Source organism: Cryptomeria japonica, chromosome 7 (genome assembly GCF_030272615.1).
Source record: "Cryptomeria japonica chromosome 7, Sugi_1.0, whole genome shotgun sequence".
Lineage (NCBI taxonomy): Eukaryota > Viridiplantae > Streptophyta > Pinopsida > Cupressales > Cupressaceae > Cryptomeria > Cryptomeria japonica.
The window spans coordinates 167,080,625-167,152,713 of record NC_081411.1 but is presented as its reverse complement, the minus strand read 5'-3'; the positions used below and the strand labels follow the sequence as shown (position 1 = coordinate 167,152,713).

At 35.5% G+C, this 72,089-nt stretch overlaps 2 long non-coding RNA genes across 2 annotated transcripts; both read right to left on the bottom strand.

Annotated features, from left to right (window-relative positions):
• Positions 1–16,001: 16,001 nt before the first annotated feature.
• LOC131068786 (uncharacterized) lies at positions 16,002–16,780 on the bottom strand. Its single transcript, XR_009112061.1, has 2 exons — positions 16,593–16,780; positions 16,002–16,460 (listed from the first exon to the last, which is right to left on the bottom strand). It is a non-coding gene; the product is annotated as an uncharacterized LOC131068786 (long non-coding RNA).
• A 27,939-nt stretch (positions 16,781–44,719) lies between these two features.
• On the bottom strand, positions 44,720–45,537 carry LOC131068798 (uncharacterized). The gene is made up of 2 exons (XR_009112066.2): positions 45,090–45,537; positions 44,720–44,937 (listed from the first exon to the last, which is right to left on the bottom strand). It is a non-coding gene; the product is annotated as an uncharacterized LOC131068798 (long non-coding RNA).
• Positions 45,538–72,089: the final 26,552 nt, after the last annotated feature.

The window sequence follows — 72,089 nt, the reverse complement described above, 5'->3', positions numbered from 1 at the left end:
CACCATTTCATCTATCAATTTTCTCTATATGTTTTTGTTGTTGTAACAGAGGATAATAATTATACACTTTCATCCCATCTACCCAAGGTTCATTAAGAAGACCAGGCCAATCCCTTGTACAAGCTAGTATGTAGAAAAGGTAAGAAGACATATAAAAACCTGACATTCCCAAAAAGTTACTCAACCCTTCATGAAGTCTTTCCACAATTACCTGAGTCCAATCAAGATACCTGTCACCAGATAACAATACCTGGATGAAAAAGTGCATCCAATCTTCCCAGTAGAAAGAATCTGAGTTTCCCTTCACCCTGTTCAGAAGTATCACAATATCCCGCACTTATGTGATGAAGTGTTCTCTAGTCAGGGGCTTTGGTAGCCGTGAACCTCCTTTCTAAACTTTTAGGAGCCAATTCCTAGCAATTACACTCTTGTACTTACTTTTTTTCTCTAAGAAATAGGCATATGGGTTCCCAATGGTCCAATCTTCATATAGCTCCTTGTGTGGGATTCCCATTACCGCCATCACTATTTCTCTGTTGATACTAACTAGTAGTTCACCATTACTAGTTCTGATACACCCATTCTTCGTATTATACATATTCGTGTAAGCAATCACCAAATTTGGAGATGGGGCAACTAGCAGAAACGTAGCAGCTTCAACAAGACCACTTTTCACTATTTTCTCCATCATTGAACCAGTTTGAGGGTTCTTGGCTCTCTCTAAGAAATCTCCTAAATCAGAATGAGCCAAATAAGTATCTTCTAGCTTTGGTTAGTATGCTCACTAGACATGAGGTTTGCCTGAGCTTCGGGAATATCGGCCTCATACTACCTATCTATACTTCTAACCAAGAAATTCTAATACAAGGCAGAATTTTACTCCAGCAATTTAAATATTTTCTTCCTATACTAACAAATCTTCAGAAATTAAAGAAACACAATGTAGGAGGAATCAACTGAACTTACCCGTTACCACCATGCAAACTGGAAACCTTTTCAGGAAATCAAAGTTGATTTTACCTTCGGCTCCTCCAATTTTGCTCAAGTATAGTAGCTGCAACCCTTACAAACTATCTAAATGAATTCATCCATTCCTTTTTGAACAGATGGGAAAATATCAATAAAGCCACACATGCTTCATAATGATTCACTTAAGCATGCAAAGTAACTGTGAAATGACTAAAATATGACACCTTAATTATCTGTCACTTCCATACAAGTAGTCGATGCACTCATGATTACTTTCCATATTTAGAATTTTAAACTACTAAAACTGGGAATATTCCTTCTTGCTGCACCACTTTCAATATCAACAAAAGCCTTAGAATCTGTTTTGAAGTGAACTTGTGAACCTTGAACCATTTCACAAAGAGTTAAGCAGTTCAAGTTCATTTAGGAAGTACAACAATGAACAAGCGGCATAAAACAATACCGGGAATGAGCAACAAAAATGATTATTAAACAGGAGCCTTGAACCATTGAACCGCTTGAAATTTGGTTCAAAGTTCAAGTTTGGAAACAGACTTAAAACATATAGGCATCCGCTCATTATAAAACAATACGTTGTCACGAATCACAAAAGATGTTTTGAACCTTGAACCGAAAAAGGTTCACGGGTTCAAAGTTCAAAACGTATAACAATAACGTGCATGCTTTCGTAAAGACAAAGACCACAAATGACTTTTTCCTAAAACGTGCTTTGAACCTTGAACCTATTGAACTTTGTTTTTAGAAAGAGTTCACCGACTTAGGTTCAAACCCAAAAGAGAACAAAGGATCCGACAGAAATAAAGGCACAATAAGGCAACCCGCAAGTATGAACATTTGGAATGGAAAAATTGTGGGGGAGACTAACACTATCCTTATTCTCTTATTCTTTCAAAATGATCTAATCAATCTCTCCTATATACCCCATACAAATTTATGCCTTATGTCAGCTTACAAAGATATATACAATATCATATTTCATGTCGGCCATATAACATAAATGAATAAACATTAAAACAAGTTGCCAATGCTGGATCCAAGATGTACCACCCTCCAATATAGATATCCTTTACCATACCATGTCGGCCTACATTGTTGGTGACCAAAGAAATCTTTTATCCTGACGGTGTCGGTGCTGGTGTAGATTCTGTGAAGTGCCTGTCGGTACACCATATGAAGTCGGAACCCAAAATTTTGTTGCCATCAATGACAACATAGTGAAACCTAACCAATAGAGTGTCAATTGCCAGCATATGTGGTTGCATCAATGAATTTTACACAAGCTATATGTATGAGACATGTCCTAGAATGATTCAAGAAGGATATGGTAGAATCAGTGATCATACATTGTGATAACACCAGAGCTATAAACATTTCTAAGAACGTGGTACTGCATGCTAGGACTAAACATATTGAACTAAAGTTTCACTTTCTAAGAGAAAGGGTAGAGGAAAAGAAAGTGAGACTGGAGTATGTGGCAAGTAAGAAGCAATTGGTAGACATTTTCACTAAGCCATTTCCTAAGGCTACCTTTGAATATCTCAGAGGTAAGTTAGGGGTTATACCCCTACCCAAGATCAACTAGGATGCTGGTGATGCATCAATCTAGTGGATTCATTGAATATCTTTCACCGTGGATTAATGAGAAGTGGGATACTCCTTAGGGGGAGCTTCTAAGTTGTGACATACAGAGATTATTGAAATGTAGTAGTAGAATTGGAGTTAAACAGAAGATGCATTTGCACCTTTGGCATTGCTGTCAAAGGGGGAGAATAAATATGATAAGGGGAGAAGAGAAATAAAGAGAAAAGGAGAAGAACTAATGACCGGACGATATTGTACAACAAACATAACAGGTTTTATGTTGAGATTTTGGTGTTGCGGTTTTTGGTGTTGTCATCAATGTCAAAGGGAGAGATTGTTTGCATAACTTATGGAGATGATGGTGTACCAGTAAAGGACTATTGGTGATTATATATTGATGGACTATTGGTGATGATATAACTATGATATGATGATCAATTATATGCATTGTCATTGATGGCAACCATATTTTTCCATGTGTGTTTATGTTTTTTAAGTCTATCAGTTAAGTCTAACCGGTAAAGGATTGAATTGGAAAGCAAAACTGCCAAGTCGTAGTGAACTGGTAAGCAAGAACAGAGAAGGAGATGGTTGCGGTAGTGATCCATGTTGAGACAGGTGTTGCAGTTTGGAATGTGTGCTTATGACATCATAATAAGTCTATGACATGAATCGCATCATATTTGGAGAACCGGAAGTCATGTTTGTAATTGACTATTGTATAATCAACTAGGGTTTGAGAACCAGTAACAAGATCCTTTGATCGGTGATATTTTATGGCTTGGCAGTGATTCTTTTAATGTTCATAAATTAATGATGACGTGTCAGAATCCATGTGAAAAGATAAGATGTTGTTTCAGCATGTACAAGGATCGAATTTATTGGGAAGCAATGAAGTGCTTAGAAGAATGTGTTAAGGGTTTGACAGCTTATCAGATCGATGTGCGGTGATGAGTTATGATCATTCAATGACTGGAATTGTCTTGTAATTTGTTGTAATGATCTGTAATGATTTGTAATGATCTGATATGATCTATGATGTAGATTCATTATAGGTTAGGGTTTTGTAACCGACCTTATTGTAAAGTCTATTTAGGTCAAGCTTTAGAAGGTTTATTGTGTCGGTGATCATAGATGTGTGTGTATGCCGAACTAGATTGGGATTTCTGCATGAGAGAAGAAAATTGGAGCTGACAATGATTTGTAATAGCAAGCTATGAAGTGATGAGTCCAGATCATTTATCTGGTGTTTCCTAACAGTTGTAGCAACATTTAAAATATCTTAACCGGGTACATCCTAACAGGCCTGATCTTGTAAATCCCTTCATCGGGTGGCTCATTCATTTGGGTTTAAATCCTCCAACGAGGTTACTCCTAATAGGGTAAAGGTTCTAATAGAGCTAAGCTGTAAAATCCCTTAACTAGGTGACTCCTAACAGGGTCTTATCTTAACCGGGCTAGGCTCCTAACAGGGCACATTCTAAAAGAGTGCATATTTTGTGGGTACCAATTCCCACCGTGGTTTTTCCCATTTGAGTTTCCACGTGAAAAATCCTTGTGTTCATATCGTGGATGGATTGTTGAGTTATGCATTTGATGTCTTTACTATATTCTCTTAATGATGAACACTCAAGTTGCTACCGGTAATGTTTTGGTGAAATCTGCATTAAGTGATTAGCTACCGGTACTAGTTATGAACTGTTTTGTGAAGTATTTTGCAGATTGGTGAAAAGTTAAAGTTTATTTCTTATTACTAATTTAGCGCCCCTCTCAGTAATAACCAGAACCTCACAATAACAATTTGTAGGGTAGTTCCTTTGTAAAACTAACCTAATTGGGGCTCTAGGGCTAGTAGGACAACATTGGTTCTCAAAGACAATCCAAAGAATCAAAGTTCAAATTTGTGACATGTTTTAGACCTTGTTGAATCATTTAATTTTATGTATGCAAGTGGTGTTCGTACACCTTGTGGTTGTGTATATTGGGGTTGTCCAACGTTGAAGGGCTACTAGGCCAAAGTGTGGTCTTCATTGTGTGAAACTCTAGATTGAAGGTTGTGATCAATCTAGTCTCTTTAGGGGTCTGCAAATATTTTCATAAGAATGTTCAAAGGTTTCTTTATCACTTCCTGATGTCCACCATATCATTTGCAAGTTTGTCTTGTGAGCATGTATTGAAGCCTTTAAGGGTTAAGTCTTTGTATTGTATGATTATTCACCCATCGTACCTGGAATACTTTTATTGATGATTAGGGTCTTGTGTTGGGTCTGTGACTATTGTGAGTCTATCCCCAAGTTGGACCTATCAGTTTTGGAGTTGTGTTCCAAAAAGTTGTTTTGTCAACTCAAACTTCCACAAGGCTCTGCATCAAAGAGGCAATGGGAGGATATTAGATTGAATTTTTTCTTGGTTTATAAAGGACTTAGAGAGGATATGATTTAATTTTCATGGTGGTGAACAAATTCTCCAAGATGACACATTTTAGTCTTTGTGAGAAGACTAAAGATGTTGTTCGTGTTGCAAAGTTATTTTTAGAGAGGTAGTGAGACTACATGGTCTACCAAAGAGTATAGTTTCAAATCAAGGTACCAAGTTTGCTGGGTATTTCTAGATAACAATGTTGAAGAAATTTAAGACATATTAGAAGTTTAGTTTTTCACACCATCCATAGATTGGTGGGCATATAAAAGTGGTCAATGGGAGCTTGGGCAAGTTGTTGAAATTCTTAGTAGTAGATAAACCCAAGGGAACTGATTTAATTTTAACACAAGAAGATTTATCTTATGGTAATTCTATCAGTCGGAGGGCTGGTAAATAAATATTCTAGATTGTATATGGAAGTAGTCCCAAAAATGCTTTAGAGTTAAGGAAGATGGACAAAGGAGAAAAGAGTAGTCTTGAAGCTAAAGATTTTGTAGAGAACCTAGAATCTGAATGAAAAAGTGAGAAAAAATATTAATAAGATGAATATTCAATACTAAGGGAGATCAAAAGATAAGATATAAGAAATTTCATATTGGAGATTAAGTCTAGGTTCATCTTAGAAAAGATAGGTTTCCAATAAGAGCATATAATATGTGGAATATGAGGAAGTATGAGCCATGTAGAATCCCGAAGAAGCATGATTTAGGAAATTTTATGAGGTAGAGTTACCAAGTGAACTTAATATTTCATCATTGTTTAGTATATAACATTTTATAGAGTATTAGGAAGGAGGTATCAAAGATGAAACAAAAGAAGCATAGTGGAATATTCTAGCACCTACTTCAAAAAAGGAGGATATAGAAGACATCTTAGATAGTTGTCTAGGTAGGAACACAAGGAATAGAAAACATGAAGAGTATCTGGTTAAATGGAAAGGAAACCTATTGAAGATTCATCATTGCTATCTAAGGTGTAGATTGACAATCCCAATTTTCCTCAAAACACTTGAGATCTAAAATGGTTACCTCTCAAATTACCTCAAATATTTGGTATAGGAGAATCCAAGTTGTAAGAGAAATCTTACATCACTTGTTTATAGTTTTTATTTTTTCAATAAGGGCTAAAAATGGTAGGGCTACTATTTTAGGAATGATTTCTATTCTTAGTAAGTTGGTTGGTATGCACTAAATCTTACACGAGCCTCTAAAATGGTGAAATAATGCCATTGATGAAAGAATTATTCCAATAACCTCAGGCATTTATGAGATATTTTATTTTTTTCAAAAAATTCACTTATACATCTTCAAATGCAATTTTGAGGGCCTTGAAAGCTCAAGTGGGCTTGAAAGTTGAAGAAGTTGTGCATAAGAACAACTTTATATTGTAGGTCTCTTTATGAGCTTTAAATGATATATGATGATTGGAGATACAATGGCTAGATTTTATATTATGGCTCCTAGAAGTTCAACTACTAGAAATCCAAATTTTTTATTTCCAAGAAAATATTTTCTTTAGTGGGAAAATGGATGGTTAGGCTTTTAACAACCAAAAAATATGGTTACACAAACAAGGGTCCTAGAGGACGATTCTAGTTCTAGTAGTGTAGATTATGCCTCAACATTCACATATTTTTATTGATGAAAATAGGGCAGGCAACTAAGAGGGGGGGTGAATGAGTTGTCACCAAATTTAATAGCAACTTACTTTAATCTCAGATCTGATAATTAACAGTAAAAAAATAAATCAACAACACAACATGAACACACATAACACCAATATTTTTGATGTGGAAAAACCAATCAAGGGAAAAACCACAGTGGGAACCTACCCACAATATGATGATACTCTGTTAGAAGTATATGAAATATTACAATGGGGAATGCACATGCATTCAAGCACACTACCTAGAGATCATTGCTCAAAAACAACAAAGGGAAATAAATCTGGGAAGACTCACTATCTTACAAAAACATTTGGATTACATCTGGAAGATCATGAACTGATAAAATAGTATCTCCTCATGCCTACTTGTAGTTTCGATTAAGCACATATAACTTCTTCTTTTCATACTTCTGCTCTACCTTTGAAAGATCACTACATTATTCACACATACACTCATTTACAACACACAATTACAAAGATATTACATTTATATATACATGACGTCAACCTTGGATAAGTATCATCAAGGTTGGCTCAATACATATTTAAAAAAAAAAAACCATACATGCTACAATATCACATACGAACCAAAATAATATCAACTAAGACATAGCATGGACCTAAATCACCACCTCGACTATGAAACACCTCCAAGAATTATATCTTGAACATCTACAACACACTACAAGCATCATGTCAGCCATGAACATGAAGAACACCACCGGGTCAAATAAAATCATCAATAACACGCTTATCGATCAATGCAGACCACCAACATGAATATAACATGATCTAGAAACATCCACAAGCATCATGAATTAACATAGCAACATCCACACCAACTCAAATTACTAGAATCATCGATATCATCCTACTAAACTTCAAGAACATTAACGGAATTGACTGTCAACTTGAGAAAATCACTTGTAGAGCTCTAAACCATGAACCACTTGGATTGAAAACACACATCAACATCCAAAACATAATTCCAAATCCACAAATCAAGATATTATAATGCAGAGCAATGCAGATCAAAATACTAAACATCGGCAATACGGAAGAATAGAAAAACTAGCTACAACACAGATACTCATAACCCACTCAAATCTGTATGCGGACCTCTAACACTTGTACTGTATCAACCAGAGATATCACTCTATAAACCCTTCAATCTACAAACACGGTCATCAATATACAACATAAACCAACTAACTAAACTTCATTGCATCACTACACTAGACATAGAAAATATGTTGACATCAATGACAACACATCTCTTAGATATCATTAAAGGACATATTTGTAGCACACTCCAAACAATATCCTCATAAATCCAACAATTATAATAAGAAAGCCTATGTGGTTGTAGCATGTATTTTTTTGAATGTTGTAATTTTCATTTCATTGGGATAATAGAAAGTAAGTTGTTCTTTCTTTAATTTTCTATATTTATTTGTTTTTGTGTTTTTGGGTTTGTAAGGGGAGTACCCTTCACCATTAAAAATAATTGGGAACTACCAAACTTTTTTTTTTTTGCATTTAAAGAGAATATTCAAATCAAGCTTTCAAATATTGGTAGAGATGTCACTTAAGAATATTTTGAATAAGAGAACACCCATTTAGATACTTCTATGATTAGTTATAAATTACGGAAAAATAAGGTCAAATGCAAATGAGAAGGGAATCAAAAAAAATTTGACATTATAGGATTGATTCCTAACACAACCTTTTTTAGATATTGAAAAATGAAAAAAAAAATTATAAAATTTATTTATAGAATCCATTCAATCAAATCTTGGCCATAAAATTTATTTATATTCATTTTTTACGTGAAGTTTCTCATCATAAAGTTATTTGAGTGATGATTCGTATTGAGATCTGAGTCAAGCCCACACAAGCTCTATGTCCCTTAAAAAAATCATCTTCTTTTAAACTATTATTATATAAGTTCCCTTCAAGTTCATACCACTCATAATAGAATCTATTTTCCTTAACAATGCATTGATATTTACCTTCACTAGTGAAATATCTTTTGTAAACTTGGAAATTTAATCCTTCAAGCTATTAGGAGAAATCTTCTTGATTTTTATATGCTCCTTTCTTAGATATTTTCCATGTATGACAAGATCATTTTTACCTCATACGGAAAGCCTTGCTATGATGGGAAAAAATAATTTTGGAATAAATTACATAAAATAAATCTAAAATCCTAGAAAAAATAGTGTAAATAATATGACCTATATCTCACTTATAAAAAAAAACTCCTATAATTTTATTGATTTGTAGTGTTAGGAATGAATTTGACCACCACCCCCATTTCAAAATAAATCATGCAAACCTATTTCAATTCATATATTTCATACAATAATCTACGAAGGATCATATCTCAATTCATTAAAAAAATGAACACTTTCATTGTTTTCTATCTTTGGAAGTGAATTTGGTAAAAACCTTAACTTTACAATGACTCCTGAAATTTTGCTACAAATACCCTCGAATACATATTGTATCATCTCCAATACAGCCTTGAAAAAAAAAATTACAAAATTAGAGATATATGTGCTTCCCAAAATAACCTACATTTTTTTTAAAATGACTTTCTTATTGCCTTCATTGTGCTAAGATCATTATCTAATATCACTTGTCATTATACACATTGCAGATAAGGTGAAATATGGTATAAATACTTGAAAAAAAATAATCCACTTCAAGGGTAGAAACCTCCAAAATTCTCTAATAAGAACACAAATCACAATATGATGATAATAAAGTAACCATTATCTCTTCTATAGGTCATTCTTATTCCTTGGATGTCACTCAAATTTATGCAGGAGCACTGGTCTAGTTCTTATTGATTGGGCAGTTTTCAGTGGAGTTGCTTGAGATCATGGCATTTGTTCATGTTTGGGTGTTTAGTGTTGTGGTTTTGGGTTTATTCCCTTGTGTTTGCGATATTTGTCATGTTTGAGTTTCATGGTAGTTGGCTTAGTTCCTGGTGAGTTATCGATTCCCGTATTGGCCCGGTTGATATGTTCTTTCCGGTTAGTCAGGCAGTGTGTTGAGTGAGTTGGATTAGGTTGCGATTGACCTCCGTGACTTGCGGATCGTTGGAGATGTTGCTTTGGGCCTTGGTCGGTATTCTCGGAGGTCCGCGCATCGTTTTATTTTTTTGTGTTTGTTCTTAGTGATTTGAGCCGACATGTTATCGTTGCATGTTTCATGAATCGTTTGGTCTTTGGGCCGACTTGATTGAGTTGTAATTATTTGTAGATGGTATAAATGGAAGTTGTTGAATCATTTGAGGATATAGAAGTCAGAAGGTAGAGGACAGAGTTTTATGATCGACCAAAGATGTAGATCCGACGAGGTTCTAATCTGGTTGGACTGAGGTTGGAAGGTTGAGGTCCGAATTAGGGTAGAATCGGCAGACTATTTTCGGAAGCTGATATGATATGTGGATGATCTGCGGATCTTGTAATTGTGTTGTAAGCATTATTTGTATCCTGGACTATGATCCAGCATGTGGCATGTGTAACTCTTCAGATTGTAATAAGATTTATTCGAACTATTTATCGGTTTTGTATTATGTGTTGTTACCGGTTGTTCTTTCTATTGTTTTTGTCATCTTGTTACTATTTATCGACATGTTTTGCATGATTTATGTGTTAAGATGCAAGGTTGGGCTATCCTTCATTGGATCTCCCTGTCTTGACTGCATCAAATGGTATCAGAGTTGGTTTGTGAACCTGTTGTTGGAGGAAGACCCAGTTATGCACTGGTTGGTTGGAGAGGAAGTTGAGGCAACTTATGGACTTGTTTAGATCGTCGAACGTGAGGTAGTTAGTGGTTGGAGACTTGAACAGATCGTTGATCGAGGCAGGTTGCAGTTTGGACTAGTAGATCATTGTGGAGAGGCAACCGGAAGCTATAGTCAGATCATCAAACCAAATCAAGTGATGGGAATCACTTTTCAATTAACCCTGAGAGTCTAATGCAGGAGCACCGGTCTAGTTCTTACCAGTTGGGCATTTTTTAGTGGAGTTGCTTGAGATCGTGGCATTTCTTCATGTTTGGGTGTTTAGCATTGTGGTTTTGGTTTTATTCCCTTGTGTTTGTGATCTTCATCATGTTTGAGTTTCATGGCAGTTGGCTTAGTTCTTGGTAAGTTATCGATTCCGGTAATGGCCCAATTAATATGTTGTTACCGGTTAGTCTGGCAGTGTGTTGAGTGAGTTGGATCGGGTTGCGATTAATCTCTGTGACTTACAGATCGTTGGAGATGTTTCTTTAGGCCTTGGTCGGTATTCTCGGAGGTCCGTTCATCATTTTATGTTTTGTGTTTCTTCTTAGTGATTTGAGCCGACATGTTACCATTGCATGTTTCATGAACCGGTTGGTCTTTGGGCCAACTTGATTGAGTTGTAGTTATTTGTGGACAGTATAAATGGAAGCTGGTGAATAATTTGAGGATATAGAAGTTAGAAGGTAGAGGACAGAGTTTTGAGATTGAGTAAAGATGTAGATCCAGCGAGGTTCTGATCCAGTTGGACTGAGGTCGGAAAGTTGAGGTACGATTTAGGGTAGAACTGGTAGATTGTTTCCAGAAGCCGATATGATATGTGAATGATCTTCAAATCTTATAATTGTGTTATAAGCATTATTTGTATCTTGGACTGCGATCCAACATGTGGCATGTGTAGCTCTTCAGATTGTAATAAAATTTATTCAAAATGTTTACTAGTTTTGTATTCTATGTTGTTACTGATTGTTCTTTTTGTCGTTTCTGGCATATTGTTACCGGGATGTTTTGCATGATTTATGTGTTAAGCTACAAGGTTGGGTTTTCCTTCATTGGATCTCCCTGCCTTGTCTACGTCACAAAATGACTTAGATACCTAAATATCTAAATAAAAATATAATAATAATATAACCTAATTAACAGTCAAGATAGCTATGAGTTGACTATACATAGCCCCATCTAAGTATATTATTAAGGGAATATCACATGGATACAAAAACATGAAGTGAAAACAAGAAAAAATGGTTACCTCCAAACCATCATGCCTCAAAAAACCTTTCCTCTATTTTCCCATTGCAAAAAGGGTTTTTTAAATTTATTTTTTTCAAAATATAATTTGGCAAAAGCCTTTTTCTATCACAAAACAATATTAATAACTGACATAAAGAGAATCATGCTTGCAATCTTTTATTTATATATATATATATATATATATATATATATATATATATATATATATATATATATATAAAATTAAAAACATATGGATTTTTTATGTAACATATTAATAAAGGTTTTAGATTAAAATAGAGGTATCATTAAAATTATATTGCAAAAGAGCATAAGCAATAATAAACACAATTATGAATACACCCAAATTTTACATAATTTAATTAGATAAATTAAATCATTTAAGTTAGGAAAAATAACATAAAATAAATAAGCAACACAATACACAAGAATTGGGCAAGACACAATTTTTTTTATAGTTTTACACATGTCTCAAGAATTTGAAATCAATTAATTTAGAATTACTATACAAGAAGCATCCCATATCTCAACTTTGAGGTAGATGGTATTAGATAGCAAATAATATGTTTACCTAAGTTGAATATCATTAATTTATCACTTTTGGTAGCTACACACTCAAGGGAAAGAGTAGGTTTACATATCCAAAATAAATAACTCAAACAAAATATTAATATTTTTAGCTAGATAATATAATTTCTCTCATGAAGGGTATCTATTAAAGGTATCAAATTTCCACAATCTATGGTCTTGATTTAAAAAATTTTCGAGTTAGATTGTGTGTAAGTTTTTGATCACCATCCATGATCCATTATCAAGATAGTAGAAAGCTAAAGAGAGTGTAAAAATGACAAGTTGCAGAACAAGACTAGACTAAAAAAGAGAGGGGGAGAGGTGGAAGGTGGTTCAAGGTGAAGGAGGAAGAGACATGAAATACTTGAAGAGGAAAATTGAAAAAATTAATTGGGCAAAAAATTATTAAAACAACATAGTTTTTAATTGTTGTTATAATAAATTTTTTCCCTTTAAATTTTTCAATTTTCCACTTCAAGTCTTTCATGTCTCTTCCTCCTTGACCTTGAACCACGTGCCACCTCACCCCTTCTTCTTTTAGTTTGGTCTTGTTTTGCAAATTGTTATTTTTATGCTCTCTTTAACTCTCTACTATCTTCATGATGGATCACAAAGTGTAATCCAAAACATTGATGCTAAAACGTATACACAATCTAACCTAGAAATTTTGCATCTCAACATAAAACCTACCTCTATAAAAAAATGTCTAAAACAAACATGTAGAAACATATGATATATAATCACGGTGTTGAACTCAAAATACACATAAGTAAAATCACATATCATCATGAAATAGTTAAAATTTAAGTATTATAGAATCCAACATAATAAATCCACACTAATAAATCAATATACAAATCCCATGCACTTCAATATAGATCCATATAAAAATCTTTAGCATGTATAATATAAGATCTAAATACAAAATAATGCTAGTATAACATATCCACATATGTTAATCCTAACCTATAATTCATAAACCTCAATGACAATAGAAAATAACATCAATATTAAGTACATTATTGCATCAACATCAAAAATTTCAAATGAATAATGGGAGCTAAATATGCCTAGGCACCATGTTGTGGGTATAGAGGATTTCGTCTTTCAAGCATTACTTATATTGCAAATGTACTTCTACTTCCCATCAACATTAGCCTTAGAATTCAACTATGTTTGACAAATGTCATCCTTGCTTTAATTTGTAGATAAACTCATAACAATCATTTTCATTGATAATGTATATTACATTTATAATTATAGTATAATTAATTTATAGTGTAATTATTAAGCTTTAATTTCATTAGATAAATCCAATCATTTAAATTAGATAAATTAATTATAAATAAATAAACAACATAATACACAAGAGTTTGATGGGACACAAGCACATTTATAGTTTGACACGTGACTCAATAATTTGAAATCAACTAAGCTAAAATTAGACTAAAGAGGACACATCCCATAGCTCAACTTTGAGCTAGTTGGGATACAGACTCATTTTATCACTTTAAGCCTACACACTCAAGGGAAATCGTAGGTTGACATATCTAAAATAAATAGTTGAAACACAATATTAGTATCTATCAATTATATTTAATATAAAACCTATATCTACTAAAAATAATCTAAAACTAGCATGATTCAATCATAGAAACAAATGATATATAATCATGGTGTTGAACTCAAAATACACATTAAAAAATTTGCATGTCATCATAAAATGATTGAAATTGAACTATTGTTGAATCTAATATATGAAATCTAGACTTATAGATCCATATAAAAATTCCATGCACATAAATAAAATCCATATGAACATCATTGGCAAGTATGATATAATTTCTAAATACAAAATAAGCCTAGTATATACATATCCACATATGTTAATGCAAACATATGATCCATAAACCTCAATGAGAATAGAAAACAAGTGTCGCCCCAGTACTTGCCTTTTTAGTATTGCAATAATTAAGTTTTCTTTTTAGTGGTAGGTTGGATAATAATTTGATATAATTATTCTTGCAATAATTTAATAAAGAGTGCCTAGTTATAAAAATATAGTAATATCTATAACTAATTCATAACCTTAACAATAACTCTAATTTTACCCTTAACAAAATTTGTACCCTAGCCCAAGTTTTTAGCCTAATTCCAACTCTAAATCTAATATTAAATATAACCATAACCCTTTTTTTTCTTAATTCTAACTATAATTCTAATTCTGAGTCTAACTCTAATCCTAACTTTAATGTTAATTTAGAAATAATCTGAAGCTTATTTTTAACCCTAATCTTAATCCTTATTCTAACATTAAATCTTATTATAAACTTAATTTTAATCCTAACCATATTACAATGATTTTAGAATTATAATAATAAATAAGAATTAAAATTATAATATAAATAAAAATATAGATTAAGCTATAATAATTTATTTAAATTATAATGTAAAATTAATAATAATAATCTTAATTTCAATTATAATTATTTATTGAAAAAATTAATATAATCAGTAATAATATATTTATTACTATAAATTTTAGGTAATGTTATTATTAATAAATTATTTATAATTGATATTTTAAACTTCATACAATATTTTAGATTATATTATTGTATTATATAGATTTAATATTATATGATAAGGATATATAATATTGTATTTCATTTATGTTATAAATGTGGAGTAATTATTTCTTTTAAATCCAAATTGATTAGTTAATTAGCATCAAAATATTTTAATGACCTAAAAATTAAAACATACTAAATTATTTGAGCCAATTAGAATGAAGAAAAATAATTTTTGTAATTTGCAAACTTAAAAATCATGCATCTTAAATATTGAAAAAAAATTTAAAATGATTGAAAGAAAAAAATGGTCCATATAATTGATGAAAAAGAAATTGAATAATAAACGATTTAATGAAAGTTGGGTGCAACTGATTGCAATAATACTAGCCTAACGACAAGTACTAATAACATCATTAAGTATACTATTATGTGACATTAAAAAATATCTAAGAACTAAATATGCCCAAGCACTATGATGTAGGTTATGTGACAATAAAAAATATCTAAGAACTAAATATGCCCAAGCACTATGATGTAGGTTATGTGACATTAAAAAATATCTAAGAACTAAGTATGCCCGAGCACTATGATGTAGGTAGAGAACTTTGAAGCGTCACTTATATTACAATTGTACTTCTACTTCCCATCAGCATTAGCCTTAGAATACAACTAACTTTGACAAACACCGTCCTTGCTTTAATTTGCAAATAAATTCATAAACAATCCTTTTTGTTGATATATGATGTGTAGTTGATATATCATGTGTATAATTATAATACAATTCATTTATAGTGTAACTCTTAGATTTGCCCCACATCTCCACAATAGATTTTTAAGAATAACAAACAAAATTTATCTAAAAAATTATAATATTTTCTGATTCTTAATTTATATTTCATTCAGAGGAGTTTAAGGATAATAAAAGTTGAAATAGCAAAACAATCACATAATCAAGAATAGTTTATCTCAAATACCGTATTACTATTAAGAACCTCCAAGCAGTTATCATAATGAAGAAGTGAAAAATCTAACAATTATTATTCATAAAATTTCTTACAACTATTCTAAAAATATTATTTTCCTTTTTCAACAAATCATATTACAGTAAGTAAGAGCATATGTGCCACTTGAAGCATGAGAAACATCCAATCTCGAGACAAACCATCCTTCCATTGATCATATACACTTTTAGTGCTCAATATACATTGAGTTTAACCAGACAATTTTTGGCAAGAGGCAAGCTAGGCATTAAACCTGGAGTGCTTGTGTTCATAAAGAATTGTATGAGATTGAAATAAGTTTTAAGAAAATTAAAGACAATACACCAAATTACCATGGCTGTCCAGAACATTTCATTGTAATGGGAAAGCAGAAACAAAGACTTTTTACCACTAAAATTTCAAACTATACAACTGCCACAGTAGTTATATATACGTATGTCCTACTTAACACAAATGCATATGAGCTTCAAGAAGCTTTCCACAAATATGGGTTTTGTTCAGTGGGGAGGCTCTCCAAAGGGTGGGCAGCAAGATTCACAGCAAGGACAGCAAGGGCAGCAAGATTCACAGCATCCTTGAAACAGGCAACAGCAGCACAGAAAGTAGAAACTGCATGAAGAACAATATCCCCATATCAGCTCATAAAACTTAAACCTAAATACCAAACAACTATTCAAAATAAATGAATTGCATAAATAGACAAAACCTAAATAAGAGAAAAACCAGTGAAAATAACATCACCATTGTCGAATGCAGGCAAAGAATCCCCCTCCATGTGGTCCAGGTGGTCCTCCAGGCCCTCCATGTCCTTCTGGTCCCCCAGCTCCTCCAGAACCCATGATTATTATTTAACTAATTCCCAAACAAAGAAAATATCACCGTGCTATAGCAATTGCACAGGGTCTGATGAAAGAGACCAAATGGTTTACATACTCTGAGGGAGTGGAACTTGCCTTATATAGATTGTTTCTTTATCCCTCTTCACTCTTAGCTAGTTGAGAAAAAAACATAGGTTACTTGGGGATTAAGTAATGGTCGTTCAGATAAACAATTGCTTAGTCTGCTAAGTTACCCTAGTAAGAAGTTGCTCAACTACTACTAATGTATCTTCCATTCAGCCTTGTAATTTTTGAAGTCCCCACGCCATTATATTAGCTGGTTAGGTTACTGTAATGGTGAAATTTGCATATCCACGCTGTTGACACAGTTTTGTATGAAATTAGGTTCATAAATCTAGTTTTTATAGTTCTATATAGCTATAAGTTAAGAAATTGTGCAATAGTGAATACAATTGAGTTCATTTTTCTAGTTTTTATCTATTTTCATATAGACATATTTCTATACATTTATTTGTATATTATTTATATGTATTCAATTTTTTATATAAACTACATTTATTGTAGTGTCTATGATTAGACACATTTGATTTATGTGCATTGTTCATTATTTGATTATCTTAAGTCATTTCATGTACAACACATCAATCTCATGTTTGTAGATCTTAGCTAGGTAATTTCAATTTCAAATTTAGCTAATTCCTAGCAATTCCACTAGTCATTATGAATTGACTACACTCAACATTGTATTGATCTATCATCATTGAAACTTCCTAGGAAATATTTATATCAATACAAAACCATTATAGAGCATTTGCATAGCTAAAGCTTCTTGTCTTCAACCCTTTACATAATTTTTCGAAGGTGGACGTAAGAGATCATGTCTCTTAATTTAAATATCTCTTAATTTAAATATCAGTAATCTTCAAAATAGAAATAAAGGTTGAACAAATATAGGAAATGTCAATGAACCAAAGAGTAGGAATTCAAAACAAAGGAGATCAAATCCACACAACAAAAGGACAAATATGTAGATATCTAGAAAAGATTAAGAGGCATGAACTATGCACCTCATAGCTTGGGGAGATTTTTTATATACGAAAGCAAAGTATAGACATAGAAGATCAACTTTGAGTTCTAAGGCATCTAAATTCAATGTCATACCAATATTATTCTTCTTCCTCAAGCACGGAGCTAACCACTTGCATTTATTGTATTTAGTTGTTGTAGTTTAGCATGTAGTTATGTATTTCTTATGCTCAAAGTTATCCAGAATCAATCTAGGTTAATTTATGGTCAATTATATGCATTACATTTAATAAGCATATAATGACATTACAGATCATACTAATCATTATTTATTTTTAGATTTTAAGTTACACTTGCTTATTTATTTCAATTAGGTTCTAGAACTTTTTGCCACCCTACTAGGCTATTCTATCATTATGGCCCATTTTAGATCCTATTTATTTTGTTAGTTTGGACACATGCATTTCAAGATTTATTTATTAAATCCCATATAATTCTAAAAAATTCTTAATAAATTCTTTCAATTTTTTTAAAATAATTTCTCTCAAATTTCAGATTTCTTCAAAAGTTTTTCAAAAAATGAGAAAGGTGAGGGTTAAAAATGAAAATAGAAACATTTATATTTTTAAGAATTAAACATGAATATCTTGGAAGAGTAGTAAATCAAAGCATAAACTATTATGTATTTAACTATAATTATTCACAACTACATACATATAGTGCAAGCTTTAATAGAACATTGATCAACTTGTAAAATTATTTGAAACACACCCAAATATTGTTGTAGCACTTGAAATTGATCTATTACAGCCATGTGAGATTCACTATAAGGAAATGACCCTTAAATTGGATTTGAATTTTATCAATCTACATAGTACATGCAAGTGTTTACTAAATTCAAACAGAAATCATGAAGCAAACAAAAACTTGGTAGTTGTCCAACTTAAGGATGACAAGTATCAATATTTTTTTGTTCACTTTAAAGACTAACTCTATCCCTTTTATAGATCCAAGTAGCCAGAAGTTAGTTTCAAATAAAATTAGTCATTGAAATTTCATCAAGTAAAATCAATGGTAGCACATAACTAGTGGCACATGGGAGATGTCATAACTCTTGTCATTGGAAAAGTTGTCAACAAATTCTTTACACAATATCCTTAAAAAAAATTTGCAGCTTTGCATTTGAATATTTAGAAAAAGGAACATTTTTTTCAAAATTTAGTTCTTTTCAAAATGATGGAAATTCACAAGAACTTACTAGAATCTTCAAAATATCATAAATTGATGACCTAGTACGGGAGACAAACCAAATACCAAAACCCTTCTACATTTGCATATGAACAACTACATTGTCTCACTATCATATTCACTTTCCAATGCTATGTTATTCCCCAAAGCTTCTTGTCTCACTATCACACTCACCCACATCTATATTTTTATTTGTTAGGTATTTAATTATCACAACTTTATATTCCATCAATTATTTAACTATTTTACAAAGTGGGTCCATTTTACTAAGACACCTTTTGACTCTATATTCTTTTACTAATCTAGTTTCTTTGGCCATCTTTTATACTTTGGAGTCTCTTCAGGACTATGAAATTATACTCTTTGTCAGCAAAAGATTATGATCTAACTTCTTGATTGCTCTTAATCTAGTCTCTTCTATGTCAATATGAGATACCCTAACCTTTCAATCATTTAGGATTTTACCATTATTTATACTCCATATTTTATCTTATTTATACCTCCCAACAACAATCTACATAACTTCATTCTCTTTTTAAAATTAACCTACATATCCAATTCTCCACTGTGTTAGCCATGTGCTCTACTTTAGCTATTATGATGACTTGATATTTTGAAAGGATCGTTGGGTTCACAATAAATTGATATATATTTTGATTGGGTTTGATTAGCTATTTGAGGCCACTTTGTAATTCTTCTATCTGAGCTTTCAGTTCTTTCATCTTTTTCTTTCCCTTTATATACTAATCAAATACTACATGATTTTTTTCTTCTAACTCTATTATCTCTTGTTCTTCTAAAGTATGACCCAAGTTTCATGTTTACTCTCTTATAAGAAAGTGCATAATTATAGCTTTTTTATTGGCCTAGGCATTTTGATTTTCTTTATTACCTTCTTCAAATCAAACGTCACCACTTAAACCTATGACCTTGGTTGAAACCTATTAATTTACTAGGGAGGGGTACCTACATAATGATAAACTTATAAGGCACTGAGAGGGGGGGTGAATTAGTGCAAGAAAAAACTTAATAAATCTAATAACTACTTTCACCAACTTGAAAATCAATAAGCATGCAAGAAACATAACCACATATGCAAACACCCAACAAAGCATGCAAACCATAACACAATGACTTTTTATCATGGAAATCCAACTGGGAAAAACAACGGTGGGAATTTGTACCCACAAGGATCTTCAAACTATAGTATAGAGATCTGACTGATTAAGGTCATACAACCACCATGTTAGGGGCAAACCCAGTTAAGAGTGTTTTAGCCTGGTTAAGAGCTATACAATAAGGCCTATTAGGACCCAGCCCTATTAGGAGCTACCCACATTATTGGGATTTACAAACACAAGCTAATGTGTCACCTGGTTAGAGAATTTCACTTTTGGACCTTCTAGGATCCTACAACACCCTATTAGGAGTGACCTTGTTAGAGGATTTTCTTGTTGCAACTGTTAGCAAGACAACAAGTTCAACTGATCTGAAGTTAGCACCTATGTGCCTGATTAGATCCACTTCTGCTTAACTTTTATCACTGACTAGTTATCAATACCTAACTTCTCCTTCAACCACACTATCAAATTCTCACTCTTGATACAAGAAATCATACAACTTACACCTCCTTATAAAGAACTTTGTTAGGTAGCTTAAGAACCTTGGAACAATTCCCTCAGTTCCTTAAACCTAGTCACCTTTTACATTTTCCCACTCATTACACTTTTCTCTTGTCAGCAAAATAATTCATAACTTAAAAACATAACAATAAGTCTATCGGTTACTGATCAAACTAACTCAGCTATACCGGTTCTCTGTTCTTCCTAACTGTGACCAAAAAAAACATCATAACTCACTCAATACACTAAATCTGTTGATGTGGTTTGGAACATAGGTGCATGTTCTTGTCTCCATCACTTCTATAAAATGACAATGTCTAACTCTTCACCAATCATCCATACCAGTCGCTTGATCATCTCTCTATTCATGTTTACTAGTTGCCAGCAACTTAGCAGTTTTGTTGTCTAATTGATTCCACTACCAGTTAGGCTATATCATCTAGTCTAGATGACCTAGATGAATAAAAAAACATGGTTGGCATTAATGACAATACAAATAAAGTTATTAAACAACCTATTACAACTATATCATCATCATCAAGCCAACAATCTCCCGCTTTGGCATTGATGGCAACACATAGGAAAAATTTTGTTTGTGTCACATTACAACAATCATGACTCAACTCAAATACATAAAGAAAAAATCCCCCTTAGCAATTACATGCTATTACAAAATTTTGACCGACTTATACTACTCCCCCTTTGACAACAATGACAAAGGTATGTTGGCCAAAATGGATCACTGAGAGGGGGATGAATCAGTGATTTAAACTCTTTTTCTTTAATAGAGAGATACTAGTAAAGTAGAGGACAAGTTGAATGTTAACTGGTAACTTAAAAAATGTAAGTAGAGTGTGTGAAAGGACTAGCTAAAACATCAACATCACATATGAACAATAATACATCACACAACACCAGATATATACGAGGAAAACCCAATGTGGGAAAAACCTCAGTGAGAATAGCTATTGGAGATCTTTTGCTCCAATCCAGCCTCACAATGAAACTTTGCTTACAATATTTAGGGCACCAACCCAAGGAGAACCGACCCCTGATTTCTGAGCACCAACTCAAATGAGCACAAACCCCTACACAATTTATAGGCTACAACCTAAAGCAGCTACAACCCCCGCACTAAGCTACAACTTAGTGAAAAACAATATGAATCTTAGATATACAAATGAAATCACTATTGCAAATGAAGTTTTTCAACCTTAAAATATTCTCCTATGTCGGTTTCTCCCTTACTGGTCTGTATTCTCTCCACCCACTCTGCACTTGACTTTTCTGATAACCTTTCTAAATCCCCTCTCACAATGTCTTTTTTTTTACCTTCAACTTACACTTGATCACTCTTAATCAGGCACAACCTCTGCCAGTTGTTCACCTTTGTGATCAATGCACACTCTAGCGGTTGTTCACTACACTAGTTTATACTGCTTCTCCTTATGATTCAGATCTTCACTCATAAACACTTGAAGTGTTTATATCTTTGGCTTTTAGACAACAATTTTACACTTGTCTTCACTCTTTAGCAGCAGCAACAATAGTCTCAAGTCATCATATTTAAACTTGAGCTTTCCCGTCAAATATCAATTCAAATGCAGAGCGGTTAGGGTTTCCTTTACCAGACACAATCTGCATGAGATCTGATCCAGACTATCTTGGATCGATCACCTGTACTCCAGGAATACACCTGTACATGTTTTCCATTATTCAATGCATACTTGCTAAAGATAGCAATCCCGTACATGATTTTCTACCTTCAAATCTGTTGGCTCTTAAAAAGGTCAGTTGTTTCCTTATGGAGATCTTCTTGCAATCTGATTTCTTTGCTTTGATCCAGGCACCTACTACTCCCTAATCTTTCTCTATTATTCTTTCTTCCTCGAGCCGCATCAATTAGTTACAATCCCGTAATTTTTTGTTGTTTCATTAATGTCGACTAGATGTTTCAAAAACCATGTCAACAGAGGCTTCACCGACCTCTGGATGTTTGCCACCTCAGCTCCACATGACATCACAATGGTCAATCACTTAGCTCACCGACACATAGTCGGTTCATACTTGAACATTCAGAAAACTCATACTGGTACATGCCTTTACCGGTGAGACCTTCTCCTCCTGCTAACTAGTAGTTCACACTACACCGGTAGCACATTTTCACCTCTAGTGATTTGTGATTACTTTAACATTCTGCCTCTTCATCATAAACAGGCAGCCAAAACCCAAACCAATTTAAACTCTACATGTTAACACTCAACATGCCAACACACACATGCATCTCACCTCATACCGATGATGTCAGTGATAGTCTTAATAACTACTTTTCTTCCACGATACTGGTTTGACAAGTCTTCATGTTAATCTTCTTAATACCTTAATTGTCTTTCACCATACCGGTACACACTCCTTCATGCCAAATGACATATCTCTACCGGTAGCCTGCCTGCAATACCGGTTGACATCAATGACAACTCAATGCCAACAATCTCCCCCTTTGGAATTGATGTCAACATTTCTTTTCTAATTTCTCTCCCCCTTTGAAAACAATGGCAAAGGTAACCTTAGTCTGACACCAATAATATCTCACTTGACAACATCCGGTTAAGACACACTCTCCCCCTGTGTCCATGCTTCATTATTCAAGACTCATAAATGACTCCCCCTAAATTATGCATCCTCTTATGCATTTAAGTGCTACCAGATGGTGAGACAACTCCCATTTTTTGTCTCAAGTACTAAAAAGGACCCAATGGAAGTGGCTTGGTAAATATGTCAATAATCTGCTCATCAGTAGGAATATATTCTACTATGACCTCCTTGTCTGCTATCTTCTCCCTCAAGAAGTGATATTTAATTGCAATGTGTTTTGTTCTTGAGTGCATTACTGGATTCTTAGAAATGTTGATTTCACTCGAGTTATCAAACCAAATTGGGATGGGTTCTGGTATCTCCACATGTATGTCTTTTAGTGTTTGCTTCATCCATAGAACCTGTGAACAACATGTAGCAGCTGCTATATACTCTGCCTTAGCAATAGATAGTGACACTAAATATTTCTTCTTGTTGTGCCATGATACTAACCGGTTCCTAGGTAGAAAGAACCTCCATTTGTATTTTTCCGGTCATCAATGTTTCCTGCCCAATCTACATCAGTATAAGTCTGCAAAGAGAAATATCCTATCTTTGGATACCATAGATCATAGCTAATAGTTCTTTGCAGATACCTAAAAATTCTTCTGACTGCATTTAACTAAGACTATTTAGGAGCAGCTTGGAATCTTGCTACCATGCAAACAGCTTGTACAATATCCAGTCTAGATGTTGTTAAATACAATAGATTGTCGATCATAGACCTATACAGTGTTTGCTCAACTTCTGGTGATTCATCTAGTTTGCTCAACTTATAATCGGTGACCATGGGAGTACTTACTGGTTTGTTGTCCTCCATTTGAAATCTCTTTAGCATGTCTTTCGCATACTTGGTTTGGGAGATGAAAATTCCTTTCTCTTTCTGTGAGATCTGCAAAACAAGAAAATAGGACAACTCACCCAGCATGGACATCTCAAACTCTGTCTTCATCTAATATGCAAATTCTTTGCACATGATGTCCTTGTCTCCACCAAAGATAATATCATCCACATATACAATAACTATAATCATGTGATCTCCATTTACCTTGACATACAAGTTCCTTTTTGCATTCCCTTTCTGCAATCCTTTCTCCTTCAAGTATTTGTCAAATCGGGAATACCATGCTCTGGGAGCCTACTTCAAACCATACAAGGCTTTCTTCAACTGGCATACAAAATTCTCATCTTCATGCAACAAGTACCCTTCTGGTTGTTCTATATGCACTTCTTCTTCAAGAGTGCCATTGAGTAAAGCAGATTTCACATCCATTTGATATACTTTATATCCCTTGTAGGTTGAGAAGGCTAAAAACATTCTTATTGCCTCTAACCTAGCAACCAGTGCAAAGGTTTCTTCAAATTCAATACCTTCAACTTGAGCATACCCTTTGCAAACTAACCTTGCTTTATGTCGGACTATCTTACCTTCTTCATTCATCTTGTTCCGATAGACCCATTTGGTACCTATGACATTCTTGTCTGCTGGTCTAAGAACAAGTTCCCAAGTCTGATTTTTCTCATTTTGTCTCAGTTCTTCATCCATGGCATCTACCCACTTCTCTCTTTTTATAGCATCATCAAAAGTTTTGGCCTCTACTTTAGTCATGAGATAGAAATTTACCTGTTCACCTTCCTGGGCTAATCTCCTTCTAGTCTGCACACTTTCATTCCTATCTCCTATGATATGTTCTTTTGGATGATTATTTTGCACATACTGGTTGGGAATCTTGTTTGGTACATCTTCTACCAGTCCATTGTCAGATTGTTCCTCATATTCCATATCTGATTCATCAATGTAGGGTTTAGGTGAAGATTGTCCTTTGTGTGAGTCTTCATCTATTCTTACATGTACACTCTCAACCACTCTTCTCAATCTCTTGTTGTAGCAGTTGTAGGCCTTATTGTTGGCTTAGTATCCCAAGAAAATTCCTTCATCACTTTGGGAATCAAAACTTCCCAAACCATCAGCATCTTTCTTGATGAAGTACTTCCTTCCAAACACTTTGAAGTGTTTGAGTGATGGTTTTCTTTCATTCGATAACTCATAAGGGGTCATTATAGTGTTCACCCTTAACTTAACCCGGTTTAAAGTGTAGATAGCAGTATGAACTGCTTCCTTCCAATATATATCTGGTATGTTGGCCTCATTCAACATTGTTCTGGCCATCTCCTTCACTTTCTTATTTGTCTTCTCTACCACCCCATTTTGCTGAGGTGTCCTTGCAGCTGAATACTATCTTCAAATTCCATGTTCCTCACAATAGTCAACAAATTCATTTGAAGAAAATTCTTCCCCAGTCAGACCTTAAGCATTTTAACTAGTGTCCACTTTCATTTTCCACCATCTTCCTAAAAAATTTTAATCTCTCAAATGCTTGTGACTTGTCATGCAGGAAGGTTACCCAAGTCATTCTTGAGTAATCACCTATGAACAACATGAAATACCATTCTCCGGCCAATTCTCTTGTCCTTGTTGGCCCACATAAGTCTGTATGTATCAACTCCAAAGGTCTTGAGGTGTTATATTCTTTTGCTTTAAAGTTGACCTTTGCTTGCTTACCTCTGACACATTCATCACAGAATGTACTTGCTAGTTTTATGATCTGAGGTATGTTTCTCATACACCAGGTCTTTCTTATCTTAACTAGATTATCAAAATTCACATGGCTTAATCTCTGGTGCCACAACTAGCTTTCATCAACTTGTCCCATCATGCATTGGGACTCATAGCATTCCTTCAGATTGTAGACATTTCCCTCTGTTCTCTTTCCTTCTACTACCACCTGACCGATACTCTTCTTTCTTATTTGGCAACCGGTAGAGTCAAATGAAAGTTTGAATGTTAGGATACTTGATTGGAATGCATAGGGTTGATAAATGAAGGAAGCGTCTCCTTATATAGAAGACACTATAAGAAATGGAAGGATAAGATTGAGAGGTGTAAAAGATAAATGGTCGGCTATGATTAGAGGGTAGGTAGTGTAGGAATTAAGAGATGAATGACATGTGTCATAGGTAGAAAAGGCTAATGAATTAATTAAATAAGTAAAGATTTATTTAATTAATAGAAGAAGTGGGATCAATTAAATAAATAAGATATTTATTTAATTTAGGAAAAGGACAATTTAAATAAATAAAGGTATTTATTTAAATGAGAAATAAGGCTAGAAGAGGAAAAATTAATTACTTAAATAAATAAAGATTTATTAAATTAATAGAAGAATTAGGCTAAAGTAATTAAATAAATAAAGATATTTATTTAATTAGATAGGACAATTTTAGGTGTCTACATTTTGCCCCTCTTTGAGACAATGCAGTTTGTCGCATTGTTTCAAAGAAGATAATATGAACTGATACAAAGTTGTCCCAAGATGGGAATGATATGCCCCCTTGAGAGATTGGATGAAAATATCTGAAAAGATTGTAGACAATCTCTCGATAAGAAAGGAAGGCTAGAATGGACTGACCAAATAAGATAGAGTGACAGAGTCACGGGATAATGAAGACTGACATAGGAAACAAGGGCTAGGGTTAGGGCAGTCTATAAGATAGACTATGAGGGGAAAACATCATCATTGTCATCCACACATCCAAGAGATCAGAGTGCAGAGAGAATAGAGCAACAACAGTCAGCAACGATGGCATTGGTTCACAGATTCGATCGTGTTTGCCGATTTCAGAGGCCAGCAAAGGCAGGAGAGCCGGTGAGTACCACAAAACCTCCTTGTACTTTGCCACAATAAATATTGTCATTAATGCATGTTAGGTAGTGCATTTAATGCTTTTTAGAATATGTCAAGTGGGAGGAAAAAGGCTAAGGTGCGTCTGTGCTGGTGCTAGGCGCATCTGGGTTGGCTAGGCGCATCTGTGTTTGTGCCAGGCGCGTCTATGAATGAAATAGTGTCTATGTCAAATGCGAGCGCATCTGTGTATTTTAGGCACATTTATGCTATATGGGTGCGTCTGTGCAGAGCATAGGTACATCTATGTATTTCAGGCGCATCTATGCAGAGCAGGCGCATTTATGCAATATGTAAGTGTGTTTATGTCTTCTAGGCCAAATCGGCAGTTTTGTGATGAACATACACTGTCGATTGGATAAGCTGCTGAGAGGGTACACTCAAGCAGGTCCTCTAGGGAAGACTGGAATAGAAGATAGGGCTAGGATTGACAATTCTATGATAGAACAGACGTTGCCAATTAGGAAACTACTCAAGAGGATACACTCAAGTAGAGGCCCTAGGATAAGATAGATCGAGGCATTTTGTGATGAACAAGGAGTACCACGACAAAGTACTTTGTGATGAACAAGGAGTATTAATATGAGCAGCACTTTGTGATGAATAGTGAGTGCAAATATGAGCAGCACTTTGTGATGAACAGTGAGTGGAAAAAAAAAATGCAGTACTTTGTGATGAATAGGGAGCACCACTATGATAAACAACAACACTTTGTGATGAACAGGGAGTGTCACTAGGATAAACGGCAACACTTTGTGATGAACAGGGAGTGTCACTAGGATAGAGTTCCATATGATAGATATAAGCACTAGGATAATAAGCAGCATTTTGTGATGAACAGGGAATGCCACTTTGGCTAGCACAGTTGATTTGCTTGACTTCAGGAGTACCTACCTATGCTAGAGTCACGGGAGAGATTCCCATCGACTCAGAGTTTACGACTAGAGTTGACATTTGAGGATAGGGCAGCGATTGAGGTTATGAGCATGTGCCATATTCTATATGTGCCTGAGTTTTGGGTGAACATGGGACTGCTGACTGTGCTCACTGAGAGATGGCACTCAAAGACTTACAGTTTTCATTTGTTGATGGGTGAGATGACAGTCAGCTTAGAGGATGTTTATAGGATTCTGAGGATATCGATTGATGGGGAGTTAGTTCCCTATGATCAAGATGGAGACAAGGATGCACTGAGATGAGTGTTTCAGGATCTAGGACTGGAGATGAGGGTTGGACATGTGGCATGGGACACGATGACACGGAATGGATTGGCACTACCAGCAGTATTGGCAGGAGTGATTAGTGGGTTCCTATGTTTGGACAAGGTGACATGAGGATTGGCTATGGGCTGGGGTAGCACACTGGAGACACTGGTGACACAACATACCAGATTTGCCTAGGGACCGTGTCTGCTAGCACATTTGTATTATGAGCTTCATTAGTTTGTATACCATGGATCAGTAGGATTGGGCTGCAAAATGACATTGTTGTAGGTATGGGCTTATGAGCATCTTTCGGTTACCTGACCAATTCATTTCAGAGGCAAGGATCGTGGGCATAGTTTTGTGCATTTATATGATATGATTACATCTCAATCACAGATCAGGAGATTGGAGTACTAGCATTGGGTCATCGATGAGATTGACACTGTGGTATGGAGACCATACCGAGAGTGCGAGGAGTGGGAGGATGACACAGTGGAGCTGCCATATACATTCAGGAGAAGATATCTGATTGGGTGGATGCCCTATGTGCTGGAGAGGCAGTTGGTGGATAGGGTAGGCAGGTAGTTTGGTAGGATACAGCGGATGCCATGAGGTTCCGGGATGTATGCTCAGACAGTGAGGGATCAGGCACACTTCGGGCCATTATTGTCATATGATCAGGCAGTGATGTCATTGGTAGAGATGATTCCCTGCCTTGGGATATGTGGGTGGAGATAGAGGATGCAAGGATGGATGCAGAGTATACTACATATTGGGCTGAGCATCCATTTCCATGATTGACAGACCCAAGAGAGCGGATAGATGGAGATGGCGGGGGTGATGAGGATGATGATGGAGATGGTGGAGGTAGAGGCTGATAGAGGAGGCAGGGTGTGATAGGAGAGAGGAGAGTGGCTCCATGGAGAGAGGGTGGAGAGGAGATATAATCTCGCATGGTGAGAGGTATAGGTGGATTTCCGTTATATATGCTAGCAGCATAGGGTCCCAGACAGGTATAGGGACAGGGACAAAGATGGGGGCAGCCACAAGGTGAGGGTGGAGAGGAGGAGGATGAGCTATTAGCTTTGAGAGAGATCTTCCAGGGACAGGCAGATGAGATCCAGGATCTTGAGCGGGAGAGGGATAGGCTCAGGAGACAGCTGAGGGACACTGAGCGGGAGAGAGATCAAGCTATCCAGCGTTACACAGAGGCTGAGATAGCACTGAGGGCAGGGAGGCAAGTGGCAAAGGACATAGGAGCTGGATATGCCTATGTTCTGTGAGCTGGGGATGAGATAGGCTACTGGAGAGACCTATACTATGGAGTAGTGCCACCAGATCAGTAGGCTAGGAGCTTCCATAGACCATCACGTACAGCGACGACCACTAGAGGGAGGGACAGGAGACAGGCATCGAGCGGTGGAGTCATGGGTCCTCCACCACCACCAGACAGAGGGGACAAGAGAGATGATTTTGGGGTAGGTCCTTCTAGGGCTCAAACTCCATCGAGGCTAGGTGGCTCCGAGGGAGGGAGTTCATCATAGCCTTAGAGTGCTCCCTATGTATCAGTTTTGTACCATTTTGTGTTATGACACCTTCGAGTGATTATAGCCATATGATTTTGACATCATTGTATCATGACACTTATGATTATATATATATATGAGATTCATCCTTGCGGCAGCTATATGCATGTATACCTATGTGATGAGATGTTTCATAATGTATGTTTCTATGTGATGCTTATGATATGGATGCAAATATGTACATGATGAAATGCAATATTTTTGTTCTTTTATGTTTTATATGTTATGCCAATGCAAATGTGAATGTATGAAATGTGAATGGAGATGACAAGAAGTAAAATGTGCTAATATGTGTTGTGTGCAGGATGTGATGTAATTGTGATATCAATATGTATGTATGAAATGCTTAATATGTGGTAATGCAAGTGTGACTACATGAAATGCAAATATTTTTGGTGTGTCATTATACTCAGTCATGTGATAGTAGGCTACACGGACTCAAGAAGGATGATGGAGGCCAATCAAGAAAGGGGGATGGCAGAGGGAAGATGTGAAAGTGAAAGAGTTTCTTGTGCCTTATCATCATTGAGCTTTATTATGGCAAAATAGGTTATGACAATCTAGACATATGTTGGACCCAAAAAGACATTGTACCGGTTTGCATAAAGATAAGACAGTCGCAAACAAGGAATGCCTTAGTTCATACTAGGCTCACAGTGTCCTCATATCCTTGGACAAGCCATAGCATTACTAAGAGACAATCCACAGATGACAAAGAAAGAAATAGGTGACGATACCCCATCCTTGCCTTTCTAGTCAAAGACATAAAATCTGTGAGCAAATATATCAAGCAAGATCAATGGAGATCCAAACCCTATTGGACATGTGATGGTATAATCTTTGTGATTTCATTTGATTTGCATTGTCTTAGTTAATCTTCATATGTTATGGTGGATCTTTATTGATTGTTAGGCTAAGGTGGTGTGGTTGAATTCATTTAGTCTTTCAATTTTGTTGTATCTATTTTCACCATATACATTTTGGCACTCCCCGTGGGACATGGATTTTTGTTAGATCTGTGTTTTTTGTAGGTTTTCCTAACCATATATTATTGTTTTGTAAAACAATTTGGAGAATAACCTTGTGCTACTAGGGTTTTGGACACAAAATCAAGATCTTGGAGAGATTTGATCTGATCTCACAAATAGCTAAGAATTGTTGCACCAAACTTTGTTTGCAGGTTGAAGATAGTATTAAGAGCTCTCAATCCAAAATTCAGAATTTTTGGAGCACATTTTCATTTTCCATGATTTTTTTATGATTTTTTATAAAAACTTAAGTTTGAGAGCAAATTAGCAAATTTTTCAAATTTTCTTACATTTTTGGAAATCTCTCATAACTATACACAAGATCTGTTGTTTGTGATTTTAATTTTGATGCAAAATATTTCCTCAAAAATTGGATCTTTAAAAATTAGGGTTTTTCATTATTTTGATTAGATCTCATAAACAGCGTTGCATTTTGGCGTCAAATTTGGTGTGTAGGTCAAGAAAATTATTAGAGGTGCTTAGTAAAAATTTCAGATTTGTTGGATCAATTTTGCATTACATATAAATTTTTTATGATTTTTCATAAAAAATTAAATTTGAGAGCAAATTAGCAAATTTTTTGGATTTTCTTACATTTTTGGAAATCACTCATAATTATACATAGGATTTGTCCTTTGTGATTTTAAATTTGATGCAAAATCATTCCTAAAAAATCAGATCTTTGAAAATTAGGGTTTTGCATTATTTTGCTCATATCTCACACACTTCTTGGATTTTTTGCAGGAATTTTTTTAAGAAGGTTTGGAAGCTCATCAGGACTGTCCAGTAAAAATTTCAGGTTTTTTGGATAAACTTTACATTTTATATGAATTTTTTATGATTTTTCATAAAAAAATAATTTTTGGAGCAAATTAGCAATTTTTTTGGAAGATCTTACATTTCTGGAAATTTCTTGAAATTTTACAGGTGGTCATTTTTTATGATGAATCAGATATTTGAATTGGTCAAAAAAAAAATGCATTGTTGAAGGCCCCTATTTCACAAAGTCTTTTGGATCTAAAATTTACCTAACTTGTGTGCTTGCAGGAGGGATATTATTGCAAAACTACTAACAAATCTTTGTTGCAAAATTTTCGCAAGGGTTTTTTATCTTCATTGTTTGCCTTATTTTCATAGATTATCAAACACTTCAATTGGTGCACTAAAATTGAACTAGTGTCTTTTGTGTCTTGGGCAATAGGCTCTTTTTGTTTAATCTTTAGAGGGCCTATCTCCTTGTGTGGTCATTAGAACTACTAGTGAGGATAAAATGACCCAAGTGGTAGCGAGGAAAACCCACCTCTTCTGAACCACTATAAACAACTGCATCCATGGTGAAAACTATGGATAACATGTGTTGATTAGTTCATACCGACACTATGTCTCCCCATAAACCCATTTGATCAAATTTATTTGATCAGTTGTAGGCATAACTCCTACTGGTTGGGAGCCTTTTGTATTTACAGAGCTGAAAGTGTCGCATGTATGGCGACATGAGTGGATGCCCTTACTAGCACCTTTTTGTTTTAGAAGCCAAAATCCTTCTAGTTGTTGGGTCAGGAGGTCAGACCTCTAGAGTGACCCACACACATACGGTTCTTAGTAGAGATACAAAGTTCGCCATGGGGAGTTTTCATGGGGACTGATACTTGGCTTCCCTGAGAAGTGAGTGTCGAGGGTGGAGCCAGTGGGGTCAAGCATCTAAGCATCTGCTCTGAATAGCATAGCCTCGGGAGAAACCCAATGTGAGATCAACAACTATTGTCCTACCAACCATAAGAATTGTGCTTGTCTTCATTCGAACAATCAAACATTTAAGATTAAACATCAAAACATTGTGTCTTTTGTTTCTTCAAGTGTATGTAAAACAATTTTACATCAAACAACACACTTTTATTTGAGTCATTTTGAGTCTAAACACTTGCGAACATTGAGTCCTCATCAACATTGTGTCCTCTTGTCACGAAAAATAGTCAAAAATTCAAATTGGGTCACAACAAAAAAACTTCACAAATTGGAAAAATTTACAGTCCAGCAAACAAGAATAGTCAATTTCAGACTTATTGAACTTCCTTCATTATCAACCCCCCGCTAACCACCCGACTACTCTACACTTTCAAACTTTCATATGCGATCAAGCCTACTTGCAACCACGTTTCCGTTCTTTGTTGAGCTTTTGTGCACATATTAAATTTGAGAGCAAATATATCAAGCAAGATCAATGGAGATCCAAACCCTATTGGACATGTGATGGTATAATCTTTGTGATTTCATTTGATTTGCATTGTCTTAGGTAATCTTCATATCTTATGGTGGATCTTTATTGATTGTTAGGCTAGGGTTTCGTGGTTGAATTCATTTAGTCTTTCAATTTTGTTGTATCCATTTTCACCATATATAATAAAAAGGTTTTCTCTGACTTCATCTCCACTGCAGCAATCATTTGAGGCACTTTCCTCATCTGTAGTATCATCTTTATGTGTGTAAAGACTTCTCTACTTCTAGTAGCCATTTCTACCATGCCGGTAGACATTTTTCTTCCTATCCTTTTACCACTTGGTTGATCATCTTCATTCTTATCACCATAAGGACATTTGTCAGCAAAATGTCCAATCTTTCCACAGTTGAAACATTTCAAAGGCAGCTTGCCTTTATATTTTCCTGAACCTATCTTGAGACTTCTGAGAAAGTTTGTGATGATGTCATCAGAGTCTTCTATGATTGCATCATGATAAGATTATTCTTTTCCTTTTCTTGAAGTCTTGAAAGCAGCTTCTTTCTTCATAGCATCAGTACCAACAGTCCTCATCTCATAAGCAGTTAGGAAGCCATACAACTCATCCATTGTAAAGACTTTCAGATCTTTTGCTTCTTCTATTGTTGAGACCTTTGTATCATACTTAGATGTAAGAGATCTAAGTACTTTCTTCACTACCACCTCATCCTGTATTTCTTCTCCAAGCCCTCTAATGGTATTTGTTGTTTTATCAACCCTTTGGAGATAGTTAGCTATCTTCTGTTCTTCTTTCATCTTCAAACCTTCAAGTTGTTCTCTCAATGTCTGCAACATGGCTTCCTTGACTTTAACATCACCTTCAAATAACTTTTGCAACTTGTCCCAAGTTTCCTTGGTAGAAGAGCAGTGCACGACTTTAACAAACTCATTATCAGACAACCCACTAAGAATGACATTCTTAGCTTTAGCATTGTTCTCATATTCTCTCTTAGCATCTGGATTAGTAGGGGTATTATTAGGGCCTATATATCCATTCACAACCGACATCCATACATCAAAACCTAAAGAGGACAAATAGGTTTCCATTCTCCTACTCTAGAAGTCATAGTTGACACCATCAAACATCGAAGCCTTTGAGGAGGAAGATTTATTTCTTGCCATTATGAACACTTGACAGGATCTACCCAAGATAGAGAATGTTTTTGACAAAACAGGGAAACTTTCTCTAATACCAATTGTTGGACACAATGGATCACCTTCAACTTACACTTCATCACTCTTAATCAGGCATAGCCTCTGCAAGTTTTTCACCTTTGTGATTGAAATGCACACTCTACCGGTTGTTCCCTACACCAGTTTATATAGCTTCTCCTTATCAGTCAGATCTTCACTCATAAACACTTGAAGTGTTTATATCTTTAGCTTTTAAAAAATAGTTTTACACTTGTATTCACTCTTCAGTAGTAGCAACAACAGTCTCGGGTCATCATATTTAAACTTGAGCTTTCCCGCCAAATATCAATTCAAACTCAGAGCAGTTAGGGTTTCCTTTACCATGTCAATAGAGGTTTCACCGACCTCTGCATGTTTGCCACCTCAGCTCCACATGACATCATAACAGTCAATCACTTAGCTCACCGACACATAGTCGATTCATACTTGAACATTTAGAAAACTCATACTGGTACATGCCTTTACCAGTGAGACCTTCTCCTCCTTCTAACTGGTAGTTCACACTACACTGGTAGCACATTTTCACCTCTGATGACTTGTGATTACTTTAACATTCTCCATCTTCATCATAAATAGGCAGCCAAAACCCAGGCCGGTTTAAACTCTACCAGTTATCACTCAACATGTCAACACACACATGCATCTCACCTCATACTGGTGATGTCACTAATAGTCTTAATAACTACTTGTCTTCCACCATACCGGTTTGACAAGTCTTCATGTTAATCTTCTTAATACCTTAATTGTCTTTCACCATACTAATACACAATCCTTCATACCAGATGGCATATCTCTACCGGTTGACATCAATGACACCTCAATGCCAACAAGGTAAGCAAATACATTTGAAACAAATGAATACAACACACCAAAATTTGCATTACCAAATGTATAAGAGTTGAAAAATTTACATTACATTTTGAGAAAAATATTAGCAAAATTAGTCTTCAAGAATTTCAAATTATTCTCCCATGTCTCCAACAAAGTAGATGTAATTTCAATGTGTGTTTGGACCTGGTATGCAATCTCTTCTATAGAATCAAGTCTATTCATTGTAGGTGTAGTCAAAATTATCTCTGTCTCTTTGTATCTTCTCTGCAAGATTTCTAATTTGGGGACTAGGTGAGTCTGTAACTCCCGCAATGATATAGTCCTCTTAATCTGTTCTGCCTCACATGCCTTAACCTTATGTTGTATCACTATGATAGATGTACCAAAAATTGTTGTTGAATCATTTAATGGATCAAATAACTCACTCAAACTCTTTAGCTCTTGTTGAGCTTCCTTTCTCTTCTTATCAAGATCATCAAAGAACAATGAAAATTTGCAGATTGTAGAAATAATTTTACCTCCATTCTTCAAGGCTTCTTTGATTTGGTCCATATTCATAGTAAGACCTTCTCTATCTTTGTCAATTGCCTTGATCAATATCTCAATTCTTTTCTTTTCATATTTTTTCTCTACATTATGTAGAGTAGCCTCTCCAAGACTTTTCATTTGCTCCCCTACATTTGTGACCAAGTGGTCCAGTTTTTCAATGGGTGTTGTGAGACTATTAGTATCAGTCTCTGGTAACAGACTAGAAAATATATCAACTACAGTCTATATAGTTTAAGCTTCTCTCCTCTGAGTTCTTATTATCTTTGTCTTGGCCTTGGATTGCATTGTAGATGCAATCTCCATCAGTTATGTTGGACTCAATATATCCATATTTATTAGCCCTTGGATGGCCATTGTATCATCATCCTCATCATCATCAATAATTTTCTTTGATGTGAGTGACCAGTGGGTCACTTTCTGTTCTTGTGCTTCTTCTTTTTGCTTCTCTTCTTCCTTCTGCAGTGGCCCTATGGTTTGCACATCATCTATTTGTGCATTCTCTGGTGTCTCTATCTTCTCTTCATCTTTACCAGTTGGAATAACTTCCGGTATCACTGGTAGTTCTTTTGTGACAATAGGAACTGGTGTAGCACCACCTTCTAGTTCTTTCTTCATTTCAGTAACACCTGGTGTATCATCAATATCAATCACATCCAATAGTTCACCTTCAATTACCAGTGCTTCAGAGAGATCTTCTTCCTCAGAAGAATATATCTTCTCTGGTTCCTCTTTTCCAAGCCCTAAAAACTTTTTCAAAATTTCCTCAGTCTCATCTTGCACAGACTAGGACTCACCAGCAAGAAATCTTGTTAACCTCTTTCTAGTATGAAATACTAGTTTAAAGAATTTCTTGCATTTCCTCCTTGGAGGTCTTCGGTTGTAGTTGAATAAATACATACTCTATCATTTCTTTATCCTACTTAATTGCAGTCTTCCATCTCACTTCCAATTTGTTATACAAAGAATCAGGTATTTGTCTTTGTGATTGAATCAATTCTTTGCTATATTGATTCATAAACCAAACAATTGAATCCTCAATTTGTTTCTGCTCTTCCTCACCAAATTTGTTATAGTGCATATTTACACCAATCAATATACCATACTTCTTTAAATTCCTCAACAAGTTCTCAAGAGAAGTAAGTTTAGTTACCTATGGCTTAACTGATTTGACAATGGGTGAACCAACCACTTTAGACTTCTTTCCACTTGCCCTCAATTCTTTCTTACCACCTAATTCTTATTTTGTTTCATCTACCCCTTCCTCTGCTACAACCTTAAACACTCTTTGTGCTTGTTCTTTCTTTCTTTTTCCTATAGCTTCTGAGACTTTAGGTGCTTGAGGCTTATCTTCCTTTTCTTTTCTCCTGATTTGTATCTTTGGAGGAGGAGGGGGCTTCTCCTTCTTGACATTTGCACTCCTAGTTTGTCTACCGATGGAGACACTAGAGGTTTCTGCCTTCCTTGCTTCAAATCTAGTTCTTGCTTCATAAATCATCTCCTTTGTGAAGCCTTGTGCAATAGAAAATTTCTCAACCTCTTTCCTGATCTTTTTGGCCACTACTAGTTTGGCCAATTCAACATGTACCTTTATTGATTTCTCTTTGAATGTGCCAAACTTAGGTATGCTTGGATCTACTAGTTTAGATAGAAGGTTATCAGCATGAATAATCATGATGTCTTCTTCTACCTCATACCCCATAGGCATGACCCATGAAGTCATTGGATCTACAGCCTCCATCTGACAAGTATCGGTATCAACCATAAAACAAATGGAGTCTTCATACCTTTTCACCACATGCTCCAGTATCCTCTCTCGGGCATGCATTTTCTTCTAGAATTCCTTGAAGTATCTCTAGATAGCCTTTAGTGAACTCATTACCAAGCATCTTAATGTTGTTCTTGATTTTTAACGTTGTCAGTGTATCCATAGACCATTGGATATCACCTATACCAAGAAAGTAATCTGAAAATAGAAAAATAATCCAATAATCAACTAACCAAACTTGAACTTTTGTCGCTTTTCCTTCTTGATTGATTCAAGATTCAATATCAGTTGGGCTCTCAAGGCCTCTGCTAGGTCATAATCAACATTATCTTTTAACATTCAGTATGCTATGTGGATAGCAACTCCAGGAATGCTATTCATCTGGCTCGAATGGTATACTTTGTAGCCGATGACCATGGATACAAACTCCACTTCTCGGTCTTCTATATCATTCATCATCATGGAATGACCATCCCACTTCGACTTTGTCAGTCGGATAACATCATCCTTCAGGATTGTTCTCAAAATAGGGACTTCACCGATGGCCCAGAATCCAGTGACAGCATGGATGGCCTCTTTTGTAATCTTGTGCAGTCCATCCAACCACATAAATTGATCATGGATCCTATTCAGAACATATCTCACGTGCTCTTCTTCAAAATGATCTAGAAATTTTCCAACATGGTGAAAACCCTTATCTGATACCCTTCTGAATTCATCCTTCATCAATCCTTGTTCCTCACACATTGTTAAGTATTGATCAAAGATGGAAAATGTTCCCAAATCCTCTAGTTTGCAATGGATGTATGATCGTTTGTCCTCAACATGCAAAACCTCGTAGGGTACACTGAATAGAGCTCCAAATGGATCTATCTCTATGGACTTATGAGGATGTCTCTTAAAGTTCGGTCGAGGTCTTTCAGTAATATCAACAATATGTGGTGTAGCCATTGTGAAAATTCAAACACAAATTCAGATTCACAGAGAAATACCTTTGGACTTCTTTCGTGTATAGGGTTTCCAGTCTAAATGCTCTTCTACTGATTCACTTTTTCATAAATCTTCACAATCCGCTATCAACTTCGCCAAAGTAGCAATCAAATGCTCATCTATGTTTCTGTCACTCTCCAAATGTTCTCTCAAAAATACTAAATGAAAAATGAGACTATAAGACACCTTTTTATTTACCTTTTATCAATTGCATTTATTGCTAAACTGGTTGAATATATCCTAATCATCGTTCAATCCTAGAACTTGCTACCGATTCACATATCACATCCAATTTACCGGTTACATCTCAAAATCACTTTATAACATCATTTTGCATCAAAACATGTAGATTTGACTTACCACACACCATTTAGGGGGTCCGAAAATGGATCTGACAATATGCTCCCCCTAAGCTCCATACATAGCTTAGTTTTCCGATGAGGGATTCTCCACACTAGGTGAATAATTGGAGTCCTCTGATGGTTTCTCCTCACTTTTCTTCCTCCATATCTTATTCATCTCACTTCCAGTTTCTTCCACATCTACCTTCTTCTTTCCTTTCCAATCAACAGACTGATTAACTAGTCGGTTCATTCTAGCTCTACAAAACCTTGCAATGTGTCTCGGTTTGTGATAGTGGAAACATGTCATTCCAGATACTCTCCAGGGTCTAGCATTGCCTCTATCAGTTCTTCTTTGACAATTCATAGCCACATGACCATAGTTGTGACAGATTGAACATGTCACATTCCATCTATTCTCCATTTCATATGGACTAGACCGGTTCACATAAGGTCTCTGCCAAGTAGGGTTTTTTCGATCATTGCAAGATCTCTGCCATTCACCATTAGACCTCTGATCCATGCAATATCTCTGATTTTTTACTCTTGACCTACACTTAATAGCTCTATTCCCATACTTGTTACAATTAAAGAAATATCCATCAAAAGTACTAGGCTTATATTGTTCATATGCATTAGGTCTATATCCATCAAAAGTACTAGATCTACTTCTACAAACATTTTCAGTATGACCTACCTTATGAAAGTTAAAACATATTGGTTTGTAGGTTCTCTTACCAGTGTTCTTCTTGGTCTTCGGTGCAGATTTGGCTTCATGCATGGTGTCCTTCGTACCAGATGGCTCTCCTTGTTCAAAGGTTGTGTATCCCAAGCCATGTGTACCTCCTTTCTGCCTTTGTGTTTGAATCTTCTCGTTAAGAATAGCAGTGCTCTTGTTGAATTTAGCTAATAACTCATTTGCATTAGCCAACTCCTTGGTAAGCTCCTCATTCTTCTTTGTGAGACTTTCTCTAAGAGACATAGCCATGTCTAGACCAACTTGTATTTCCTCTTTGGTCTCATGAAGATGTGCATGCAAGGTACCAATCTCTTGGTTCAGCTTAAAGACCTCATGCTCCTTACCTCTTATTTTGTCTTTAGCTGCCCTCCTGGCTTCCAACTCTTGGCTCATCCTGATGGTAAGGGCTTCCAACTCTCTCCTCATATTTGTCTTTTCATCATTCACCTTTTCCACCTCATTAGACAAGGCATCAATGGTTACTTCCTTAGATGAACTACTCTCAATGAGTTCCAACAACTGCTCAACCAGCTCTCTTCTCTTAGCCAATGAAGCTTTGTACTTGACCTTTAGTTCATCAAGGGATTCTTCAGATTCTACAAGTCTATTTGAAATCTCTCTATAACTCATTGAACCTTCCCCCATGTTAGCCTTAGAGATCCTTCCCAAATGGTTAAGCCTTAAGGGAATTACGCTCTAATACTAATTGATAAACTTATAAGGCACTGAGATGGGGGGGTGGATTAGTGCAAGAAAAAGCTTAATAAATTTGATAACTACTTTCACCAACTTGAAAATCAATAAGCATGCAATAAATATAACCACATAAGAAAACACCCAACAAAGCATGAAAACCATAACACAATGATTTTTTATCGTGGAAACCCAACTCGGAAAAACCATGGTGCGAATTAGTACCCACAAGGATCTTCTAATTGTAGTATAGAGATCTTATTGGTTAGGGTCATACAACCACCTTGTTAGGGGCACACCTGGTTAAGAGTGTTTTAGCCTTGTTAAGAGCTATACAATAAGGCTTGTTAGGACCCATCCCTATTAGGAGCTACCCATGTTACTAGGATTTAAAAACACAAGCTACTCTATCACCTGGTTAGAGGATTTCACCTTCAGACCTGCTAGGATCCTACCGCACCTTGTTAGGAGTGACCTTGTTAGAGGATTTTCTTGCTACAACTGTTAGGAAGACAACAAGTTCAACTAATCTCAAGTTAGCACCTCTATGCTTGATTAGATCTACTTTTTCTCAGCTTCTATCACTGACTAGACATCAATACCTAACTTCTCCTTCAACCGCACGATCAAATTCTCACTCTTGATACATGAAATCATACAACTTACACCTCCTTATAAAGAACTATGTTAGGTTGGTTAAGAACCTTGGAACAATTCCCTAGGTTCATTGAATCTAGTCACCTTTTACATTTTCCCGCGCATTACACTTTTCTCTTGTCGGCAAAATAATTAATAACTTAAAAACATAACAATAAGTCTATCGATTACCTATCAAACTAACTCTACTATACTAGTTCTCTGTTCTTCCTGACTGTGACTGGAAAATCCATCATAAATCACTCCATATAGTGAACCTACTGATGCAGTTTGGAACATAGGTGCATGTTCCTATCTCCAACACTCTAGTAAAACTGCAACATCTAACTCTTCACCAATCATCCGTACCAGTCGCTTGATCATTGCTATGTTCCTATTTACCGGTTGACAGCAACTTAGCAGTTTTGTTGTCTAACTGATTCCACAACCAATTAGGCTATAGCGGTTGGTCTAGATGGCCTAGATGACTAAACAAACATGGTTTCCATCAATGACAACACAAATAAAGTCATGAAACAACCTATTACAACTATATCATCATCAGCAAGCCAACACATAAATACTCATTCCAATTATTTATACTCCGGTGGGTGACTTCTCTTCCATCTTTCTTTATTCAATCCTCTTTTTTTATGTACACCCTAAGACTATGGCATTCTAAGTTATATCAATACTTACTACCTCATGACTTGTGATGAATTCAATTTCCACTCCTTTCTTGACTCCATGTGTATTTTGGTCAACATGTACTTCTATATCTATGTGCATTTCTTCATATTGAGGTAGAATGTATATACCTACATTTGTCCTTCAACAATTGATCTTGCAGACATATCCTTTAGATATTTAATAGGTTGTTGGACACTCCTCTCTGAAATATTTTAACATCCATATGGTCTTGAACTTTACTAGTTATATGCGTAATCTTACCATTGTTCTCTTATACTTGAAGCATCTATTGCAAGCTTAACTTTTGGGAAAATTTAAATACTTCCACAAAAGTTTGGTTATTATCCTTCTATGGTTATTATTTATATACTTCTATTAAAATGGGATACTAATGACCAGAACCTATATCTTTCTTCATGTCAACTTCTTTTGGCATGTCTATAAAGAGTGGCGTTGTAGTTTGGGTTATAGTTGCCTCCAAAATTATACTAAAGACCTATTCTTTTTGTGGTGAGCTCCTATTTTCTTCTTCTTCAATAATTTTATTTGGTTTATAAATGAAAATAGGAAATGACCTCTTGTGTTTATCTAGTGAATCTCCTACTTATTTTTTTTTACCTTTGTCTTTTAATTGTTGTATCACATGTGTGAATACAACTTTTTTAGGTGTGGAATGTATAGTACTAGGTTGATATACTATAGCATATGTACATTCTTTTAATTTTTCATATATTTAGGTCTTGTGCATAATGGGGATATTATCCATTACTAGATATATTTCTCATTTATTGGTTTGGAGTTGGTCTTCAAAATATTTTCTCTTATGCATAAGGAATTCATCATATTTGGATGTGCCCTATCAATGATTCTCACACCTAATTTGAGCTTGATACCTTGGTCTCTAAGTGAACTCTTATGAAGGTTTATCCAAGTATTTATCCCTTGTGGAATTTTTGTGATATTTGTTCTAAATCTAATAAATTGCTACCTTGTCCTAATTTGGATCTATAATCGGTAGGTTATAGATCTGGTGCATGTCATAACTATAATCTAGTGCAATCTTCTCTTTTTGCATCTCTGATGGTATGCTATAAACACCAATGATTTCCATCTATTACACAATCAATCTCATGTAGCCTCTTTTTCTTGCCTCATGTTCATCAACATAATTTGCCAAAAAATCTTCAAAATGAGGTTCATGTTTAAGACTCATAGAGACCTTGTTTCCTTGATACACTTATAAATCCAAATTATTATTTTTATCTTATATTCTAAAGCTTTTGCATAGATCAAACTATCACATCTATACCATCCAACATTGATGGAGAATATAATACTTTGGCCCTATGTTTTGATTCCAAAAAAATGTGTGATTCTATAACTTGCTTGGAATATTCTAACAAAACCATTTTTTTCTGTGATATCTTGTCAACTTATAAGGTTTCTCTATGAATCCCTTCACTCTAATGTATGAGAACCTTTTGAAATAGACATACCAACTCCCTCTTTTAACTGCTACCTAATCTTGAAGAGATAACCTCTTTGTTTTATCTCCTTCCATTGGTCTCATAAGCCAAATTGAGAATGATTATTGACTCTTTAGTATTTTTCCAATGTCTAATCTCATTCCAACTTAAGGTAATGATCATAAGATAGGACTTGTCCTAGTCCAGTTCCAAGAACACTGGCCTTTTCAAGTCCTTTAAAAGTGACATGGGTTTCTAGTGCATAGATCATATATGAATTCATGTAAAGCATTCTCAATATTTCAAAATTCACAATCTAGTTATACAATGTATCACTAATAAATTTAGACCAATGCAACATTTCTTATCTTATCCTTCTTAGATTGACTCAATAAAGGCAAGCATCAATCTTCAAATACTATTGAATGTGGTATACCAAACACTCTACTAAGGAGGGTCACAATATCTACCAATTCCTTGAGAAAGTCACTATGATAGAGATTCTCAGGTAATTTTGTAACTGAATTGTAAGGAACTTTTATCCATTTCATAAAAATCATCCTTCTTTCTTCATCATCAAAAATTTTTAGGACATAAAGTTGTCTAATAATTGCTATTTTGGTATAGATTGGGATATTAAACACATGTGCAATTGATTCTTAGATAGATCTAGATATCTTCAATCCTAATATATCAGATACTTTAATAAAAAAAACTCATGCATTCCAATATGAGCTCTAGACAATGCATCACAATTGGAATCATGGCTTCTTTGTCTAGCCCCTTCCATATAATTTTCTCTATCCACACTATTCTATCTAGAATATGCAACTCTATCTAGAATATGCAACCTCCATTAAAAATCATTCATGTCTATGAACCCTAGATCGATATCTATGATTTCACCATCATCTAAATTAATCTGGGAGGGTGGGAACATCCCTTCAAACTTTTCCTTTGTCTTTGTTGCCGTGGAAGTCATTTTCTGAATAAGATTTACCTCCAATTACCAAGTTGCACTTGTTCTATGGTTTTCTTTCATTCATTGCAAGGTTAAGGTACATTCATTTTATCCCTTCAAATGATGATCATGTCATGTTTATTTCATGGGGATACAATATAGACCATTGAAAGTGGATTGATAATTCTGGATGCCACTAACAAAGATTTTATAAAAATTGTTCGAATTACATTAGGTAGAGAGTAATCATATCAATAGTCAAAATAAGCTAAACAACAACATGAAAACCTTGACCAAAGCTAAATAACACATTAGAACTTCACAAAATAAACTAAACAACAACATGAAAACCTTGACCAAAGCTGAGTAACACATTAGAACTTCACAATAATAAGCAGTATACGTACAGAAGCACTTGGGTGTACACAAAGGTAGATTAATGATCTAGACGAATGCTAGCCGCATACATCATTGGTGGGGAAACTTTGGAGGATTAATCTTGTGGAAAAATTAAAAAAACATAATAATAATAATTTTAAGATCAAGTAGAAGTTTACAACAAATCATATTTACGGAAAATGCATATGTGCCATCTGAAGTATGAGAAACACCCAATCCAGAGCCAACCGTCCCATTGATCATATACACTTTGGGTACTCAATAGACATTGAATTTAACCAGATAATTTTTTTGTTAAACCTGGAGTGCTTATCTTCATACTTATCTGTCTGCAATTAGAATAAATTATAAGAAACTAAAAACAATACCCCAAACTACCATGGCTGCCCAGAACATTTCATTTGAATGGGAAAACAGAAACAAAGATTTTTACCATTAAAATGTCAAACTATACAACTGCCACATTATTTATATATATGTATGTCCTACTTAGCACAAAGCACATTTGCAGATTCAGGAAGCTTTCCACAAATGTGGGTTTTGTTCAGTTTGGAGGCCCTCCAAATGGTGGGCAGCAAAATGCACAACATTCTTGTAACAGGCAACAGCAGCACAGAAAGTAGAAACTGCATCAATAACAATATCCCCATATCAGATCATAAAACTTTAATCTAAATGTCAAACAACTATTTAAAATAAATAGATTCACTAAATACACAAAACCCCATATTTTAAAAATACTAGAGAAGAGCAAAAAAATCAGGGAAAATAACATCACCATTGTTGAATGCAGCCAAAAAATCCTCCAGGCCCTCCATCAGGAGGTCCCCAACCAGGTCCTCCTCCAGGAGGTCCCCAACCAGGTCCTCCAGGCCCTCCAGGACCCATGATTCTAAGTAAAAAATTCCTAAACAAAGAAAAGGATCACTGTGTTATAGCAATTGCACAGAGCCTGATGAAAGAGAACAAATAGATTAGATGCTTTGAGGGAGTGGAGCTTGCCTTATATAGAACGTCTCTTGGTCCCTCTTCACTCTGAGTTAGTTGAAACTAAAATGGGTTACCTGGAAATAAAGTAATGGTTATCCGGATACACAATTGCAGAGACCGCCAACTCACACCAGTACAAAGGTTCCTCAACTACCAGTAAATGCATCTTCCATTCAACCTTGTAACTTTTGTAAGTCCCGACTCCATTATTTGAGCCACTCCAGCTAACAGTTATGTTATTATAATGCTGTTTTTCATTTAGCTTTTATTATGTTATGTTATTATATGTCAATAAATTGTGCAATTCTGTATAAAGTTTTCATTTTCTTATCTGTCTATTATTGTGTGTATAATATTTCTTGTAAATTATATTGATGACACTATTTATGATTAGACATTCATTTTATGGGCAGCATATTTTACATATCATCATTTTGAGTCATTTATTTGCACCCCATCAAGTCTTTGTTTGTGGATCTTAGATTAGTAATTTCGAATTTAATTTTAATGAATTCTTATAAATTCCACTAGTCATTGTGAGATAACTACACATACACTCACACAACTTGTTGCTATGTCTTAGTATTTAAAGCCATTAAATTGCATTCATTTATTGTTATTAAACATCAAGGAAGCATCATTCATATATTATCCTAGAAACAATTGTGTTGGGGCACTAAAACAAATTAAGATATATACAAAATTATTATAGAACATTTGTATGATTGAAGAGTTTTGCTTTAAATCCTTCATATTTTTTTTAGGCATTAGCCTAGGAGAATATATCTCCTAATGACATAATAGCAACCATCTAAGGGTATTCGAAATATCACTAGTCTTCAAAGTAGAGCAAAAGTCAAAGCAAATATAAGTAGATTCAATGAACCGGAGAGTAGGAATACAAAACCAAGGAGATTGATTCCACACAACACAAGGATAGATATTCAAACATAGAAAAGATCAAGAGGCAGGAACTCAACCCCTAATAGTATATGGACATTATTTGGATTCCAAGATAAAGTTTAGAGCCAAGGGATCAATGAGACATTAAAAAATTCAATGATGTATCAAGATTATTCCTCTTACTCAACCATAGACCTAAATACTTGCATATATTACATTTAATTATGTATTTCCTATACTCAAAGATGACATGAATTAGTCTATTTCAAATTATGCTAAATTATTTTAATTTCACTTGATAATCCTAGATTAAGCTTAGAGAAAATGTAATACCTCGCTAGTCTAGGCACTGCTAACAAGTGTTATGACATTGAACCCTAGTTTAGTGACTGTATTATTCCTTCTACTTAATTCTTAATTTATGTTAAAGATGTGTTTTCGGTTCTAGGAGTGTGATACTTTGATGATAGGTTTTATTTATGTGACCTTATTCATGATAAAGTATAGTGCATAGTATGAGTATGGTGCACATTGCTATTAGATATGCTCATTTCCCTAGTGTATAAATGTTAAGCAGGCACATTATTTATGATCCACTAACCCTAGTATAGATGATAATAGATGTTACATTTGGATGGATTTCTGCATCATGATTGTTCATGTTGGTGGCAAGAGGGGATGATCTCACATCACCCTCTTCAGAGGGACATGTGATGTCATAATTCACCTCCACCAGTGTGATTATATATGTATTAGGCTACATTTGTATATATGCATGTTCATCCGCTCTGTCGTGCAGGTACCAAACATTGACTCCATCTAGTTCCATAGGTTTGAGTGTGCCTTAAAAAAATCTTGATGGTGGTATATGGGGATAGCGTAATGGCCCTACATTATCCTAGCTTTAAACCATTGTCTCGTAATAGGTGATGGTGTCATCCTTGTTCACCTAGTTGAAATGCCATCAAGGCATTATCCGTTAACCCCTAGTTTGCAAATGGGTTTGGTTGAATGGTTATGTTTTGAGTATTTATAATACTTTAAATATTTCATTTGTGACTTTTATTTATGGTTTATTAATTATCTCCTTGAGATATTATATTTTTATTTTATGTATGTATATGTGTGCATGAATCTATTATGTGTATGAATAATATGGTTATAATGTGATAATTAATCCAATATTGCTTAATTGAATTAATATGGTTTATAATATATATATATATATATATATATATATATATATATATATATATATATATATATATATATATATATATATATATATATATATATATATATATATAGTTGGTGTGCATATTTAATTCTATTTATATTTTAGTTTATTATATAAAAAATTTGGGGGAGATTTTTGGGGCTTCTTTCATACAATTTTTGTAAATGGTTTTATGCTGGAAATAACTTTGTTTTTCTATGTATGGAGGCAAGGAAATTTGGGATTGATTGTTGGAAAATTTGGAGGAAGTTTGAGGGATCTTTTGTGAGGGCATTTTTGGATTCATTCTAGCTACGCATGTTTTTAGAGAATTTTGAGAGGAGGGGGGAGGATTTTGAAGAGATTTTTGGAGGGATTTTACTGGAGGGTGTGTGGATTTTTTTGTTTGTGCTTTTCTAGTCTAGATATTATTCTTGATTGGCTGGTTGGTTGGCCATTGGAGCTAGGAATTTTTGTATTAGTTTCTTCACCTTCTTGCCTTCATTTCTCCCCATTCAAGGTAGGTTTTTTTAAAAAAAATTATCCTTTCATTCAAAAGATATTGGAATGGAATCTTTATGGGGTGTTTTCATGTTATTTTATTTATATTCTTATTTCTGAAAATGAAGGTATTATTGTGCTTTTATTGGCTTATGGATGTTCCTTTCACCCTCCTCCATTTCTAGATTTTAAGCATTTTTTTAGATATGTTTGCAAAACTCAATAAATGAATTCATTTCCCTTTGGGATTTGTAATTATTGTTTATGGAAGGTTTTTGGGGTATAATTTGGTCTTATATGGTTCTATTATGATTTCCCTTCATTTTTCATAAATTTGTGATGAGTTTTTGTGAGGTTAGGAAGTGATTTGAGCACTTGGAAACAAATTTGTTTATGAGACTTTAATGTTTAGTTTATGATGTTGTTTAAAGCATGTATATGGATCTATTTTCTTTATGTAGGAAAGGTTCCTGATTTCTTGTGAGGTCTTTTGTGACCTCTTGATTCTTTGAGATGTGTTTTGGATGGATTCAAGATGCAATGTGTACCTAAAGATGGACTTGGATTGGATTACTTGTATCTGAGATGATTTTATTGTTCATGAGTATATATATGGATTATTATTAATCATATTTTGATGGGGTTTTGTGTAGTACCCTTGTGTCACTTGTATATAACCTTGATTTTAGGTAAGTATAGTGTTCTACCCTTGTGAGTTGGCTAGTAAGTCTTTGAAATGGCCCTTGTCTAAATTATATCCTTGATTTCCCTCATATGTTAACCCTTGGTTATAGGTAGTTGCCCTTCTTTGGTTTCTTTTTTAATTTGAGGGCCTTAAGTGTATCTCCTAGCATGGGGGTGGGCCTTTGGGTTCCACATGGTCGGGTGGTTTCCTATCTCCATCGAGTATTTGTGTCCTTGATCGAGTGCATGGATAGATTCAAGTGTCTTCATGTGATGATTCTTCTGGTGCTTATTACTGCATTCTTTGGATCGTATATTTTAAGATCATATTTTGTAATTGGATTACTCTAGTTGTACATGAGTCTTGGATTACTTCTATTTGGAGGATAGTGTATTATGATGTAATCAAATAGGAGTTTAACGATGATAGTTGGTGATCTAGGTTATTTGATTATGTTCCTTTCATGTTCTCTTGTGATATTTATATATTTTTCATCATGATGAATATTAATTCTTAGGCATATTATTTTGCTAATGAATGAACGTAAGATCCTAAACCTTTAATGAATATATTGGAGTTGAGAAAATACAACACCATAGGAGCCCAAATAATCTCTGCAAGCTGAAAAAACCTATTACAAGGAGAAGCAAGGAAGAAAATATAGAAAAACAAATACACAGAGAATATGCTCAAAAAGAGAGAGCTCAATATTCACAAAAATATGTAATGTGATTCTTACAATGAAAAGAAAGAACTCAACCTTTAATACGTCAAGAAACCCTAAAAGGGAAAACCTAGGTTTGCACATGATAATTAATAAAAGAATTAATTATATGTACCTAAAGTTAGCTTAAGTGTAAAAGAGATAAAGGGAACTTAAATAATTAAACAAATAATGTTTAATTAATCAAGTAAATATCTGAATACTCTAACACCCCCCCTTAAGATAGACTTAGGGAGAAGCTAAAACCTAGAACAGCTACTGAAAGCAATAAAGATGGGTCCCAGCAACAAGGCCTGACTAGGTACCCAAATATAATGAAATCTCTATGAACTAGAGAACTAGAGAAAACCACATGGGAACAAAACTCTACTCCAAAAAGAGATGGAAAAAAATATCACTGAAGCATGAAGAACCTGCAAACTCTGTCAAAAAATAACTGCTGATCTGGAGAACCTCCACTGAAATAGAACATGACTAGGTAGAGAAGACTATAATCTGCATGAGTGCCCTCAAATGACACTACTCAAATCAGATGGAAAACAAAGGCAAACAACTGAACTCGAAGATATAGATGGTATGAGACACCAAAGCCTGAAAAGCTGATCAATCGAACCATGGAAGCATTAGAACCAACAGGATAAACCTCCCCATAATGCGGAAGTGGGAGAGGGACAGGAACACTGAAAAGGACAGCCAAAAAAAATTGCATGACGAAGAACCAAGAACATCAAAGGTGCTGAGACACATCATCATGAGGCGAATGTCATGAAAGGAACACTCACTGGACAAAGGAAGATGGCAAACAACAGGCAAACATCAAACCCCTCATGGCACTTGATCAATAGTGCATGTACAACAAGACACAAGATATGCAAGATTCCAAGTAAAAAATGCATGATGGCACTTTATCTCAGTGTGTTTGCATTAATACAAGCTACAATGATAAGAAGACTGGAAATAGAAATGTGAACCAAAATAGAGACACCCTACTCAGAGAAAAGATCCCAGGACCTAAAACAACCACAATATCCACCAGAGTGCTGAAAAGAAAAAAACTGAATAAAATATGCATGGAGAAGAATTTGGAAATAAAACTTAGATGGCTTCAAAGTAAACAGCATGCGCATTCCAAAAATATAATTTTTTTGAAAAACAAAGGTCAGATGCTCATTCTATGGCTCCTGGAGTGCAAAACATAGACCTCACTTTGACTGTAAAAAAATACAGTCAAATAGAAAAATTGGAACAAATTACCAACACCATGAGGTCGGCCTTAGAACCAGCTTTCCGACACCTATTTGTTTTCAAAAAAATGACTCCCTATGCCCAAGATAGAGCCAAAAATCCAAACCCCCCTAAAAAAGCCAAAAAAGGGATCTGGTGGCTTGTTTGGGCGGAGGTGGCTAGGGAGCAGTGCTCCAGTGGCGCTCCGGTGGCAGCCTGGTGGTTCTCTGGTGGTGGAGAGGAGCTTTGTTGGCAGCCTAGGTAGAGTGGCGCTTGCATGCAGAGCAAAGCCGCTGGGTGGCGCGGCGGCGACGCGTTCGGGTGGAGCGGGGCCACTGGGGCGGCGGCTGGGGAGCTGCATCAGCTGATGGCAGGGGAGGCCGGGGAGGGCCAGCAGCAGGGGGCCAGGCAGCGAGGGTCGTAGGTGGCGGCCATGGGGTCGGTGGGGGCTAGGAGGCAGCAGCCGGGGAGCAGGGGGCCGTAGGCAGCAGGCGGAGCAGGGCCGGTGGGGGCCGGACAGGGAAGGCACCTGCGGTGAGCTGCAGGAAGCGGGGATGCTCGTGGCTGGGCCAGGCGGCAGCCGGGGAGCGGCAACAATGGCCGGAGCAGGAAGTGGCAGCCGCAGGGAGACCACTGGCGGGAGTTGCAGGCAGCAGATCTAGGCTGAGCGCGACGGCGGGAGGCCAGGGAACCAGAGGACTAGCGGGGGAAGGGAAACACTGCCGCCGGTCGGGGAAACACTGCCATCGGCCAAGGAGCCAGGGAGTCAGAGAAAAATAGTCGATGGTCGGGGGCCATAGAACCGGAGGTTGGGGAGTCAAAGGTCGGCACCGGCAGGAGTGTTGTATGGGCCTGCAACATGGCAGGGGCTGCGTACTGTGGGGGCCCCCAACAAATTTTTGCAAAAAAAACAAATATTTTTTAAAATCCTTTTTTTTTCTTTTTGCTTTTTTCAAGAGATTTTTTTGTCAAAAGAAAAATTCAGCCTGCATGCCGTAAAAAGGCGAAAAAAGAAAATTAAATTTTTTTTCTCGATCTGTGTGCCAGGGTTGTACGACCTGGATCTGAGAAAAAAATTCACCCAGAGGTTCAGGAACCAAAATAGGTCAAATTCTATATGACCATAGGGGTTTTCGGGCCTTCTAAGCACGATGGTAAGGTCCGTTTAGGCCCAAAGTGCTCAGAAAGAAGGGAAAACCCTAGGTACATAAAAAATTTCCTAAAACCCCAGATCTGCTTCCAAAGCAAAAAATCTCAAAACAAGAATAGGTAGCTGCAGATATGAAGCTCTGATACCATATTGGAGTTGAGAAAATACAACACCACAGGAGCCCAAATAATCTCTACAAGCTGAAAAACCTGTTACAAGAAGCAAGGAAGCAAATACAGAAAAATAAATACACAGAGAATATGCTCAAAAAGAGAGAGTTCAATATTCACAAAAATATGTAATGTGATTCTTACAATGAAAAGAAAGAACTCAACCTTTAATAGGTCAAGAAACCCTAAAAGGGAAAATCTAGGTTTGCACATAATAATTAATAAAAGAATTAATTATATGCACCTAAAGTTAGCTTAAGTGTAAAAGAGATAAAGGGAACTTAAATAATTAAACAAATAATGTTTAATTAATCAAGTAAATACCTGAATACTCTAACAATGAATATTAATTCTTAGGCATATTATTTTGCTAATGAATGAACGTAAGATCCTAAACCTTTAATGAGATGTATGCTCATGAGATACGCTCCTTAAAGGAGTTTTCATTCTTATGAATTAGGATAAGAATTTATGGAAAAAGTAATGATTGGAATGAGTATATGGTTAATTTTTCTAGGCATATTCTTTATGAGGAATGCCTTAGTCACATTTCTTACTAGTGCATGTTATAAGAAATGATGGTTTGTCATGTTGAGTGATAGAAAATTATGTTAAGGCAATGTGTAGTATCATATTGATCTTCACTTTGGAATTATTCTCCTTGCATTCATCAAGATTATGTTTAGTATCATTATTATTTCTTATAGTAAATAAGGCAGTGTGATATAATTAATTGGTTGTTGTATGGTGTTACTATTTCATATATGGACAAATATCATTTATGTATCTTTTATATCTATGTTATAAGTTACAAGATGGTGTTAATGAACCTACCTTAGAATGAATGTAACATGGTACTTAGATGTAATGGAATGATCTTTGGCTAGTGTTGTATGGAGTGGCAATTGGTATTGTATGACTAATGAATAGATGTTATCTCATTCTTAATCAAGCTGATCTAGGGATGCATCATCATGTACCTAAGTTCCTAGAAAAGTAAACTATAAGATGTTCATTTCATTTTAGTAAATATGTAATGATCATGATATTGTTCTCTTATGTTAAAAGTTTGCTTATCCTTATTTGGTAGATTGATTGGGAAAAGAAATGTAATCCTTTCTTGTGATGGTTGTTGTAAGTAATAACATTGGGGAACCTAGGAGGACTTAGGGGTAAAATTTAAATGATAAGTTCTATTATCATCTGCGACTACTTTATGAGTTATCAATGGTTTATTTTATTGTGAATAATGTTGGTAACTTAAGATTGTATAATCATTGGAAAGTTTATCATTATGTTTAGTAATGTTAGTTAATGAGAATCATGGTTCTTACTGATGTTTTAAAAAAAAAAATCTCTTTTTGTTTCTTTTGTCTGTTGTCCTCTAGGTTCCTTGGTGGGGTGTTATAGAAAAATATTTTTTTCTTTATAACTTAGTGAAACCTTTTGATCTTACATGACCTAGATCCTTGAGGGCTTCTCATAAATATTAGAGCTTTAAATTTTAATATAAACCTAATTTATTATTCTTTTCTATGTTGATTAGAGTCTAATTTACATTTTCTTATTCATTTCAATTAGGATTTAGGTGTACATAGTGATTTATCTCTTCTTCCCACTGCCACCCTAGGTTATTCTATCATTATGGCTCATTTTAAATCTTATTTATTTGGCTAATTTGGACAAATACATTTTAAATTTCCTTACATGTAATTCATTTATCCTAGATATTATTATGACACATAGAATGTAATAATTTTTGGGTTACATCTTCTATAGAAGTGGTATTCCACCATGTCACATGTTTTCCTTCAAGGAGTTGATTAGTTCGCATTCATGATATTAGATACAATTTTGTAATCCATCCATGAATCTAATGATTATGGTAGTGATGTATACACAACTAAAATGATGATATCATATGACATAAATTGTAAGATAAACATAGATGATACATTTTTACCTCTTCCACACAAATATGATGATACACCTTGACCCATGCTCAATAATATACTTATTGATTTTAGATTGGCTATCTATGATGATTATCCTAGTATAATATTTAAGGTTATTGTACTCATATTATCATTAATTGATATTCCTATGTGTAACATGCCTTTAGTGAAGATACATGATATACTTGTAGTGTCCTAAATTGTACTCTCTTGCAATTTTGTCTTGACTTGGACCTCACTTTGGTGCTTTCACTTCCAAGGCCTGATTGAAGTGCTAATTCTGCTCATACAACCTATCAAATCTACTTTTTAACCACCTTCACAATTTCCCACCAAACTTGGTGGTGCAGGAGCACCTAACACAAAAGCACAAAAGGAGTCTATAAGAGGATAAAGATCAATTCATAAGTATATTCAATTAAATTTTCATTTGTAATGTCATTTTGAGTCAATATGAATCAATATGTAAGGCTAAAAGAGCCCATTGTAATGAGTTGTCCAAGTTGTCCTAATAAGGTCTTGAATTAGTCATTTGGTAAAATTTGTATAAAATATCCTTGGAGGGATAGAATGGTGACAAAAATACATTATTATTCCATCCTAATATGTTTTGAAGGTTATTTTGAAGGTTTAAAGTAATTTGAGTCAAAAGTTGTAAAAGTTGTAAAATGCAACTTTTCAAAAGTTGTAAAAAGACCAAAATGGGAAGTTGTATGGTCATAAGAGAAAGTTGGATAGTTGTAACTTCCATGTGAAGATTAAAAGGATATAAAACCTATATAATGGTCATTCATAAGAGGATGTAAAAATTGGAGAAGGAATTAGAAACATTTTGGTATCATATTTTCATTGTTTCAATCTCTTGTTTTGTGGTCTTGAAAGTTTTCCTCTTGTTTCCAGACCTTGTGCGGCTATGTACAGCCTGGAAACAAGTGTATTTATATCATGATAGTGTATTATATTGAATAATATTTCTATTTCTTTTGGTTTGAGTTGATTCTATGCATTTTTTAGAAAGTTATGAATGTTTTGGTGAAAACCGTTTGGAACTACCCAAAACCCTGATTCACGGCGACCAGTTTTGGAAAAATCATCATAACTTTTGATGTCACCGTTGGATCTTTCTATAATTTGGAATAAAGTTTTATAACTATAATATCTAGAATCTGACTGGAGAGATCGGCTGGTTAATTAACATTTTAATAGTTATTAATGACTGTTCATGACTGTAATTTCATGACTAGAATAGAGTAAATTTCATAGTTTGGACAAATTCTTGGTTTTCACTTGCAAGAAATGAATAGATGAAGGGTTTAAATGATTCATATTTAATGCATAATGTATGGATCTACAATAATGATGGACTTATATCTATGGAGAAGATTTGATAATGGTTATTTGTTTGATGATTTTGTTGGGAAATATATGACAATGCCTCTAACATGTTGGAAGATTTGTGTTGATGATTGAACTTCACGAATGATTTGAGGTTATTGGTTAGATTTTCATGATGCTCTGCATCAAATTGGTATCAGATCTATAAGATCCTAAGTGTGTGGGTAGAGCACCGAAGGAGGCAATCCACACCAAGACCTAGCCATGAAGAATTTGTTATTTGGTTTTTGCTGATGAGTTTTTGGTTGCAAGGTGCTCGTCCATCTAGTTGCAAGAAGGCAGACAAGGAATGTCTGTCAAGGGCCAAAGGGATGGTCCATTGATTGCCAAGAGACTACGGAGAGAGGCAAAGAGGAGAACTCCTAGGTGAGGCAAGGAGGTTGTTGGTGAGGTGATGCAGCATGAAGAGGTGGATATATGTTTAGGAAAAGCACCATTGATGGCAACCATACACACTCCATTGGAAGGAGTCACATGAAGATTTCTTGAAGGGAGATTGCAGCAGCATATAGATAATGAAAAAAAGAATGAAGAGGCATGAAGAGATAAAGATTAATGAAGAAAAAGGTGAAGATCTCACTCAAAATTTTCTTGCAGGTTATTTTTCATCCATGTTTCCAAGGGACTTGGAAACTTTTCAAAGTCAGGAGTATGGTGCAAGAGAACCTAACACAAAATCACAAAATGAGTCTATAAGAGGATAAAGATCAATTAATAAGTATATTCAATTACATTTTCATTTGTAATGTCATTTTGAGTCAATATGAATCAATATGTAAGGCTAAAAGAGCCCATTGTAATGAGTTGTCCAAGTTGTCCGAATAAGGTCTTGAATTAGTCATTTGGTAAAATTTGTATAAAATATCCTTGGAGGGATAAAATGGTGACAAAAATACATTATTATTCCATCCTAATATGTTTTGAAGGTTATTTTGAAGGTTTAAAGTCATTTGAGTCAAAAGTTGTAAAAGTTGTAAAATGCAACTTTTCAAAAGTTGTAAAAAGACCAAAATGGGAAGTTGTATGGTCATAAGAGGAAGTTGGGTAGTTGTAACTTCCATGTGAATATTAAAAGGATATAAAACCTCTATAATGGTCGTTCATAAGAGGATGTAAAAATTGGAGAAGGAATCGGAAAGCATTGGAAACATTTTGGTATCATATTTTCATTGTTTCAATCTCTTGTTTTGTGGTCTTGAAAGTTTTCCTCTTGTTTCCAGGCCTTCTGTGGCCATATACAGCCTGGAAACAAGTGTATTCATATCATGATAGTGTATTATATTGAATAATATTTCCATTTCTTTTGGTTTGAGTTGATTTCATGCATTTTTGAGAAAGTTATGAATGTTTTGGTGAAAACTGTTTGGAACTACCCAAAACCCTGATTCACAGTGACCAGTTTTGGCACAATAATAATAACTTTGGATAGAGTAAATTTCATAGTTTGGACAAATTCTTGGTTTTCATTTCTAAGAAATGAATAGATGAAGGGTTTAAATGATTCATATTTAATGCATAATATATGGATCTACAATCATGATGGATTTATATCTATGGAGAATATTTGATAATGGTTATTTGTTTGATGATTTTGTTGGGAAATATATGGCAATGCCTCTAACATGTTGGAAGATTTGTGTTGATGATTGAACTTCATGAATGATTTGAGGTTCTTGGTTGGATTTTCATGATGCTCTGCATCACTTGGGGCCTTGATTTCCAAGATCATTGTGCTAAGCACCCTGGTCCTAAATCGGGATCATAGCACCTAGCACCATAGTCCTCTCAAAAAAGGCCCAATTTGGGGCCTCATAATGGTCACATAATTTTAGTGGGGACCTAGATCCCATGTCGGCCTATGTCAAAAATTCAATATGTTTTTCAACAATCAAGTATAAAAGGAGGTCTACCCCTCTCATTTTAAACCTAGCAAATTAAAATAAAGATCTACACTCTAGAAAATTCAAGTGAGTAGGCAATTAGTATTTCATCAAGCATTGGAGCAAAAGTGAAGTCAAGTTTTAGATATTCAAGATGACATCCATGATCTATGTTTTATGAAGACAACATACAGGAAACCCCTAATTCCTTTGTGAAGGTCAAAAAAAACTTTATTGAGGTATATCATTAGGTTTTCAATTATTTTCAGTCTTTCCCTCAAAAGGAAAGTATTTTACTGTAGTCTTTCATTACATTTATCAATTCAATTTCATGGTTGATTCCAAAACTAGGGTTTGACCTACGGCAAAACCATATTCCCAACAATTTTCCCTCTCTCTCTATGTGCATGAACATGTACAAAGTTGTTTTTAAGAGGATTGAGAGAGTTCATAGAGATGATAGGTTCAACTTTTGAAACGAAAAAATTTAGAGGACCATGGTGAATTGGTACTACCTGGTCCCAAAAAATTAGGTCAAAATTCTAAGAACATATTCTAGATAGCTTATTTTGGCTAGATCCAGGTCATCAGCTCTGTGGGGCATCTACAACTTACTGTTTCTCCCAAAATACTTCAATTATCACCTATTTTTCCCTAATCATCAAAAATCAAATTCAATTTAATCTAAGAAGGAGAAAGGTCTTATCCAGAGAGCCTAGAAACTAATCGAAATCTCAATCTTTTGAGGCTAGATCTATTATATTCCCTCTCATTCCAAATAGGTGATTTAGGGGTTTCATTATCTTAATTTAACCCTAACCCTAATTTTATACTATTACATTTTTTGGTGAACCTGCCTCTCATCCTTTCAGCACTTTTGATTTTTAATTTTCATATTTGATTTATATGCATTTACTTGATTCATGTTTTCAAACATTTCTAAAACATATATCTTACGCATTTATAGTTACATTCATTTGATAGCTAGTGTTCACCATCATTAAATTTTTGGCAGACCCGACTTCTTGCACCTTAATTTTTTATTTGTGATCTCAAATCTGATTTGCATGCCTTTTCAAATTCAAACTTGTACACATAAGTTTTAGTTTTAATTAAATTACATAAATTTAGAGGTTAAATTCACAAAAATCCTAATTTATAATCCTAAAATTAAACTTGTGGGTTCCATAATTTTGATATATTGTCTCAGATCTGGTTGTTTATGCATGTTAAAATTCAAATATGCATTCATAGATCTCATTTTTAATTGAAGTACATAAATGTAAATGTTAAATCCACAAAACCTTAATTTAGAATTCTAAAATTAACTTGTAGGTTGCATAATTTTCAAGTTTATTTTGAAATCTGATTATTAAGACATGTTATGCTATGATTTAGAGGCATATATTCTTCAAAATAACAATTAAAATTGCTTAATTAATTGGTTAATTAAACATTTTTACAAAAAATTGCATTGTTTAATCATTATTTTTAATTTTTGCATTCAAATTTCCCTCCTTTGTGCATGAGTTTTGTTATCATTAGTCCTACATACAACATTCCTGTAAGAAGAAGTTGTATAATTAATACTTCCCAAGGTTTAAACACTAAGTATATGGAGCCTAATTTGGATAAATTACTTCATGAGAATGTTGGTTCTTCCTGTAATCCAACAAATGATATCATATATCCCTATTCTCCTCATAAATCTCACGATGTGGATGAATCACTAAATAGGGTTACCATTGACCAATTAGAGACTATTGACAATGAATTTGAAAATTTTCAATAATGTATGAGTCAACAATACTTGGAAAGTGAGGCAATCATATTGATTGAAGAATTAAAAAGAATGGTGCAAAGTGTTAAAATTGGTATTGATTTGTTGTGTGTTCTTGCTCATATTGTTGACACTAATATCATGCCAATCCTAACTTATGCTCAAATTCTTGGTTACTCTCAAGTCACATGGCAGTCTAATCATTCCATTCCTATGCCTACATCATTGCCTAATGTTCCTACATTTACATCTTCCATCATGACTACTTCCACACAAAATTTTAATCCTACACATGTTAGTTATGGAGGCAATCCTATTAATAAATATTCTTATATCCCTCCTTTCATGATTCTTCTATTTGTATCCAAATCATTTTCCATACCAACATACCATATTGTTCCACCTTCTTATTCACAACCTGAAGCAGTCACTGGTGAGGAGGGGCTTCAAAGAGATCAATCTGGACCGTTCAACAAGAGTAAACACAACAGAAACACAAAGATATGCTAGAGACGATGTAGAACAGATTGTTTTATTGCATGAAAATTGATTACAACCAACCGGTAACAACTGGGTTACAACATACCGACTCACAGGCCTGGTAGATCTAATACATAATAGGTCATAACCAGGACCTTGAAGCTTGAGATCTATCTTCTACGCACATTCTAGCTACTTGATTCTCTGATTGATTATGTTTTAATGATATATCAATCCAAAGGATCCAGTCAGCCCAAAAGGGATCAAAACCCAAAGAACAAGACCTCACGTGTAAAAATAACAAGGTCAGCCTCCGCCAAGAGATTCCTCCAGAAAATCCAAAGGATGAAACATAGATCATGGAAAAAGGTTGGCCACATGCCAAGGAACATCGAAATAAACACCCAAGGCTCTGCAAGCTTTGGACAGGGTTTCGATAGATCACTAAAATAGGTCCAGGCAACCGGTAACAAGAATTGCCAACTAGTAACAAGAAATTGTCAAGGAAACCGATAGCGATATCTTGCAGGAAAATGATCCGAAAGAGATGTGGTTTGGAAGCACGAAAGATGATCAAGTCTTCAATTATAATCCAATTCCATAGGATCTGGTGAGCCAAAATCAGGACACATAGAAATGAACACTTAAACTGCAAACAAAAAGAAAACTAGAAAGGAAAATGTTTTAGGTTGATGCAAGATTGTTATGAACCAGGGATTCTCCCGCATCAGACATCTGGGGTTATTGAAAAAGTGAGCCTCTCACTTTTCCAAGGTCAGAGGGAAACCAAGGTGGTCTACCTCTACCTAAGAAATCCAAGATGAATCTTACACTAGTTTATCCTTCCACTTCACAAGATATTCCTTATACTGACTGCTCTGGGTACTACACCCAATCCTACTATCCAAAATCTCTTCAATCTGATCTGGTTCCTTTCAGGGAAACTATTTCTCCAAGTCTGCAACACTATTCTCACTGAATTCTGGTTCATGATACTCATTAAGATCTACAATGTTCAACATAGGTGAAATACTTAGACTATCTGGTAACTCCACTTCATACGCATTTCCAGAACTGAACTTCCTCAAAATCCTACAAGGTCCAAACTTCTTCATCTACAACTTATTATAAGTTCCAAACAGGAATCTCTTTTTTCTCATATATACCATCACTTCATCACCAAATTCAAATTCCTTAGGTCTCCTCTTCTCATATACCTTCCCCTTATATTTGTTGTTCATGCATTACAAATATTGCTTAACCTGGATATGCAATGCTGCCATCTGATCTGCAAAGTCTTCTTCTTTTGAACTTCTTCGGTCTTCACTGCTAATGTCTCTCAATCCTAATATACCTCTAGGATGCACTCGGATAAAAATCTAAAAAGGTGTTCTTCTCTATTCACTAAATTGTTGTAAGAAAACTCTGCTTGTGCAAGGATTAAATCCCAACTCCAGGTTTTATCTCCCACTAAACATCTCAAAAAGTTTCCCAAACTCTGATTAACAACTTTTGTTTGTCCATCAGTCTGTGGATGAAAAGTAAAAATGAACTTCAAATATGTCTTCATTTTCTTCCAAAGTGTTCTCTAGAAATAGCCAACAAACTTAGTGTCTTTGTCTGAAACTATGCTCTTAGGTAATCCATGCAACCTTACCACTTCCTTGAAAAATAGGTCTGCTACATGCAATGCATTTGATGTCTTCTTACAAGGTGTGAAATGAGCCATCTTCAAGAATCTATCCACTACCACAAATATAGAATCATTCCCTCTCAATGTTTTACGCAATCCAAGTACAAAATCCATGCTTATATCCTCCCAAGGTCTTATCGATACTGTCAAAGGTTTATACAATCCCACATTCTGACTACTACCCTTCACAACTTGACAAAATCTACAACTCTACACATATCTCTTAACATCCTTATGAATTTTGGGCCAAAAGTATTGCTCACTCACAAATGCTACTATTGTGTCAATGCCAAAATGTCCAGCTAGTCCTCCACTATGTTTCTCCTCTAAAAGATTCTACCTCATAGAACTCTTAGGTATGCACAACTGAACTCCTCTGAATAACATCCCATCTTGAATGAAGTAATCCAACCACTTGCTTCTATCTACCACAACCGGTTCTATACATGCTTTTGAAGGTTCTACAAAATCCAAGTCATCATCATACAAGGTCTTCAAATCTTCAAATCCTATACTGTCACCCTCATCTATGTCAGAAAATTCCTTCTCCGACTCAATACATCAACAACTTTGTTAGATTTCCCACTTCTATGCTTTAACACAAAGGTGTAACTCTGCAAGAATTCTACCCATCTCATATGTCTCTGATTCAACTTACTCTGACTGTTCAAATACTAGAAATCTTGATGATTTGTATACAAGACAAACTCCTTAGGCAACAAGTAATGTTTTCACTTATTCAAGGCTCTAACTACGGCATAAAACTCTTGATTATACATTGAATATCTCCTCTAGGAATCATTTAATTTCTCACTGAAATAAGCTGCTGCTCTCCCTTCCTAACTCAAAACTACTCCTATTGTTGTTCCACTTACATCACAATCCACTTGAAATACTCTATTGAAATCTGGTAAAGCTAATGTGGGTTGCTCAGTCACTTTCTGCTTCAATAGTTCAAAACTTTTATTTTCTATAGTGGTCTACTTGAATTCCTTTTGATCTCCTCTCATGGCCTTAGTCATAGGATTACAAATTGAACTTAAATTTATGATAAACTTCTGATAAAAACTAGCCAATCCATGAAATGATCTTACCTCTCCAATGCTTTCTGATGCAGGCCACTCAACAATTGCTTTCACTTTCTCAAGGTCCATCTTCAAACCATCTTCAGATATCACAAATCCCAAATAGACTAACTCATCCTTCATGAAATTACACTTCTTGATATTGATCAGCAACTTGTCTTTTCTCGACCTCTGGAAAACTTGTCTTAACTGCAACAAATGCTCCTCTTTTGTCCTACTGAAAATTAGAATGTCATCCAAATACACAATAACAAAATTACCCAGGAATTTCTTCAATACCTCATTCATCAACCTCATGAAAGTACTCAGTGCATTAGTTAATCCAAAAGGCATCACCAACCATTCATACAGTCCTTCATTTGTCTTTAATCTTGTCTTTCACTCATCACCTTCTTTGATCTTGATCTAATGATATCCACTCTCTGAATCTATCTTTGTAAAATATTTTTCTCCACTCAAATAGTCCATTATGTCATTCATCCTAGGCAAAGAAAACTGGTATTTTACTGTGATCTTATTTATTGTTCTGGAATCAGTCTATATTCTCTACTCTCCATTCTTGTTAAGTGCTAATATTGTTGGTAGTGCACAAGGGCTCAGACTCTCCCTAATCAAACCTTTCTTCAACAGCTCCTGCACTTATCTATTCAGATCTTCATTCTCTGTTGGTGTCAACCGGTGTGCAACTTTGTTAGGTAAATTAACTCCGGGAACCAAGTCCATGCAATGACTAATACTTCTCATAGGTGGTAATCCATCAGGGACATTATCTAAAATGATGTCCTCATATTCTATCTACAAATTTTTTATCTCTTCTGGGTGTTCTCCTTTTGGTTCTAGTTTCTCAATCTTCTTAGGAAATAAGGCAAAAAACATATTCTCATGTCTCAATCCATCCAGGAATTTCCTTCCATCTACCAAACAGATTCTACGATTCATAAAGAGTTCATTATTCAAAGGTTCCTCCAAGGGTAACAAGGTTTTCTTCATCCCATTGGCCACAATAGTGTATGTATTCTTCCTCCCATCATGTACCGCTTGTCTATCAAACTGCCAATGTCTACCCAACAAAAGATGACAAATATCCTTAGGCATAATATCACACAAGACTTCATCATGATAATTCTTAATTTTTAATTTCACCAAACATTGCTCACTTACTAACAAATTATATTCATCATGAATCCCTGCTATTGGATAAGACTTAGGGTGTTTCAATCTCTCCAATTTCAACTTATTCACCATTTCTTATAAAACAAGATTATATAAACTACTTGATAGCTTAATGATGAATGAATAGTACCAAACTGGTACTGAGAGAGGGGGGTTAATTAGTACAGGTGAAAACTCAACCTTAAACCGGTTTGTCAACTAACACTTATACACTGACAGACAAACAGCAGTACTAGTCCTTCAACAGAGTTCAACCGGCAGAACCCAGTGTAACTAAGATGAGCAAAGACTGGTTGACACTTATCTTCTCATATAATCTAACTCTTCATTCTCATTTCACTCTAATGCATGAACATGCAATCTACCATCAAAGATGTACATATTACAGCAGGATCAATATGCATCACCACTTAATCAGAAAACAATCATAACATCACACATGACACATATTTTTCATGTGGAAACCCAAATGGGAAAAACTACGGTGGGGATGAATACCCACAAGCTTGTTTTTGAACTCTTTGGAAGTTCGCTCTATTAGGAGTCTTGTCCGGTTAAAGACAGATACAATAGGTTCTGTTAGGAACCAATCCTGTTAGGGATCACCCAGTTAAGGGATGGCTACAATACCCGGTTAAGGGTTAAACCCTGTTAAGGGTACCTTGTTAGAGGATTTCAAGAACTCAATAGCTAAAGGATATCAATGACTCAGTAGCTTCAAGTTACCTTGTTAGAAGATTTTCAACAAGCTGGTTAAGGCAACCCTATTAGGGGATTTCACAATTGTTGAAGTAGTTAAAGAACAATGGGTATATCAATGACTAGATAATAGCACTCAATACCAATGTAGATCCGCTTAAGCTCCTCTTCACCTTCTGCACTTACACTCTGCAGATATGACTTTTCTCCTCTGGTCTGGCAAGAATCACATATCTCTTCTCTTAGATACACACACACAACTTTTGCCAACAAAACTCTGAAAGAATCACAACATCGACCTTATATAAAATAGTTAGGTCAGAAGCATAAACCCTAAACCTAATAGGTTAAGGAATTCAAATGGTTCAATCCTAACCATTGATCATACTGTATTGAATGCAACAGTCTTGATCCAATCTCAAGACATTATCCATCATTTGTTTTCTACCGATTTCATGGCGGCTGATAACCCATCACACATTATCACCGTTTATAGACTTCGCACATTCTCGAGCTAGATAGGAACACTCTTCTTTATGCAAGATCCTTCACGTGCACAATGCTTACGTGGCAGCACTATCTGTTCTTCATTATCATGCTAACTTCATCACATAAAGATCATTGATTGAGTCACACAGGCTTAAGATACTCCAACCCGAAATCCTGAAGTGGAAACTACCTACCAACCGGTAGTCATCCAATGCTTCCATGTGTCAGTTCCCATGACTACATGTTGGTTCACCTTGAACAAATATACCACTTTACTTTGGCATATATACCGGTTCTCACATATGCTAGTTCTCTCTTCATATCACATATTGATATCAATGACAACATACAATATCATTATGTCCTCATACTGGTTCACATAATGCCAACAATCTCCCCCTTTGGCATTGATGGCAATATACAAAGATGTCTTTCTGCAAACTCATTTTCTCCCCAATTTCTACATATATCTTCTCCATCTTCTCCGCACACTTCTTCTCCCCCTTTGACAACAATGCCAAAGTGGAGGCACAAACATCCCTGTTCCATTATGCTGCTCCCCATGAGGAGTAGCATCCTTCAACACATCAATAAAAAAAATGACTGTGCAGTACCTGACTAATGTGGAGCATATGCTTTTAGTTCACCTCCTGAAGGGGCAGTACCCCTAATTCACCTCTTAAGTATGTAAATGTAGTCTTTGTTAGAGACTTGGTGAATATGTCTGCTAACTGCTCCTTACTGGAAACATGCTCCAGTGCAATCTCTTTGTTCTAAACCTTTTACCTCAAGAAATGATACTTAAGCTCAAAGTGCTTGGTTCTAGAATGTAAAACCGGATTCTTGGAGATATTAATTGCACTAGTATTGTCACAAAATATGCTTACCGGTTCAAATACAGGAATTTTGAAGCCATTCAATACATGCTTCATCCAAATTGTCTGAGTGTAGTTCATGAAAGCTGCAACATACTCCGCTTCCGTTGTAGACTGAGATATACAACTCTGCTTCTTACTCATCCAAGAAACTAGTCTACCACCAAGGAAGAATGCACCACCGGTTGTGCTCTTCTGGTCATCTACATTACCAGCCCAATCAGCATCTGTGAACACTTTCAAGTTGAAATCCTTGCTATATGGATACCACAATCCATAGTCAACAGTTCCCTTCAGATACCTAAGAATCCGCTTGACTGCAACCAAGTGGGATTCCCTTGGACTTTTTTGGAACCTTGCAGTAATGCCAACTACTTGTGCAATATCCGGTCTACTATGCACTACATAATGCAATTTACCAATCATTGATCAGTATTCCTTCTCATCAACCAATGTTGAGTCATCCTCTTTGGATAGTTTACAACCGGTCACCATTGGTGTACCAACCGGTTTTCTATCTTCCATGCCAAAGGTCTTCAACACCTCTTTGACATACTTGGACTGAGTGATAAAGATTCCATCTCTCATCTGTTGGATCTGCAGTCCAATGAAGAACTTAATCTCCCCTATGAATGACATCTCAAACTCTTTCTTCATCTCATCTGCAAACTCATGACTCATCTTGTCATCTCCACCAAAGATAATGTCATCAACAAATACCTCACAGATCAAGATCTGATCTCCTTCAAACTTCAAGTAGATATTGCTATCTTCACTTGTTCTCTCAAATCCAATCTTCAAAAGATGGGAATGTAGGCATTCATACCATGCTCTAGGTGCCTGCTTTAGACCATATAAGGCTTTATGTAGCCTACACACCATGTCACTGTCTTCAGATAGGGCAAACTCATCTGGTTACTCTATATACACCTCCTCTTCAAGTACACCATTTAGAAATGCAGATTTTACATCCATTTGATAGACTTTGAAGCCTTTAAAGGCTACATATGCTAGAAGAATACGAACTCCTTCCAATCTGGCTACAGGAGCAAAGGTTTCACCATAGTCTTCTCCTTCTTCTTGGGCATATCCTTTGCACACCAGTATGGCTTTGTTTCTAATCATTGTGCCATCCTCATTCAACTTGTTTCTAAACACCCATTTGGTGCCAATGACATTTTTATGTTCTGGTCCGGGTACCAAGGACCATGTGCCATTTTTCTCTATCTGGTCAAGTTCCTCTTCCATTGCCTTGATCCAGTCTTCATCTTTATGAGCCTCTTGGAATGACTTAGGCTCAAATTCAGAGATCAAACATGAGTTTTCTCTGATCTTTCTTCTTGTAAGGATTCCTACATTCTTATCTCCTATGATTTGCTTAGGATCATGATTTAGCTTGACATACCGAGGAATAGTCTCGACTGGCTCTTCTTGCTTTTCCTCTTCATCCTTGTCTTCATTAGTATCAACATTCACCGATTTAGGAACATTGTTATTGGTACCTGGTTGATTGACAACCAGTTCCCAGAAGGTTGCAACCGGTTCATTTACAGCTTGCTCACTACTTGTTTCTTTTGGTTTCTCAGAGGTTTCATCAATTCTCACACTGATACTTTCCATAATTCTCTGAGTCCTATTGTTGAAACACTTGAGAGCTTTACTCTTGGTGGAATATCCTAGGAATATTCCCTCATCACATTTAGCTTCAAACTTGCCCTAATGTTCACTCCTCTTGATGTAACATTTTCTACCAAATACCCTAAAGTAGCTAACCACAGGTGTCTTACCAGTCCAATACTCATAAGGAGTTTTATCCTTACCTTTTTTGATGAGTACCCTGTTCATTGTGTAGACTGCAGTGCTCACCGCTTCTCTCTAAAAGGTGTGATCTACCTTTCCTTGAATCAACATGGTTCTAGCTGCTTCAATCATAGTTTGGTTATTCCTCTCTGCTAGGCCATCCTGCTATGGAGTCCGAGGGGTAGATAATTGCCTCTTGATGCCATGTTCTTCACATTACTTGTTGAATTCACCGGAAGTGAATTCCCCTCCTTGATCAGTTCTCAGGAACTTGATCCTTTTATCGCTTTCCTTCTCTACTAATGCTCTAAAAGCTTTAAACTTTACAAAGGCTTTAGACTTGTCTTTCAAGAATGTGACCCACATCATTCTTGAGCAGTCATCAATGAGAATCATGAAGTACCTATCACCTTGCACACTCCTAGTTTTCATAGGACTGCACAAATCAGTATGGACAAGATCAAGCAAGTTGTCAACAGTGAAAGATTTACCTTTAAAGATTGAGGAAGACATTTTCCCCAATTGACACTTTCTGCACAAGGTATTATCCGGTTTGTTTAGCACCAGCAACCCTCTAAGTGCCTTGATCTTGCTGGCCTTTACGATGTTATCAAAGTTTACATGGTAGAGTCTCCTATGCCATATCCAACTATCATTAAACTTAGCCATAAGACATGTACTTATATTTGCATTCAGATGAAATAGGTTACCTTTGGTCTGCATGCCGGTGACCACCAATTCACCATCTTTTCCTTTGATTCTGAAAACTCCATTCTTGAATTCTAGAGTTAGGCACTGTCATTCAGCTGGGCAACACTCAGAAGGTTGTGATTGAGACCATCAACCCAGTACACATTGTCAATACTACTCTTTCCATTCAGAGAAATGGACCCTCTGCCTTTGACCATGCATGGTGCATCATTTCCAAAATGAACCACACCACCATCATACTCCTCCAAGGATAGGAACTTGCTCCGGTCACCAGTCATATGGTGAGATCAGCCACTGTCAATGATCCACTCATTGGAATTATCAAATCGGGAGACAAGAGCCTTCTTGTCTGACACTTCTTCCTTGATAGCCACAAACACAATATCTTCATTTTCTTCATCCTCTGATTCTTCATCTGTGACACCTTCATCAACTGCCACAAAACAGTTTCTTCGGTTTCCTCCTTTGAATTTCCTGAACCTTTTCGTTTTGTCCTCGTTATCGCCATTAGGACAGTTTATAGCAATATGTCCTATCCAATTACAAGAAAAGCATTTCAAAGGTAGCTTACCTTTGTATTTACCGGTTCCTTTAGGAAGCTTCTTGGCAAGGAGAGCTTCAAATGCCATCAGAATCTCCTCATCATCCATTTCTCTGCTCTCTCTTGGTTCACCACTGGTGCTAGCTTCTTTTCCTTTTCTAGATGGAATAACAGAAGCTTTAAAAGCCGATTCAGTCTTTTGAACACTGCTATCAAAACTATTTAGCTCATAGGCTATCAACTTTGCTATGATGGAGTCCAAGGATACCTTAGTCTTGTCTATTGATCTCAGCTCCTGAATAGCAGCAACCCTTATTGCATAGACTGGCAATAGGGATCTCAGGACTTTTCTTACCATAGTGGAGTCTTCTATTTTACCACCTACACTCTTGATATCTCCAACAACGGTTTTAATTCTTATTCCATACTGTTGAATGGTCTCACCTTCAACCATCCGCATATCTTCAAACTTCCCTCTTAGGCTTTCTTCCTTAGCCTATTTTACATGTTCATCACCACCATAGATATTTTCAAGAGCATCCCATACCTCTTTGGGATTTACCTTGTCCTGAACATCAATAAACTCAATGTCAGATAGACTACTAATAAGGGCTTCCATGAATTGCCCATTTTCTTGTATCTCTCTCTTTTGGTCATCAGTGAGAGTACCGGTAGGGGCAACATAGATATTCTCAACATAGCTCTAGTGTTGAGCACCCATGCTTCTGAGGAATATCTTCATCCTATCTTTCCATATATCGGTATTTTCCTTGTTAAACTTTGGACCTTCCCTCTTCATCATTACAACAGGATCTTTCCCTCAAGCAGTTAAGCTTATAACACAGAGGACCTGGAGGACACTCTGATACCAATTTATAACTTAATGATGAATGAATAGTACCAAACTGGTACTGAGAGGGGGGCTGAATCAGTACAAGAAAAAACTCAACCTTAAATCGGTTTGTCAACTAACACTTATGCATTGACAGACAAATAGCAACACCGGTCCTTCAATAGAGTTCAACTGGCAGAACCTAGTGTAACTAAGACGAGCAAAGACTAGTTGACACTTATCTTCTCATATAATCTAACTCTTCATTCCCATTTCACTCTAATGCATGAACAAGCAATCTACCATCAAAGATGTACATATTACAGCAAGATCAACATGCATCACCACTTAATCAGAAAACAATCATACATCACACATGACACATATTTTTCATGTGGAAACCCAACTGGGAAAAACCATGGTGGGGATGAATACCCACAAGCTTGTTTTTGAACTCTTTGGAAGTCTTCTTCGTTAGGAGCCTTGTCTAGTTAAAGATAGATACAATAGGTTCTGTTAAGAACCGATCCTGTTAGGGATCACCCGGTTAAGGGATGGCTACAATACCCAGTTAAGGGTTAAGCCCTATTAAGGGTACCTTGTTAGAGGATTTCAAGAACTCAATAGCTAAAGGATATCAATGACTCAGTAGCTTCAAGTTACCTTGTTAGAGGATTTTCAACAAGCCAATTGAGGCTACCCTGTTAGGGGATTTCACAACTGTTGAAGTAGTTAAAGATCAATAGGTATATCAATGACCTGATAATAGCACTCAATGCCAATGCAGATCCGCTTAAGCTCCTCTTCACCTTCTGCACTTACACTCTGTAGATATGACATCTCTCCTCTGGTCTAGCAAGAATCACGTATCTCTTCTCTTAGATACACACACACAACTTTTTCCAACAAAACTCTGAAAGAATCACAACATCGACCTTATAGAAAACAGTTAGGTCAGAAGCATAAACCCTAAACCTAATAGGTTAAGGAATTCAAATGGTTCAATCATGACCGTTGATCATACTGTATTGAATGCAACAGTCTTGATCCAATCTCAAGACATTCTCCATCGTTTGTTTTCCACCGATTTCATGGTGGCTGATAACCCATCACACGTTATCACCGTTTACAGACTTCGCACATTCCTAAGCTAGATAGGAACACTCTTCTTTATGCAAGATCCTTCACGCGCACAAGGCTTACATGGCAACACTATCTGTTCTTCGTTATCATGCTAACTTCATCACATAAAGATCACTGATTGAGTCACACGGGCTTAAGATACTCCAACTGAAAATCCTGAAGTGGAAACTACCTACCAACCGGTAGTCATCCAATGCTTCCATGTGTCAGTTCCCATGACTACATGTCGGTTCACCTTGGCATGCCGGTTCACCTTGAACAAATATACCTCTTTAATTTGGCATATATACCTGTTCTCACATATGCCAGTTCTCTCTTCATATCACATATTGACATCAATGACAACATACAATATCATTATGTCCTCATACTGGTTCACATAATGCCAACACTACCACTATCAATAACAACTTTACAACACAAATTGGATACCTTACATTTGGTCTTGAACATATTCTTCCTCAGCAAGGGCTCTTCATCTCCTCTAGTATGACACAAAGCTCTCCTCATCGCCAATGGTTCTCCATCTTCTGGTTTATTGCCTTATCCGGTGGGGTTTTCTTCCACCACTACTTCTCCTCTAAATGTCCTCTTGTCTTGTCTTCCAAAATTCTCATTCCTGTAACCATCAGGTTCTCTCCTCCGGTAGAAATTTCTATCATCCTTCCAGTATGAATTACCTTCCTCGTTCACTTCCTTGTCCTTGTTTTGATTTCTACTGGTTCCTCTTCCTCTGGTATATCATATTCCTCCTTGAAATCTTCTTCTGATAAACCTTCCACCTCTACCTCTCTACCTCTCTGCCTCTACTCATGTCTTTTGTTTATCTTTTCTTCTTCCTTTAGGGCATACTAGTAAGCCTCTTCAAAACTCTCCAATTTGATCAAACTAAGTTCATCTTATATATACAACTGCAATCCATTCAAATATCTTGCAACTTGTTCAACTTCATCATCAACATGTCTGGATCTAATATTCAACTTGTAAAATTATTCGATGTACTCCTTCACACTAGATTCTGTATGTCTCAAATTTTGCAACTTTTGGAACAAATCCACTTGATAATTCGCCATCACAAACTTTGACTTCAACTTAGAAACCATCCGATCTCATGTCTTAATCTTCTCTTTACTTCTTCTTTGTCTATCAACTTGCAAATGCTCCCACCAAAAAGATGCATGACCTTTCAACTGGGTACAAGTATATTTCACCTTCCTCTCTTCTAGACTATTTTCAAAATCAAAATACTTCTCCACCTCCAAGATCCAATCCATAAATTCATCAGAATCTAACTTTGCATCATATTCTGGTGGGTTAAAATGAGGTCTAGTATTCACCCTACTCAAAACCCTCAAAAACCTTTCCTCATTTGGATCAACCACTGGTAGGTTTGCTTGTTTTGTCAGGGCTTCTTCTCCTTCATCTTCACTCACATCTTTGATATGTCGGCCTCTTCTCTGGGTTGTCTCCATGGCTTCCAACCACATTTCTATACCTCACAACATCTCCATCACAATAAGGTTTGCATTCCCACATGCTCCACCATTCCTATCTCCTCTTCATGTCATTGTTCATGCTAGTCCTTTGTAGCTACAAGTTAGATCTACAATTCACCACCCTACAACAAAATTTCAGGACACGCAACCTCCAGAACAAAACTTCTCTCTGATACCACTTGAAGCAA